Raw genomic sequence first — 72089 nt, 5'->3', positions numbered from 1 at the left:
AGCCATTTTAGTCTCTATCTATCAAAGTTGTTTCATACTTGTCTATTTTAAAACAGGGCTGCAATACTTTAATAGGATTGAGAGAGCTATTTGAAATGTATGCCAATGATTCCTGTCATTTCATGGCAGCCCTGCTATGGTTCAGTGAGCCCCCTCTCCTCTCTTGTCAGCTCAACTGAAGACAAGCATTTAGTTGCAAACTTTAAGCAGGTTGTGCAAAACAGAAATGATGGGACTGCTTCTCTTTCTGCACAATAATGTCACTCCTGGTCAATGTGAGAAGGTCAGGTTGCTCCTTGTAAACCTACATGATACTACTTGCCCATTTGAACAAGTTAAGTTAAGTGTGGAATCCGGTCCCTCCAGGCATTGCAAACTCATCCTTTTATCAAGTCCGTGTTTGATAAGAAAGTAGAAACAATTGTACAGGGAGGAATTTCTCCCTCTCTCTCTCTTTTTTTAGATGATATGTTTATGTACTTTTTATAAGGGCAGTTCCCAAACCAGGATTGCAGGTAATAAATTTAGTTTAAGCTGCAGAGACTTTAAAGGAATGGCCGTTTTGACCTTCAAAATAGACTCCTTTTGTTGTTGTTGTTGTTGGTAGTAGGACCCAAGAGTGACGCCCATCTTTGATGCTGACAGAATTTAAAGCAAGGCCATTGCCCTGCATTTTCTGCCTTGTAGCACACAAAAGTAAAATTGTATGTCAGGCCGAGATGTCGGGGAGCTGACAAGATGCCCCAGTGACATTTCAGCTGGAAAGAGCAAGTGTCTTGCAACCAAGTGGTCAAATATCAAATAATAGGTCAAGCAGGAAGGAACTGAGTTCTAACCACAAAGAGGTTTCTGGTAACTTACTTGACAAGCTTTTGGGCGCTTTGTGGCTTGACAAAGTGATGTTCTGTTGGGTATCGCTAGACAGACCGTTCTTTATCGCCTTCAGAAGATCAGACATTGACATTGATTAAACTCTTTAACCCTTAAAGGTTAAATCCTGGCTGTATGCGTCATTGTGAGTAAAGAACAAAAGAAAATTTGTAATATATACCATTTGTTATGGTATTAATCACCCCAACTCCCCAGTGCCATTAACATTTGATGTGTAATGTAGTTTTTGACAGCGATATTGAATGCAAAATCTATATGTTAGATTGCTTCTCATTATGGATCAGGGGTACATTAGAAAAATAACAATGTGCTTTATGGAATTTGTAATTTCTCGTGCTTTGATAAGAGCAGTGATTTGATTCCACAGGTCCTGACTAGTAACATTTGTCTTTGTTCTTTTGCCCTAGAAGATAAAATCTGCATATGTAATACACCTACCGTTATAAGTAAAATCATGCAAATTTCCAAGAAATGTACTCCAAAGCCACTTTGTAGAACTCTGAAAAATTTCAAGTATTTTTCATCCCTAGTTTACAAAGTAGTCGCACACGTACAATTGCAGATGTACTTGTTTTCAAATGAACCAGTAAAAAAAAGAAAAAGTCTCTCTTTTCATGGTGTGTTTTCTCTATGAGGCAAAGTTCTATTCTGCTTCTGTTCCTCCTAGTTGTTGCAGTTGCTACACACATACTGAAAATATTGTACATTGATCTCAAATGTGGATCACTTGCTTTTATCCACATGCAGGGCTTTCCTTTCTTTGTGCCGTACCCTTGTTGCTTGTTTAAAGTGAGCTCAAAGGCAAAGATCTGAGTCCATTAAAAGCCACCACAAAGATTTTAAGACCATATGGCCAGAACTTTGCTTGTTTACAATGCATGACTTTGCACTACCAAAACCATCTCCACCACTCCCCCGCAAAAAACCCTCCAAACATTGGTTGTGGTGATGTTCAGTTTTAAACTTTGCTTGTCACAACAGTAACACAATGCAATTTATAGTTTTTAAAAGGGTCCTGCAGTAATGAGTTAAGCATTGCTGCCTTTGGGAAATCAGAACATTTCTGGTTTGCATTTCCCTACTCAGCAGAAGAGCCACAACTGGAAGTTTGTAAATGATGTATAGGAACGGCTGTTTTGCAAGGAGGTTAGCATGAATATTATAGAATAGATAGGGGTTGATGGATCAGTCCTTTACCAGTCAATACCAATTTCACAAACGGTCATTCACAAGTCTCATTTCCGTGTGTGTGTGTGTGATGCAAATCTAGCAGATGAAAAATAGAAAGGAGATTTTTAAAAATAGCAACTGAAATTAACAATAAAATATTCTATTAATCCTAATTTAAATGAGTGGATTAATATACAGTGGTACCTCGGGTTAAGAACTTAATTTGTTCTGGAGGTCTGTTCTTAACCTGAAACTGTTCTTAACCTGAAGCACCACTTTAGCTAATGGGGCCTGCCGCTGTGCCGCCGCTGCACGATTTCTGTTCTCATCCTGAAGCAAAGTTCTTAACCCGAGGTAATATTTATGGGTTAGCGGAGTCTGTAACCTGAAGCGTATGTAACCCGAGATACTGTACATCATCCGTATGTCCAAAATATATACAGTCGTACCTCAGAAGTTGAATGCAATCCGTTCCGGAAGTCCGTTCGACTTCCAAAATGTTCGGAAACCAAGGCGTGGCTTCCGATTGGCCCAGTCGCAAGGCGTTTCGAGTCCCAAGGCATTAGACTTCCGAGGTAAAACTGTATCCAAATGAGGATTATAAACCATGCATTCAAACAGAAAAGGCAGTAAGATTGGGCTCTCTTGGAAAGTCATGGAATCTCCTTCAATGAAGGGTTTTAGCTGAGATTCCTGCATTGCAGGGAGTTGAATCTAGATGACAATTGCTGTCGCTTCCTACTCTACAGTTCTATAATTCTATGATGTTCAGACCACTGAGTGGTGGATGTTTGTCCTTGGAGCAAATGTAAGTCTCTTTGCCACCATAAGGGTTTACAGAATCCACTTTCGTTGTCTGTTAGTCCCCGCACTACAGAGATACAATTTAAGAGTGTGTGAACGCCCTCAAATATCAAGGATTCCTCCAAAACAAAGTTAATACAAACAATATACCCACGACATCTTTTTGTTGAATCCATTTCAGTTTTAAACCTAAAGAACACTCTATATAGATGCAACTTTGCATTTCCATTGATCTGCTTAAAATAAAATGCACATGAAAGTTCGTATTTAAATAGATATGTTATCTGAATGTATGCATTACTACAAATGTGTATTTGATCCTAAAATATGCATTTTGAAGCATTTTGGTGTATGTTTTGAGCTGAGAACTGTACCATAACCATCAAAATGCAAGATCTGAAGGATAATTACATTCCAATCCACATATTAGTCTGGGATGTGCGAATCGGTTTCATTTGCGTAGGAATTCACAAAAATCACACTCCTTGAGCACGCAGATATGTAAGACAGATTACACATCAACACGATCACAGCTGCTTAGGTGGAAGGAACAGAAAACTGGGAGACTTGAAGGAAAACCTGGTTATGCTTTGAAGAATCGGTTTACAACTAGTGCTGGAAGAAGCTGCCAGAATAGGAATCATAGGTCATATTACTGCATTTTCCAAAGAAACAGAGAAGATCCTCAGACTAGAGGTTCTTCCATGGTCCCACCCTTTCTTTTCGCAGCAATGGCTTTATGACCAAATGATGAATGAGGGTCTGCGAGCCTCGTATTCCTCCCTAGATATCCACATGAGATACACCTGCTACTTGTGAACTCGTGTAAAACTCATACTTTTCTGTGGCTTGATCTCCCCCATGCAGGCTATAATTTTTATATTTATTTATTTATTTTGCAGACTTTACCGGCAACGTATTTAAATAACCACTGGCGACTTTATGGACCTAAGTGTACCTTAGCATAGTGAAATCATGATTGTGCCTGTCATAGTAGATACTTTCCTGACGCTACATAGGAGGTGCATATATGCAATGAACCACAGTAGATTTTTTGGAGCTCTCTAACCATGCAGTCAATCAGAAAACAAATATGTAAACTCCCCACCGAGACTCCCTTTCGGCGGCTGCCTTGGCTTGTTATCCACCCAACCTCAAGCGATCTCAAAGCAATGGCAACTCAGCAACTGGTCCTTAATCCAATGACCAACCTCAAAAGCATCAGAGATGCAAAACGCAGGAAAAGGGTGTATAGGTGTTCCATGTGTGATCCGATGAAAACGTGCATCTCGGCACTGCAGGATACAGCAGAACTAAAACACAGCCATTTCCCACCCTTCCTGGCCAATTGGGTGAGGGCCGCTGTCCCTAATAATCTGCCTCCACTCCCCAGGACCCGCAAAACTACCAGTGCTGGATTTATGTATAAGCTAAACAAGCTATAGGTTAGGGCCCCACTCTCTAGAGGACCCCCAAAAAATTTAAAGGGGAAAAAACCCTCAATGTACATTTCCAAAATATAAGATAAAAAACAAATAAAACCTACGTACAGCAACAGTGTTTTGTGTTGTGTAGGCTCCTATTTGTTATGTGCGAATGGCTTTAGATGTCTAATAAGTAAAGGGTAAAGGGGCCCTTGACCATTTCCTGCTTGGCAGTTTCCTGCTTGGCAGGGGGTTGGACTCGATGGCCCTTGTGGTCTCTTCCAACTCTATGATTCTATGATTCATTAGGTCCAGTCGCAGATGACTCTGGGGTTGCGGCACTCACCTCGCTTTATTGGCCAAGGGAGCCGGCGTACAACTTCCGGGTCATGTGGCCAGCATGAGTAAGCCGTAAGTGAACCAGAGCAGCGCACGGAAACACTGTTTACCTTCCCGCTGGAGTGGTACCTATTTATCTACTTGCACTTTGATGTGCTTTCAAACTGCTAGGTTGGCAGGAGCAGGGACCAAGCAACGGGAGCTCACCCCATCGTGGGGATTTGAACCACTGACCTTCTGATTGGCAAGTTCTAGGCTCTGTGGTTTAACCCACAGCGCCACCCACGTCCCAGTAGATACCTATGAGGTCCATAAATTACCATATAGCATATATTCAACACAAAAAAGAGCGGCAAACTGTTGTTGACAAAGGACAGCTGGACATAGAAAGGGCCCCATTACCTCCAGTAGCTTAGGGCCTCATCAAACCTCAATCCAGCCCTGAAAACTACTCCCATCCAGCCACAGGCTGCCTGGTTGACTGGCCCCACAGGTAACTTGGTTCTGTTTTTAAGGACTCTTTCCGTCCTCCATTGTTGCTGGGGAACTGCTGGAAACAGCTTGCCAATAGCATGATGAACAGCCGTCAAGGGGATTGAACTGAAAATATTCTCGGTTTGCATTTTGGGAAAGTTTCTGTCTCTTTTCTTCCTTGGTTGTTTTTATGTAGCTGTAAATGCTGCTCCTAACAGTTGAGTTCTTCTACGCGCCTGAGTTCAAAGAATTCTGAGTTTCAGAATCACACGAAGGCTTTGCACGATATCAATGTCCTAATAATCATGTTTACTTGTTTGTACTAAAGTCCTCTCTAATGCTGGCGAAGAGCAATGTACCATTTTGCTGTCTAGCTCCTTAAATATTAGACTGAAAATGGCTTGTTTTTGTTTTAAGAGCTCTTGTTAACTGATGGTCTATTATTCTATACCACTCTTTTATTGTCCTGGGTCAACTAGCACAGCTGATTCTCATATGTCAGTTGAACAGCATACTGTTGTCATTAGGAATATCTGTGCGCTCGGTGCAAGCCTTTGTTACATTGAGTTATAACTTGGACGGAAATATTCATTGGATATTTTTTTTTTGGCAAGAAAAGCATTCCAGGGTATTTTTTATATTGTTGTTGTGACAGTAATGCATCTTATGTATTCCATCATCCAAAAATGTGTTACTGGGGGAGGTAGGGAATGCATAAGGTGAAACAGAGCAGATTTAGAAACATCACCTGATGTGAAAAAGCCAAGAAACCTCCCCCCCCCCGTTCCAGTGGACATTTTGCTCTCTTCTGCCGTTGATTCACTCAAGTTTACATCTCCTTCTGCAGTTCATCTATTAGTTTGAAATGCATCTGATTTTAGAAGGGTGGACTTATTTGGGGAAACCATTCATGATCAAGATTTTTGAAACAAACGGATTCGTTGTGTATTAAAAACAAGGATGGATATTGTACTTGCAGTGAAATCCTTTGCATGGCTGCTAAGGTTTGCAAGCTGTGTTCGATGGAGCATACTCTGAAGCAAGTCTCTCATATAAGTTGATTGAACATATGATTAACAACTGAAAATAAAAGCTATGGTGTCACTTCAGAATCTTTAGAATATGATTTTTGTCGCTCATTCTGATGAGGTATGTAGTTAATGGTAGTTGTTTTTGTAAGATGGATAATATGACCCATATCTTTTGTTGAAGATGGAAGTCTGTGGGTTTGAGCAAAGTACATGGACTGCAAGAAGATCAAACCTATCCATTCTGAAGGAAATCAGCCCTGAGTGCTCACTGGAAGGACAGATCCTGAAGCTGAGGCTCCAGTACTTCATGAGAAGAGAAGACTCTCTGGAAAAGACCCTGATGTTGGGAAAGATGGAGGGCACAAGGAGAAGGGGACGACAGAGGACGAGATGGTTGGGCGGTGTTCTTGAAGCTACCAACATGCGTTTGACCAAATTGTGGGAAGCAGTGGAGGACAGGAGTGCCTGGCATGCAGCTAGACTGGTGGCTGGGAGTGGCCACCGAGACCATATAACACTGGTCTTGAAAGACCTACATTGGCTTCCAGTACATTTCCGAGCACAATTCAAAGTGTTGGTGCTGACCTTTAAAGCCCTAAACTGCCTCATCCCAGTATATCTGAAGGAACGTCTCCACCCCCATCCTTCAGCCCGGATACTGAGGTCCAGCTCCAAGGGCCACTGGTGGTTCCTTCACTGCAAGAAGTGAGGTTACAGAGAACCAGGCAGAGGGCCTTCTCGGTAGTGGCGCCCGCCTTGTGGAACACCCTCAGACGTCAAAGAAACAAACAACTAGATGACATTTAGAAGACATCTGAAGGAAGCCCTGTTTAGGGAAGTTTTTAATGACTGATGTTTTAATGTATTTTTAATTAGTTGTTGGAAGCTGCCCAGAGTGGCTGGGGAAACCCAGCCAGATGGGCGGAGTAGAAATTATTATTATTATTATTATTATTATTATTATTATTATTATCATTTTCTCAAGGCATGTTCAAGCCTCTTTCATAGAATGCCGCTTGTGGCTCACCGCTTCATCAAGTGTGTTTCTCTGGAGTTTTCTTGATAAAATGCTGGTTTTTGTACTATAGTGGTGCAACCAACACAATGACAAAGTATCTCATCTTTACATTTCTATAATAATTATAATAGAGTGGATCAGCCAATTAGTAGACTGTAATAATATTGCTTAGAAAGAAAAGAGACAAGGCAAATAATTCCCAGGAACTGAGAACATGAAGGAGAAATCTTGAAATACTTACTCTGATTTGTATACCACGCATATTTTCACTGGAGGAAAAGATCTCTCTTCCCCGCGCCCCCAGCAGCATTGATTCCACCATAGTATTTTCTGAGTATTTATGCAATTTGGGGGCTGTGCATGTATACTTGACTGATTGGTTAGCCACCACATTGGGAAAGGTAGTGAGATCAATGAACATTACTATTGGGATATTAGATTTGTTGGGATTCCAAACAAATTACTTAAAACCTAAGGGAGAACACCCTGACTGATCTGGTTTTAGACTGTCACTAAGAGTAAATTTTAAAAGGAGGTGATGAATAAGACCTTTCAAGAAAAGCCCAGGCTGATCTCTTTGCTATAAATTAAGATCAAAAGCTGCCACTTTGCTACATAAGTAAAGTTAAATAGCCAAGTTAGCAGATCTAATTTTGCAAAGAGAATTTGTGTGCGTTTTTCTCCGACAGTCCCCAGCGAGCCGATGATCCCGTCCAAGCTAAGAAAGGATAAAGGTTCACGATCTGTGTAACGCCACTCTCTATAAAGGAAATGAGTCGCCTTCTGCTGCTACTTTTTTCCAGAGAGGGCCAGCCAAACCCAAAAGACTGTTCCTGTTTCAACCAAAGTGTTTCACTTTCACATATACACACACAGCAGGACTCCCTGAAGGGTACAGATTAAACAGCTGGGGTTATTTGAAAAAGTGTCTGAAGTCTTCCTCCTAGCCAGAAAGAATTGCACTGTAAAAGATATATAATTTGAAAGGGGAGGAGTTTCTCCTTTTTGGTGCTGGACTCCAAAAAAGAAGAAGATTCTTTTAATAACTGGAACGGTTCCTACCATTGTCTGCTAGTCTGCAAGAACCTCCGTATAAAGTTCACCAAGTTAGGTCCAGTTCACCACGTGAACTATTTGACTACAAACTTATTTCTTTTCAATAGCTGCCAGTCATTTTGCACACATTTTAAACCTAATTTTGTGTAAGTGGTGTCATAAACAAACCCCTGATAGAAGACCTGTGGAGGGAATGAGGATTACTTTTCTTTTCTGATAATAAGTTAAGAAACCGAGCCAATTTCCTTGGGAGGCTGAAGGTGGAAATTTCAGAAAGTTCCACATCCTTCCATCTGTAGCCGACTTATTACATCCCCCCCCCCTTATACTGTCCCTTCTTCCTTCAATTTCATCTAGTCTGTCTTCTCTTTGTACCATAACAGGTCAACGAAACATCTCTACTGTGCTTAAATGAAACGAACACAATGTATTTCATGTCTATATTACGAATCTGCACCAGCTTGAGGTCTCAAAGTCCTTAAAAAATACTTTAAAAGCAATGACTAACCAACAATTAAAACTCATAATAGACTACGGTGGTACCTCGGGTTACATACGCTTCAGGTTACAGACTCCGCTAACCCAGAAATAGTACTTCAGGTTAAGAACTTTGCTTCAGGATGAGAACAGAAATCGTGCTCCGGCGGTGCAGCAGCAGCGGGAGGCCCCATTAGCTAAAGTGGTGCTTCAGGTTAAGAACAGTTTCAGGTTAAGTACAGACCTCTGGAACGAATTAAGTACTTAACCTGAGGTACCACTTTATATTGAACCCTTGCCTTACATCTTTGCGATTTTTTTTTTTTTTAATAAGCAGAAGAACAAAAAACCTGTAACGAGAAGACGACCTATGCCATATGTGTAATCAACTGGTCACTCTTATTAAAAACAACACCTATGCAGGGGTTGCCATATTTCAAAAAGTGAAAATCTGGAAACGAAAGTTCGCCAAAAACTACAGTTCAGGCATGGGTTGCCATACGTCCAGATTTTCCCAGGCATTTCAGAGATTTTTCTGCCTGGACACTGTTTCCGACTGCCGAATCCCAGCCATGTCCCAGAAATTTCAGACGTATGGGAGCCCTAAGCTATGCACGTACCCATACTGTTTTTTAAGGAGCCGTGATCACATTAAAGAGCTAAATTCCTGCTCTGGAAATCCAGTCTGTCTTAAGGAAGTCTGACAGTCGGGGCCAAATTTAGGAAGGACAAAAGGGTGTGATTGCCTCAGGTGCAACACAGAATGGAAGAGATATATAAGTATAAAATGGCTGCAGAAGTGGATTTAATCCTTGTAGGCATTGAATTTTGCTTCTTTTAACCAGAGAAATGCATCTTTTCACTATAAAGGGCCATGTTTTTCTGCTCCCTCCTGGCCAAAATATTACAGCTCCAAGTTTAGCACCAACCAATCTCAATTTGATCTGATTATTTCATGTTTTAGATTCACAAGTTCTACTTGTGCTTAATTGAGCTTACTCCCAGGTTAATGTGCCCAGGGGACCGGATCCTATGGAGTTGTTTTAGGCCTGTAGCCACAACGGGGGTGGTGAGGTGGTGGTTGTGGAAAACAGATCTGCTTTCCTTTTTTTAAAAATGATTGATTGGTTGATTTACTATTTTACTTTTACAGGTAGAATAGTAAGGAAAAGCGGACAGTATTTTTCCTAAATTACCAGTAAAAAAAAGCCTGCTCTTACCTTTCAATGTTTCCATCCATTGGCAAATTCACTGAGATTTTAATACGTTATCGTTTCCCCCCCAAAAAATTCATTGATAATTTATTTGTGTCAAAACTATTCATTTTATACATTTTAAAAATGCATATTTGTAAACATAATATTTAACTTCTGCCTGCCCTTTCCTCACAAGAAAGCCAAGGCTGCAATCGTGTTCCTACTTTCCTAGGAGTAATAAGCTGTATTTGTGTCAGTAGTGTTTATATCCTTTAAACCAGGATTCTTCAACCTCAGCCCTCCAGATGTTTTTGGCCTACAACTCCCATGATACCTAGCTACCAGGACGAGTGGTCAGGGATGATGGGAATTGTAGTCTCAAAAACATCTGGAGGGCTGAGGTTGAGGAAGCCTGCTTTAAACCATCCAAATGCAATCACTGAACATTGCAAACACAAATTATCCCTCCGTATCTGTTAAACCTTTATTGGCATCACATACAACAAAACACAAATTACTATGCCTCCCACACTGAACTTTAGAACTCAGGAACACCTAATGCAATAGAAAGGGAGCAGTAAATTCAGAAGAGGGCGGTTTTCTCACAAGGCACATCATGTGATGTGGGCCACAGGCTTAGACAAAGCAGGATTTGAGACCCAAAGCCCAATGCTGTTACCATACCCTCCAAGTGTCGCTATTTTCCAGTGACAGTCCTGGAATTACCGGGCACAAGATGTTGGACATAATATTATGTTTGCTGACTGGGAACAGTTATGGACCACAGGTATGAAGTTTATGGCATGTAATGCCTTAAGGGAGAATATTATGAAAATGATATACAGGTGGTACATGACCCCAGTCAAGCTTGCAAAAATCTATAATTTGCCCGATAATAAATGCTGGAAATGTAAAGAAACTGAAGGTACATTCTTTCACCTTTGGTGGACGTGCCCAAAGATTAAGGCTTTCTGGGAAATGATATATAATGAATTGAAAAAGGTATTTAAATATACCCTCCTGAAGAAACCAGAGGCCTTTCTTCTGGGCATTGTCGGCCAATTGGTGCCAAAGAAGGACAGAACTTTTTTTATGTATGCTACAACAGCAGCAAGAATACTCATTGCAAAGTATTGGAAGACACAAGATCTACCCACTCTGGAAGAATGGCAGATGAAGGTGTTTGACTACATGGAATTGGCAGAAATGACTGGCAGAATCCGAGACCAGGAAGAAGAGTCGGTGAAAGAAGACTGGAAAAAATTTAAAGACTATTTACAGAAATATTGTAAAATTAATGAATCTTAGAAGGATGTTGGATAGAAACTAAGTGGTTTCCAGCTGTAATGCCTTAAGAGATACGAAAAAAGGTTCACAAATGGGTAAAAGCTTAATGGTAAGGATTTGCTGAACTAACAAACTGAACTGGAATACAAAAAAGGGAGGTACGAGGAGGTCCGGGGAAATAAGTGTAAGGAAGATATGCTATGGAAAATTAATGTGTTTTTAACTGTTTTTATTTTGTATGTTTCTTTTTATTTTTCATTTTTTTGTTATACCTTAAAAACTTTAATAAATATCTCTAACTATCAAAAAAGGGAGGTATGAGGAGGTTAGGGAAACAAGGATATGAATGGAAGTTATGGAAAGATTGATCTATTTTATTTTTATTTTTTATTTTTAAGGGTTTTTAAAATTCTTTTTTCTGTATTTTGTATTTTCTTGTATTTTTACTTTTTGTTTTTGTGTAATTCTTGTATTCTTTGAAATTTCAATAAATATCATAAAATAAAAAAAAGACAGTCCTGGAATTACCAAAGCCGTCCCAGTTTCTGATTTGAACCCAGAACGTCCCTGTTTCCCTTTTTCCTCTCCTCTGGTACCAGAGGCAGTACAAAAGAACATGCGTGACTGATTGTATTTGTCTCTGTCCACAGCAACATTGTCTCTCCACGAGTGGTGTTTTCTGGAATCTTCTCCAACTTACACCATCCCCAAACCTGCACAAACACTATTCCTGATTTGGCTAAGTTCCTGGAATTCATAATTACTCCACCTATTTTCACGGATTGTAACAACCTTGAGAGGAGGGGAAATCTGCTGTAGATATCTGGACCACAAGCTCAGCTGCAGATGCCACAACAATCTAGGAATCTCATGGTTTTTGAACCTCCACCAATTCTGTTCCACCTCACTACATTATACGTGGTAGATATGAAATAGTAAGCACCGCCTCACTCCCAGTGTGATACAGAAGCGCCATGAAATTAATCACGGGATATCTTTATCTCTTCTCATTGTCAAAATTAGGAAAGTTTTTTTTTTAAGGAGAAGCTGGTTTTTTGTTTTAATCTGTAACCACTGTTGGCTTAACGGAATATCTCCTCAGTTGTGGACCAGTTGTCTCCAGACGTAAGTGATGTACAAGACTAAGGTGATTTAAGTATAAGGATAAAAGTGGAATTTATAGAAACTGCTGATGTTTGGAAAATGAAAGAGCTGATAATAGCAATTAATAACCGTGCAATCTGCTACTCCTGTTCTGTGAGACTTTTAAAATGCATTTAAAAGGGGAGAAAGATTAAAATACATATTGATTGACCAATGGGGAAAAGGTAAAGTTTAAAAGCAAGGCATTGACCACTATGTATTATATTAATTAAAGCCTTCTCCTCATGGTGAATAAACAAGAACAGATAACTTGTAGCTTCAAGTTCCTGAATTGATTCCAGATTGATTGCTCTTCAGAGGTCTAACGACAAGCAAGCTGGAAATCTGCCTCTGGAAAGGTTCTCGCAACAGTTGAGCCAAAGACGAAGAGGTGTGGGTGTCAGGTTCCCTAAAATCTACCTGTCCCAGGGCTCCTTGAAGCTGGGATGCTGATGAGCACACACCTTAGTGTTCTTAGCCTGCCACAGAGAGATAGCCACACCCTGCACTCTCTTTGATATACAGTGGTACCTTGGGTTAAGTATTTAATTTATTCCAGAGGTCTGTTCTTAACCTGAAACTGTTCTTAACCTGAAGCACCACTTTAGCTAATGGGGCCTCCCACTGGCGCCGCACGATTTCTGTTCTCATCCTGAAGCAAAGTTCTTAACCCGAGGTACTATTTCTGGGTTAGCGGAGTCTGTAACCTGAAGCGTATGTAACTTGAAGTGTATGTAACCTGAGGTATCACTGTATTGGAGAAAGCAACCAGGGTGGTCCAGTGAAAGGCAGATGATACCATGCGCACCATGTTGTGGCAAGTCAAAGTAGTGATGGCACCAAATCTCAGGAAGAAGAGATTGAATTTGTGTGTGCTGGTCCCGGGGGGAAGGTTACTGTTACCGTAGTCAAAGTTCAGTCCTAAGTCACTAGCCTGGAGATAGTCCACAAAGTGCGAGGTGAGGTCCGAAACAGGGAGCCGGGCGGGGACAGGAACACTCGAAGATCAGAAGCAGGTAGCCGGGCGGGGAACAGGAACACTGGAGGAACAGGACTGGATGCTGGCCAAAACAGCTCTTCAATGACGACGTTGCTCCCGCAACCTGGGACCGGGCTGACTGCCCTTTATCTTCTCTAAGGCCAGGGGCGGTCCCGGCCCCCAGGAGCCCCACCTCTCCTGGCCTTAAGGCGAGCACTCCTCCTGGGAGAAACCAGTTCCCTTCGCCTCTCTGCCCTAAGCCTCTGCAGTTCAGGAGAGGCCGAAGGGTTACTGGGCCCCGGGGAAGGCTCACCTGTAGACACTGAGTCCTCAAGCACCTCTGGGGCCAGAATGGTTTCACCTGGTGCCTGCTCCTGAGGATCTGGCACAGGTGCAGGCTCCTCAGAATCTAGGCCTTGCCCCAGTTCAGCCGGCCCTGGAGGCGGGGACTCCTGTGCCGGCTGGGATTCCTCCGGTTCACTCTCAGAATCGGAATCCCAGGCCATCACACCATCCCCCCTCCCAGGCCCCCCCCTTAATCGAGGGTCTGGACCCGGCTTGCTGGGGTACGCCGCATGGAACTCTCGGAGGCAGGCAGGCGCGTGGACGTTGGCCGCTGGTTCCCAGGAACGGTCCTCCGGCCCATACCCCTTCCAGTCAATGAGATACTGCAGCTTTCCCCTGCGGTATCGGGAGTCCAGAATGCGTTCCACCTCGTACTCAGGCTCTCCCTGAACCAAAACTGGCTGCGGTCGGGGACGGTCCGGGTGGAACTCGTCGGGTGGGGCCACCGGACTCAGAAGGGACCTGTGGAATACCGGGTGAACCTTCAGGGTTGCGGGCAACTGGAGACGGAATGCCACAGGCGAGACCTGGTTCACGATAGGGAACGGGCCGGTGAAACGGGCGTCCAGCTTCCGCGAAGGTCGAGAAGGGTGGAGGTGGCGAGTGGAGAGCCATACCAGGTCACCGACGTGGAGTTCCGGCCCCACCTGGCGGTGGCGGTCGGCCTGGACCTTGTACGCCTCCTTGGCCTGGCGCAGCTGCTCCATCAACAGCTGTTGCTGGGACTGGAGCTCCTGAAGCCACTCTGTCACCGCAGGGACCGCAGATGCCGGCAGCACATCCGGAAACAACCGTGGATGAAAACCGTAACTGGCCTGGAACGGGGTCTGCTGGGTGGATGCATTCACCGCGTTGTTGTAAGCGAACTCCGCCAATGCTAGGTGGTCGACCCAGTCATCCTGCTGGTAGCTGCAGTAGCACCGGAGGTACTGTTCCAGCACCGCGTTCGCCCGTTCCGTCTGGCCATCAGTCTGTGGGTGGTAGGCAGATGAGAGACAGACCTCTGTTCCGAGGGCCTGGTGCAAAGCACGCCAAAACCGGGACGTGAACTGAACGCCACGGTCGGACACCACACGCTCAGGTAGGCCATGCAGGCGGAAGACATGCTGAAGGTACAGCTGAGCGGTTTCCTTAGCTGAGGGTATGGATGGGCAGGGGGCACAGTGCACCATCTTCGTGAAATGGTCAGAGAAAACTAGAAGGCAGGTGCAGCCACGAGACGGGGGTAGCTCCACTACAAAGTCCAGAGAAACCGTGTGCCAAGGACGTGGTGGAACCGGCAACGGCTGAAGAAGGCCGGGGGGTCGCCCGGTAGGCCCCTTGGCCCGCCGGCAGACATCACAACCAGCGACGTAGCGAGCCACGTCAGCCTTCAGACGGGGCCACCAAAACTCACGGCTTACCAGATGGGTGGTCCGATACCGCCCAAAGTGCCCTGCTGCTGGAGCATCATGGGTCATCCGGAGAACCTCAGCCCGCAGCGGCCCTGGCGGGATGTACAGGCGCCCGTGGTGCAGCAGAAGGCCCTGATGCAGGACCAGCCCCGGATACTGAGGGCATGACCCTTCGGCCAGTTCCTGGAGTCGTTCCTGGGCCCAAGCGTCGACCCGCTGCTGTTCCCGCACCCGAGCCTGCAGTGGCTCAGCCTCCTGGGTGGCCAGGAATGCAGCCGGTGGTAGGATCGTGGTGGGTACTGCCTGCTGTACCGTGTCTGTGTTGTCTTCAGGTTTCCGGGACAGGGCATCCGCCTTCTGGTTTTGGGAGCTAGGGATGTAGCGGATCCGGAACTGGAACCGGGAAAAGAACAACGCCCACCGGATCTGCCTTTGGTTCAGCTTGCGGGTGGTCTGGAGGTACTCCAGGTTCCGGTGGTCGGTTCTCACCTCCACCGGGTGTCGTGCCCCCTCAAGATGGTGGCGCCAGACCTCAAAAGCCACCTTGATGGCCAGTAGTTCCCGCTCCCATACAGTATAGTTACGCTCCGCCGGCAGGAGCTGGCGGGAATAAAAGGCGCAGGGTAAGAGTGGCGCATCAGGTCCGTACTGCTGAGACAAGACGGCACCGAGAGCCGTACTGGAGGCGTCAGTCTCTACCACAAAGGGTCGAGAAGGATCCGGATGTTGCAAGATCGGCGCTCTCTGGAAACAGGCCTTCAACCCCTGAAACGCCTCCTCTGCCTCGCTGTCCCAGGAAAACGGCGTCTTGGGGCGCAGTAGCCGGGTCAATGGGGTAGTGCGACGAGCGTAACCCGCAATGAAGGTCCGGTAATAGTTGGCGAACCCCAGGAAACGCTGTAGGTCCTTGCGGTTCCGAGGTGCCGCCCATTCCCGAACCGCTGCCACCTTCCCAGGATCCATCTGCACCCCATCTGGAGAGAGTCGGTGACCCAGAAAATCCACTGTCTGCTGATGGAACTCGCACTTGCTGAGCTTCGCATACAGGCGGTGCTCCCGCAAGCGCTGCAGCACGGTCCGGACATGACCCTCGTGGTGAGCCGGGTCACGGGAGAAAATCAAAATGTCATCCAGGTACACCACCATGTACTTGTCCAGCAAGTCCTGGAACACGTGGTTGATGTACCGTTGGAACACAGCGGGCGCGTTGCACAATCCGAAGGGCATAACCAGGTATTCGAACTGCCCGTACCGGGTCCCGAATGCTGTCTTCCACTCATCCCCGGCTCGGATCCTAATTAAATTGTAGGCCCCCCGGAGGTCAAGCTTGGTGAACATCTGCGCCCCTTGCACCCGCTCCAGCAACTCCGAAATAAGGGGCAAGGGGTACCGGTCCGGGATGGTAATTTTGTTCAGGGCCTGGTAATCATGGCAAAGGCGAAGCTCCCCACATTTCTTCTTAACGAAGAGTACTGGCGCAGCGGTGGGTGAGGTAGAAGGCCTAATGAACCCACGCTCCAGGTTCTTGTGCAGGAAGTCCTGCAAAGCTTCGCGCTCTGGCTCTGTTAGAGAGTATAAGCGACTCACCGGCAGGGGCGCTCCGGGCTGGAGGTCTATGCCGCAGTCAAAAGACCGATGCGGCGGCAGCTGGTCTGCCCCCCGTTCCTCGAACACGTCTTGGTAGTCCCGGTACACGGCTGGGAGCGTGGGTGCTGCCTCCTCAGTGGGTGCGGCCGCTAGCATCTCGGACCGAGCATGGGGGCATGGGTCTGGGAAGTGCACAGTCCGATTAACCCAGTCAATCTGAACATTGTGAGCCTCCAACCAGTCCATTCCAAGCACCAGGGGGAACCGGGGCATGGAGGCAATGTCCAAAGTTCGCACCTCCCGGTGCTGCTGGAGACACAGGACCAAGGGCTGGGTCTCCCGAGTGACGGCACCCGAACGCAGGAGCCGTCCGTCGATTGCCTCCACCTGTACCGGTTCTGGCTTGTTCTGAAGTGGCACCTGATGATGAGCGGCAAAGGCAGCGTCCATATAGGAGCGGGTTGCCCCCGAATCTACCAGAGCGTGGGTAAGAATCCAGGGCCCACCTGGAGGGTAGAGACGCACTGGAACCATGAGATGTCGCAACTCCACTGGTGAGGGCCCCTCTTGCATGGTTTGGGACCCCATGTTGCTAGGGCCTTCGGCTACAGAGGTTGGTGGTTTTCCTGCGACTGGCATTTTCCTGGGACAGGAACGGGCGTAATGTCCACTCCCACCGCAGTAAAGACACAGGTTTCCCTCCCGACGCCGCGTCTTCTCCGAGGGGGAGAGGCGAGGTCGCACAGCCCCGAGCTGCGTTGGCTCGACTGGCAACTCGGCTGTGGGCGTGGACCTGTTGGGAAGGATGGGCGCTAGGAGCCGGGGGTGCTGGCGGTCCCGGGCCTGGCGACGGTCCTCCAACCGATCGTCTATCTGCAGGCTCCGCTGAATGAGGGCGTCCAGCGTGGTGGGACGCTCCATCATGGCCAACTGGTCCAGTATCTCGTCCGACAGTCCCTCCAGATACTGGTCCCGTAGTGCAGAGTCATTCCAAGACAAGTCTTGTGCCAACAGCCGAAATTCTGTGGCGTAGGCGGCGGCTGTGGACTTGTCCTGTCTCAACTGACGAATCGCCCGATTGGCTTGGCTCTCCTTCAGAGGGTTGCCAAACACGGTCTCTAAGTGGTTACAAAATCCCACATAGTCCGTTAACAAAGGAGAGTCTTGCCGGAGCAGTGGCAAAGCCCACTTGGCCGCCTGGTCCTTTAACAAACTGATCAGAAAGTGCACCTTGGTGCGGTCGTCAGGGAAGTTCCGGGCTCGCCCCTGAATATACAACTTGGCCTGGGCGAAGAACATGGGAAAACTGGCCAGGGTCCCATCAAATTTCTCTGGCAAAGCCACTGGGTACTTGCCTGGAGCTGGGGTGTCGGCCCCATGATCTGTAAAGGTTTCCAACCGTTGCTGAAGCGCCGCAACCACATCGCTTAACTGCTGAACGGTGTGGGTCAAGGCCTGGTTCTCCTGGGCCAATGCCACCAGCGCAGCTGCCTGGTCAACCATGGCCTCTGGCTGTTCCCGAACGCACCCCAACGAAGGGGGAGTGCGGGTGTGGCGGGAGCAAACTGTGCTGGTCCCGGGGGGAAGGTTACTGTTACCGTAGTCAAAGTTCAGTCCTAAGTCACTAGCCTGGAGATAGTCCACAAAGTGCGAGGTGAGGTCCGAAACAGGGAGCCGGGCGGGGACAGGAACACTCGAAGATCAGAAGCAGGTAGCCGGGCGGGGAACAGGAACACTGGAGGAACAGGACTGGATGCTGGCCAAAACAGCTCTTCAATGACGACGTTGCTCCCGCAACCTGGGACCGGGCTGACTGCCCTTCATCTTCTCTAAGGCCAGGGGCGGTCCCGGCCCCCAGGAGCCCCACCTCTCCTGGCCTTAAGGCGAGCACTCCTCCTGGGAGAAACCAGTTCCCTTCGCCTCTCTGCCCTAAGCCTCTGCAGTTCAGGAGAGGCCGAAGGGTTACTGGGCCCCGGGGAAGGCTCACCTGTAGACACTGAGTCCTCAAGCACCTCTGGGGCCAGAATGGTTTCACCTGGTGCCTGCTCCTGAGGATCTGGCACAGGTGCAGGCTCCTCAGAATCTAGGCCTTGCCCCAGTTCAGCCGGCCCTGGAGGCGGGGACTCCTGTGCCGGCTGGGATTCCTCCGGTTCACTCTCAGAATCGGAATCCCAGGCCATCACATTGTGTATTCCAATCAGGGGCGGAGGAAAGGGGGGGCGGTGGGGGCTGCTTGCCCCGGGTGTCATCACTGGGGGGGTGACATTCGGCGCACCACCTGCCCGCGACTCCCAAGCCTACCCTGAGCCGTTGGGGGAAGGGCGGAGCTGAGCTGCCTTCCCGGTGGCCTTTCCCCCTCCTCCCTTCATTTTGACAGCTCAGGGGAGGCTTGGGAGTTGTGGGGAGGAGGGTGGGTGGTGCACCGTTGCCCCCCACTCACGGGCTGCTTCCTGGGGGGGGAGCCCTCCTAAGCTGTCAAAAGGAAGAGGGAAGGGAGGAAAGTTGCTAGCAAAGCGGCGCGGCTCTGTCCCCCCCCCCGCCCAGGAAGCCACCCACAATGGGTGGCTCGCTCCACCCCATGGGAGGTTTGCTCCACCCCCTGGGCGTCTCGCCCCCTGGAATGCTCGCCACAGCGCCCCCCTGGGACACTTGCACCACCCCCATGGCCCTGTTCCCAGGTGCACAGCATGTGCGCCGCTCCGGGTGCCAGAGCAGCTAGCTCCACCTCTGATTCCAATCCCTTAAACCCATCCTGAATTGGGCTCGTATTCCTCTAGGTTCAGAATTAGCTTGGCTCCATGGCATCTTCTCTTCCAGCAATCCTCATGGACCCCCCCTTCCCAAACTCAACTGGGAAAGGCTAGGTGCAGGCCTCAGGATTAATACCTAGACTCTGCTATAATCACATGTGGCAACATCTACTGGAGCAATGAAGCATGGGAAATATGGCTTGAGAACTGTATTTCCCACGCTCCCTTGTCTTAGTACAGAGCCTTGGCCCTGTATACCTAAAGGAGCATCTCCACCTCCATCATTCAGCCCGGACATGGAGGTCCTCCTCCGAGGGCCTTCTGGTGGTTCCCTCTCTGTGAGAAGTGAAGCTACAGACAACCTGGCAGAAGACCTTCTCAGTAGTGGCACCGTATAGTCTCGTATAGGGAAGTTTTTTATGTTTGATTTTTACTGTGTTTGATGTTTCAATTTCTTGGAAGCTGCCCAGAGTGGCTGGGGCAACCCAGTCAGAGGAGTGAAATACTTTATTGTCACTTGTACAACTTGTATACAGTGAGATAACACGAGCACCCCCCACTCAGCTCACTTAGTCTTAATTCCCCTCGTTCACTGACGCACACCCACCAAACCCGAAAGTCAGTTGCCCTGTTGTTATCTTTTCATTCAGCAGCCTAACAGTCCACAGATAGAAGCTGTTCTTTACCCTGTTGGTGTGACTAATCATGCTTCTATATCTTCTGCCTGAGTGATGTATAAGTAATAAATTATTATATTCATTCATTCATTCCAGTAGGCACCCAGACTTCTAAATCCAGGGCTGTCCCAGGAAAACAGGGACACTTGGAGGGTCTGTGAATTGTATGGCACAAAATCTCACAGAGGATGCTGGGGGCACAAATCCTGGGTCACATGGTGCCAACCCAACATACCCTGCAGCCTTGCAAAGGATATTGGTTGGGATGCAATGGTACAGCCTTGCCTTACTGTTCTATGAGCAAATCCAAAATGAACAACAAGCAATTTCTTGCAATGCCGGCACATTTTCTGACAGCCGTGCCTTTTTCCACCTTGTTAGTCTCCGTCTCTTTTCCTTTCATCCCCTTCTGAAGCCATCATTAGTCTCCTCGATTGATTTCTGCTGTGGATCACCCAGACAATGGCAGCCCTGCGCAGTGTGAAGCAGCAAGATGCCATCCTGTTTGTACTCTGCAAACTGTTCGGGGTTCCCTGCTGATTGTTTGCACACAACATTCAAGCCCTGCTTTAGAGAGGGACTTTAGAGAGAGTGGCTGCTGATCTCTTCTTACAAGTGAAACTGCAGGGGTGGAGAAATCATTACAGCCCCGCTTTGTGTATCCAGCCTATACTCTGTGGAAGAGGGCAGCTGATTATCAGGCTGCTTCCGCCACCCCCACCCCCATACCACTCTTCTTCCCCTTTTCCGCAGTACTTAGCACTTGCTACACAGTAATGTGTCTGAATGCACCGGGGGCAACCGTGTCGTAAGAATGCGCTCAGTGGTGTTTTCCATCACATTTGTTCACAGTTTAGCTTCTCCTCCTCGTGAGTCTAGCATTTTATATGGAGATTTTAGAAGAACATTTGGCTTCTGAAAACAAAAGCTCAAAAACTGGAACACCTACTTCCAGTTTTGCAGCGTTTGGGCTCCAAGTTGTTTGTGAACTAATGTGATGGCCTGGGAATCGGATTCAGAGGCTGAACCTGAGGATTCCCAGCCTGCACAGGAGTCCCCGCCTCCAGGGCCGGCTGAGCCGGGGCTGGGGCTTGAACCTGAAGGGCCCTCACCTGTGCCGGATCCTCAGGAGCAGACACCAGCTGAATCCGCTCTGGCTCCAGAGGTGATCCCATTGCCTGCAGGTGTGTCTCTCTCAGGACCCATTGCCTGCAGGTGTGTCTCTCCCAGCCCTGTCAGGGGAAGGGGAGGTTGCCTCTGGGTCCAGTAACCCTCCAGCCTCTCTGGAGCTGCAGAGGCTCAGGGTAGAGAGGCGGAGGGAACTAACTTCTCACAGGAGGAGTGCTCGCCTTAAGGCCAGGGGAGGCGAGGCACCTGTGGGCCAGGACCACCCTATGCCTCAGAGGAGATAAAGGCCAGTCAACCCAGTCCCAGGTTGTGGGAGCAACATCGTTGGTGACCTGTTCCTGCCGGCACCCTGACCTGCTCTCCTGACCATGCCTGACTCCTCGCTTGGACCTTGCTTCGCCCCTGATGGATAGCCTCCTTACCTTCGACCTAGGACCGGACTCAGACCATGCCGCACGGTACCCCCCCCCCGGGACCAGCACAACTATGCTGTTCAAAAACCAAGGTACCACTGTACTAGGACAAGATGTACTGCATTATGGTACTTATTTTGAAATTTGCATCTAGGTTGGAATTCAGTGTAGTGCTAAGTGAAGTATGCATGCATGAAATTAGATCCATTTGAGCAATGAGACTTTCCTTCCTCTGCTCCCTCATATGCCCCCCTGCTCAAAATCTGTTCTGGGGGTTCCTGCAATCCTCCAGAGAAGTTTTAGGGAGCATGGGAGGCATGTGGGTGGGAGGAGACAGGGGAAGTCTCTTTGCACGAGTAGACTTTGTTCCACACATGCAAGGACTTAGCTGAATCCTGGCCTAGATATATAAAATAGCTTATGCATTTTTAAAAATGCAAATGTATAACTTGTCACCCTAGAAAATTCAGGAGATTCGGCCTATTCAGAAAATTCAAACCAAATAGTTTTCATTTAAAAGCATCCACCAGTCTCCCCCGCAATACTTCAAGATATCACTGGTGGAGAGGATCTGCTTAGTAGAGACAACGCAGCAAATGTCAGCTGAAGACCTGGTCCCTGAACTTTGTTTTTCTTCCCAATGGGTTTTTTCCCCCTAACTCAGCAATTATATATCTCTCTCTCTTAAGCGCACATCTGCTTTACAAACTGAACTGGAAGGAGGGACTTGACCAATGTTCACTTGAGGATTTGGTTTTTTGATTTAAATATTTTCTTCTAATCTCATGCTTCCTCTTTCACTTGGCAGGGCTGTGGAAAGAAAAACAATGTCATCCTGTGACATTGTTTACAGCCTGTCAGGAAGAGGAATTTGGTTACCTTTCGCAAACGGTGTGGTGCTGGCTTGTTTTTTTTTAATCTCCCAGTCATTTACTTAGGGGCTTCATTTTAATGGCATGACATGGCTGGCCATGGTGAGAAACCACAGAAGAATAAAAAATCTGGATGAAATATGGATGTTGAATCTGTGCTGCTATTTAATACATATTTTTTTTATTGTTTTCTTAGCTTGCGGTGGCAGAAATTCTCTGCAAGTGATACATCCTGTAACATTAAGGAACATGTAATCCCCCAACTGGAAAACTCACGACTCCTTTAATGACAGGTTCATGGGTGCTTAGGGAACACTTCACCCATGTTCTACCCCGCTGCAGCGGGGGCAGCGTTCAGTATTTTCAGATGAAAAATACATAACTCCACTTCAAGTTATGAACACTTTTAATGGGAGGAATCCAATTTAGCAAACCCTTCAAGTTCCCACTGCAAGTCTCCAAACTGCTCACTTGGTTTCGCTGGAGGGTGAAGACCTCTTTACTTGTACTTCCAGCTTGAGGTGATTGGTGCGGTTTTATTTGCTCCTGCTTTGAAGAATGATTATTTTAACAGTGAAACCTTCCACGCGCTTACCTGGGAGTAACTCAGTGGGGTTTATATCTGCATAGGCACACATAGAATTGCACTGCAAAGCTACCTTTATGGGCTTGCTGTTATTAAGGTGTGGTTTTAGTTTTGACTCCAAATGTTTGTTTTGTGTTTGGTTTGTGTTTTAGAAGCCATCCTGGGATTCTTTTGGAAAGATAATAGATAACCAAACAAGTGTGGACACTATTTTCTTCTTCTGAGCAACAGAAGGTTTTTGTTTTTAAACTTAGAGGGAAAAGCGAGTAAGGAGGGGCATGACAGAGGCACATAAACTTATTTTTTCTCTACCTCACATATAATGTTGTTTACTGGGATTATCCAATGGAGCTGAATAGTGGGATATTCAGGACCACCATCCTTTTTTTGCTAGTGAAATCAGGTACGCAGGGAAACCTTCAGCCGTATCCAGTCTTATCCAGTCTGCAAGACCTCTCAATCTGTCCCATCAGGGCTGTCCCAGTGAGCCTTGCCCACCTGTCAATCATTAGTAAGCATTTATGGCATTTGTCTCTTGGGCCATTTTTGCACTTCATGGCATGTGAGCAACGTTGGAAGGCAATCTCTGCATTTGATAACAGTCACCTGTGTTTTCTGCTCCCCACAACTGCTACAGGGTGGTCATTCCACCGGCCATAGAAAGCTTCCAAACTAGTATTATGTCTTCCTTGTAGGTATCTGGACCAGGATGGCACGGCACCAGCTGATATGAAAGTCTCTTGGTGGCTTCTGTGTTTCATGCCACTCCTAGGCTCTTCTCAGAAGCTCCTCTACCAGCCATCAGGCTGGAGTCTTGCATTAGTACTGAAGATGTGTTGAACTGGGTTTCTCACAGATAATTTAAGGGAGCACTTATAGAATAATGGCCACTTATGAGCATAGTTATGCTAACTGGAGCAAGAGATACAGCTTGACTGGTAGTAAATATATTTTTTTTCAGCTCCCTTTCTGCCTTTAGCTCCCTGAAGGCAGAACACAACTTTGTCTTTCAGAGGCATTTAAAATGAAGCACTGAAGTCTAATGGTTCTCAAAGTGGCAGGTGAAGGCACAGTCTGATTCCTCCCCATGTAATTTGATTGGACCAACTCACTCCAGCATCTCTTCATCTGTGCAATACCCAAGGCTGCATGCCCTAGTCAGTATGTTGAATATTTTTCACAGGGATATGTCAACCTGAGTAGACCCATGTTTGTCCTGCTCCCCCTATTTCCCTTGTCTTAACTAGCTTGGGGTCAGATGCATCCATTGCTCAACACTGCCCATTTCATAGGGGATCCATGCAGGTACCTGGACTTTTGCAAGATGAAACGTTTGCTCCTCCCCAAAGCACAAATTTAAAACGCAGACACTTAGCCCTATTAATTCTCACTGTGTATGTGTTTTCTCTCCCTGTAAATGGTGGAAACATCCCTGGAGTGTGGGCAGTGGGCAGCTTCTCAAGAACACCAAGTCCTACTCAGTACAAGTAATCCAGAGCTAGAACATCACCAACATGTGGCTGCCTAGTCTCTGACTGAAGACTTCAAGTGAAGGAAAGCCCACCACTATCTTCAAAACTGGTTTAAAGCCCTAAACGGCCTTGGCCCAGTATACCTGAAGGAGCGTCTCCACCCCCATTGTTCAGCCTGGACACTGAGGTCCTCCTCTGAGGGCCTTCTGCTGGTTCCCTCACCACAAGAAGCAAAGTTACAGGGAACCAGGCAAAGGGCCTTCTCTGTGTTGGCGCCTGTCCTGTGGAATGCCCTCCCATCAGATGTCAAGGAAATAAGCAACTATCTGACGTTTAGAAGACAACTGAAGGCAGCCTTGTTTAGGGAAGTTTCTAATGTCTGATGTTTTAATGCCTTTTTAATCATTTGCTGGAAGCCGCCCAGAGTGGCAGGGGTATAAATAAATTATTGTTATTATTATTATTATTATTATTATTATTATTATTAATTCCACTGTCATAGTGCTCTTACCATCAGGAAGTTTCTCCTGATGTTCTGGAAAAGGTTCCTCACTGCTGTTAGCATACCATGAAGAGGAAGTCTCAAATCCCACTGACTTTGGAAGAAGGCGTTCCCAAATTAGTAGCTCCCCCTCTGCGGGGAAGGACAAGTAGTTTTGCATTGGGCCTGCAGAGATTCACAACCACAAAGTTTAAGCAAGCCAGTAAGAGTTCTCAGGAAAGCACAACATGGGTGCAGTTTGATTTTGTTTGTTCTTTCAGCATAACCGAAACCTTTTAAAGAAAGCACCTAACTATTGAAGGTTGAGATAAAAATAGAAATTGTAGCTGGGGGGGTGGCGGGGGGGAGTGCAGTAGAAATGTCAAAGGCAGAAGAAATCCAGTTGAAGCAAAAGCAAAAAGCAACATGATACCATTTTAAGCCCCAGGGACTAGTTCAATGGAAGCAAATCAGGTTGTTCTAGGCCCTACATAAGACAACGAATAAAACACTACAATGCATTTGTATGTAGGATCTCTAAGGACTAAGGTGACATGAATATTCAAGTCCCGCATCCTTTTCAGTGTTCCCTTCACCTTACACCTGCACAACAGGTATTTTAGCAGATAGGGAACAGAGACTTGCATAGATTTCGATGAGGACTGTACAATGAATTCATGACTAAATAAGGAGGTGGACCCAGAGACAAACAGCAGCGAAAAAAGCTAATGCTATTCTAGGTTGCAGCAACAGAAGTATAGTTTCCAGATCAAGGGAAATAATAGTACCACTCTATTCTGCCTATTCTGGTGGGACGTGGGTGGCGCTGTGGGTTAAACCACAGAGCCTAGGACTTGCCGATCAGAAGGTCGGCGGTTCGAATCCCCACGACGGGGTGAGCTCCCGTTGCTTGGTCCCTGCTCCTGCCCACCTAGCAGTTTGAAAGCATGTCAAAGTGCAAGTAGATAAATAGGTACTGCTCTGGCAGGAAGGTAAACGGCATTTCCGTGCGCTGCTCTGGTTTGCCAGAAGTAGCTTAGTCATGCTGGCCACATGACCTGTATGCCGGCTCCCTCGGCCAATAAAACGAGATGAGCGCCGCAACCCCAGAGTCGGTCACGACTGGACCTAATGGTAAGGGGTCCCTTTACCTTTACTTAACTTATTCTGCTTTAGTCAGACCACACTTGGAACACTGTGTCCAATTTTGGGCCCCACAATTTGGAACGTGTGCAGAGGAGGACAACCAAGATGATCAAGGGTCTGGAAACTAAGCCTTATGAGGAGCGCTTGATGGAGCTGGGTATGTTAAACCTGGAAAAGAGGAGACTGAGAGGAGATACGATAGCCATCATCAAATATCTCAAGGGCTGTCACATGGAAGAGGGAGCAAGCTTGTTTTCTCCTGCTCTGGAGGGTAGGACACGAACCATGGCTTCAAGTTGGAAGAAAGGAGATTCCTACTTAACATTTGGAAAAGCTTTCTGATAGTAAAAGCTGTTCAGCAATGGAACAGACGCCCATGAGAGTTGGTGGGCTCTCCTTCCTTGGAGGTTTTTAAGCAGCGTTTGGATGGCCATCTGTCATGGATGCTTTAGGTGATATTCTGGCATTGCAGCGGGTTGGACTAGATGATCCTTGGGTTACCTCCAACTCTAAGATCCTATGAAACTGTCCAGTGAATTTCCATCTTATGTTCTTTTCTGTATCTCTCATGTGATCTTTGATTTCTCTCTGCAGACCAGTCTCAATTGATTCGGAGTTGTCACAAGCTCTTCATGGGCATTCAAATGGGCCCACGAGGGCTCAAACTCTGCCCCTCTTCTTCCAACCCGTGTCTTTAAGTCTTCAGAGAACTGCCTTCCCTTGAACATGGCTGCAATCCTTCCATTCCTTTAGGAATCCTGAGGATTCTAACCATGTTCAGCTGAAGGCAACTGGGATTTTCTTTCAGACATTGGTGCTCAGTTTGCTGCAGTTGGGAGAGGAACTGGCATCTGTTTGGGCACTGCGGGTTGGGGGAGAAATTGGATTCCATTCACATTTAGAGGTGAACCGATGTAATTTGCACTTTCTGGAACAAGATGTGAAGCCAAACACGGCCATCCTTTGAAGTTTGCACTTCTCTGAATTTTTCAGGGCAGTTCTCAAGCCAGAAATGTATTTACTAAGCTAAAGTGTGCATGAACATGCACATAGTAGCAAAAAAAGTAACAGAGAAAATTGCATTATATTAGGGAAAACGAAGATCTTTTAGGTTTTCCAAAATGTGTTCATTAGGCAAGATTGCATAGGAACAATGAAAACAAATTCACGTCTGCAATCAATGCATTTAGAAGTAGCAAGAACAACTCAAATTTTCCCACCCAGTTAAACTTACCCTCTAATCTCCACCCTCTTATCTCTCTCTCTCTCTCTCTCTCTCTCTCTCCCAACTGTCAACTGGCAAAATTCCCCAGCCGTCATCCCCCAACTGTCATTCCATCCACATTCCATCCTGCCAACGATCTCCTCCGCCTTTTCCTTGAAACACAACCCCCGAACATGGTTCATTCCCGGTTCAAATCAGGATTTCTAGCACAGTCAGACCCACTACCTCATTCTGTTGACCAGGATCAAACCTGATGACACGAAAGTATTTCTCTTGGACGTGATTCATCCGTTTAGTAATCTGTCCCCCAGTTTCCCAGAGCTGTGAAAAATAGCCACATCCCGGAATCTACGACTCCCAAGAGAGACTGTGACAAAAGGAATGCAGTCTCAGCTCTGACTCATATATCTGCAAGTCAGTGTTTTTCTTTGGAGCACACTTTATTTCCCCCCGCTTTTTGAGACTTCCCTTTTTCTGCGCATTGGAACAAAATCTTTCCCGCAGGTTGGCATGCCTGTGTGTCTACTCACTGCTTCTGGGCAACAGCTTCTCTCTCTGATTAAAGGCTATAACAAACTTCTACAAATAAAGTTTTCCTGTTGTCTGCCTCCCTCAGACCCCTTACTTGATGCACTTCAGATTTAAGTAGAGTTGGGACACATAGTACTGCAGTGGTACCTTGGTTCTCAAACACCTTGGTTCCCAAACGCCAAAAACCTGGAAGTAAGTGTTCCTGTTTTCAAATGTTTTTTGGATGCCGAATGTCTGATGCAGCTGTCGGCTATTGTTTCTGGGGTGCCTGCACCAATCAGAAGCCGCGCCTTGGTCTCTGAACATTTCGGAAGTCAAATGGACTTCTGGAATGGATTAAGTTGGAGAACCAAGGTACTATTGTATTTGGCGCTTTTGTTTTTGCCATTTATTTTGTGGGTGTTTTTTTTGTAGGCCTTTTGGGTTAATTTGTTTTTGTGACTGTGTGGAACTGTGATTGATTGATTGATTGATTGTGTGACTGTGGAAATGGATAAAATCCAAACAATGACTATCATCAGTGCAAGTATAAGAAAAAATAATAATTTTAATTTTTATCATCTACAATACTGTCTTATTTATTTTATAGTACTGTACATTGATTATTGCCTTCATTTTATGGATCAGTGGTCTCGTTAGAGAGTAAAATTCATGTTAAATTGCTGCTTTAGGGGTTGTTTTTAAAAGTCTGGAACAGATTGATCTGTTTTGCATTACTTTCTATGGGAAAGCGCGCCTTGGTTTTGGAACGCTTTGGTTCTCAAACGGACCCCTGAACGGATTAAGTTTGAGAACCAAGGTACCACTGTATAGCATGTATAACCTAAATATTTGTAAAGTTTTTGCAGATATAATCTGCTTGAACCTGTGGAGCAGCATAAAACACAGAATCAAATGTCATCCTGCCAACTTCCAAGATATATATTTTTTAAAGTCAGTGCTTCAGTGGATAACACGGTAAGAATACTGGGCTCAGAATTGTTCCGCGGGTGCCATGAATATTTGCATTCTCAACTGCAACAGCAGATTAGTGGCACAGGGATAGGATGTGTGATAATACAGTTCTTTGAAACATGGTTGTCGGATTCCCTGCCAGCCCCCCCCCCCCAAGTGTGCCTTGGTTTTGGAACGCTTTGGTTTTGAAATGGACTTCTGGAACGGATTAAGTTTGAGAACCAAGGTACCACTGTATATGTAAGGAACCTGAATGCTCTGTGAATATTCCTTACATAGCAAGTGTCTAAGGAACAAATTCCTCATAGGGCTTGGTTTCCAGACCAAGGATAGACAAGGTTCCCTTACCCACCCCAGTACTGCCTTCAGCCAAGGATAGGACTCTCAGATAGCAGGTAAAGAAGCTTAATGATCTCAGGGCTACTTAACCATCTGCTCATCCATAAGGTAAAGGGGACCCCTGACCATTAGGCCCAGTCGTGACTGACTCTGGGGTTGCGGTGTTCATCTCGCTTTATTGTCCCAGGGAGCCGGCGTACAGCTTCTGGGTCATGTGGCCAGCATGACTAAGCTGCTTCTGGCGAACCAGAGCAGCGCACGGAAATGCCATTTACCTTCCCACTGGAGCGGTACCTATTTATCTACTTGCACTTTGACGTGCTTTCATACTGCTAGGTTGGCAGGAGCAGGGACCGAGCAACAGGAGCTCACCCCGTCGCGGGGATTCAAACCGCCGACCTTCTGATTGGCAAATCCTAGGCTCTGTGGTTTAACCCACAGCGCCACCCACATCCCACTGCTCATCCATACATTGCAATATATCCATGGGGCAACTTCCCAGGGGCATTTGAGCCCCTGTTTGCGTGTCAAGGCCCCGAGGCCTCCCCATTTGTTGGATAATAACAATAGACACAGTATTTTAGGTTAATGGGCAAATTAAAGGCCACAACTTTATTGGTTACAGAATGTGAGTGGTATTGGCTTAGGCATTGGAATTGAACCGACTATACCTGACTCCTGCCCGCCATGCAGGTAGTCTAGTAAGGGTCAACCACCAGTAGGGGGAGCCCTGTTGATGTACATCAACTAAGAGCTCCCCCAGGGTCCCCGATGGGGTTGTGGCATGGCCCTAGCCCCTACCTGGACTTTGGACAAGAGCCACACACCCAGATCCCTTTAACGGAATACTCTTAAAAAGGAGGTGCAAGTGATGGCCGCAAACTCCCCTCCCAAGAACGTGGTTTTACCTGTGCCTAATCACCAAACCTTACAAAAGTTGTGACGATTGCTACAAGGTAGGCGAAAACCAAATGGCTGGTGCCAATTTGCCAAGTGTGGTGTAGTGGTTAAGAGCAGTGGATTTGTAATCTGGTGAACCGGCTTCGATTCCCCGCTCCTCCACATGCAGCTGTTGGGTGACCTTGGGCTAGTCACACCTCTCTGAAGTCTCTCAGCCTCACTCACCTCACAGAGTGTTTGTTGTGGGGGAGGAAGGGAAAGGAGATGGTTAGCCGCTTTGAGACTCCTTAAGGTGAGGGAAACCCAGGATATCAAGTCCAAACTCCTCCTCTTCTTCTCTTCTTCAAGTGGAAAAATTCCTACCAGGCCCCCTCAGCAGGCAACCAACCAAGATCCATAGCAAGGCCAAGATGTACAGTGGTACCTAGGGTTACATACGCTTCAGGTTACAGACTCCGTTAACCCAGAAATAGTGCTTCAGGTTAAGAACTTTGCTTCAAGATGAGAACAGAAAGCGTGCTGTGGCGGCGTAGCGGCAGCAGGAGACCCCATTAGCTAAAGTGGTGCTTCAGGTTAAGAACAGTTTCAGGTTAAGTAAGGACCTGCGGAACGAATTAAGTACTTAACCCGAGGTACCACTGTAGAATGCATGGAAGGAAGGCTGGAGGGCGGGAGATCCACGGAAGCAGGAGCCAGAAGGGAGATCCCCCGGCTGCGTACCTGTTTAAATACGCTAAGCCACGCCCCCCAGCAAACCAGGACGCAGCCAGGACTCCCTTCATGACGTGGGGGCTTAGCCATGCCCCTGTTGTGTATGGGGAGACCATGTGGCCTGCCCGCAACAGCGCCCCACAAGGAAGTGGAGCAGTCTTCCAAAGCAAATCGGAGCCACACAGCCAGTGAGTGCTTAACTGAACTGCAGCAGCACTTTCAGAAAAATAGATTGGAAATAATACTCCTTCCCCCCAAAAAAGGTTTTGGAGAATTGCACCCCCCCCACACACAAATGATATCTCCAAGTTTCGAACCCTAAATTAATTAGAAAGGATAAAATAAGGAGGGGCATCCGGCCCCTAAATATATGTGTTAAGAAATGGCTCCATAGTTGCAGCAGAGATCCAAGGAGCTTTGCCCTTCACTACTTTATTTTGTGAAGTTCCTTAAAAGTAAATGGCTTAGATGACTTATGTCCAATAATAAAAAATACATTATTTCTTATGTTTATTATTGATTTTTATATCACCCCCACTGCATACATCAAATAAAACATATGCCTGATAAAAGGAAAAGTTAATGATCAAAGGAACGATCAAGAAAAGGGCGCGATGTGTGGGGAGAAAACATGGCAATCCGATGCCATAACAAACTTGTTTTATAGGAGGTAAATCGGGGTTCTTCCTTCCAACTTTTTAGCCAGACAAATTCCCCTTTTAGTCAATAAGAGCTTGTCCAAAGAAGTACGTCAGAGAAAGCAACTCAGGTTAGTGACAAACTACATTAACGGAAGACAGGTCTGTCTGCTAAATATGGCCTGGGATCTGGGTAGAATGGTGTGTATTTTAAGCTACCCGTAGGGAAATCCTAAGTCATCTTTTAGTAATTGCATAAGATAAGAATCCAGGTCAATCGTCTCCAGATCATCTGCTGACTTTGCAGATGGCAAAAAGCAGTGTGGGTACCAGAATATCATACTGTTTATTCTCCTAAGAAATCAAAAGGAGACGGGTGGAAGGGAGCTATGATGGAAGGAATTTTTCGGCATATCCTTTGTTACTTCTGGGACTGCCTTTTGAAATATCACTTCACAGGTCAGCTTGAATGTGGAAATGCTACACGGGCATTAGTTGCCCAGGTTATTGGTACTGAATTTCACCACATGAGGGTGCAGCCGGTGATAAATCACTGATGACTCGTCCTTGTCCGAAAGGCTTGGGTCACTTATATCTATGGAGCTGGATCCAAACTTAGTCTTCATGGAAGAAGGAGAAGGAGGACTTCTCCTGTCCATGGAAGGCTTTAACCAGAAAAAGAGATCTTGCAAGCAGAAGGAGAGAGAGGGAATTTCCCCATGTTCTTCCCCCTCAAGAGTCCCTACCCACCAATGCATCAGGAAGTTACCCAATTCTCAAGTACAGTGGTACCTCGGGTTAAGTACTTTATTAGTTTCGGAGGTCCATTCTTAACCGGAAACTGTTCTTAACCTGAAGCACCACTTTAGCTAATGGGGCCTCCTGCTGCTGCCACGTCACCAGAGCACGATTTCTGTTCTCATCCTGAAGCAAAGTTCTTAACCCGAGGTACTATTTCTGGGTTAGCGGAGTCTGTAACCTGAAGCGTATGTAACCTGAGGTAGCACTGTATTTGTTGGGTACAAGAGGCTGGAGGGAGAAGGGAGAATTATCAAAACTCCTTCTTTTCTGCTGCTTGGAACTGCTGACAGGAGATGCTCCTGCTGTTGGAAACAAACTCTGGAGCCAAGCCATGCTTTTTGCTCCTTAAGTGGAGTTTATCTGAACCGATGGGACTTTTTGTGCTTTTTTTTTTTTAAATACTTTATTAAACATGTGTATATGTGTAACTTGAGTTTGCCCTATTTATAGTGCTGCTCTTTCCCTCTAAATCCTTTAACAGCTTTGGATCAAGTTACCTATAAAAATCGGCTCCTACCATATGTACCTGCACAAACTTCAGACCCTCCTCCAATGCCCTGTTCCATCTGCCAGAGGAAGTGAGCTTAGATACGTGATATGTAAAAAAGCCTGTTTATGTTCTGTTTACGTTTACTGGTCTACCTTTATGTTCAAACTGGATAACCAAGTAGCCATAACATCTTAATTTTCACAACAGCCCTGCAAAGTACACTGCTATCATTCCCATGTTAACAAGTGGGAGGCTAATCTACCAGTGGGATCCATGAAGCAGTGTTTGAATCATGAGGGCAAAGAGGGGCTGAAGCCTCTTACATTTTGTGGTAGTAGTCCCTTAGTTTCTCCCTCTCCTACTAAAGTCAATTTTTTTTGCATTTAGGAGGGAGTTCCACAACTTCATGTGGCTCATTTCTCAAGGATACCCACATAAGGTCAAGCAGAATGTTGACACCTATGACTTTTTTTCATCTGGAACTCACAGAAACTCAGTTCTAGCACCTCTCAAGTGGGCGCAATTGCCATTATAAGAGAACAAGGGAGGCATTCATTGTCAGGTGTGCATGCAGGAGCCAGTCCCTGTGACCAATAGGACTCTGCAGGACTGGGGCCTTCCTAAGTTTGTTCTGAAGAGGCACAGGTGAGGCTGATTGGTAACTCACAGCACCTGGTGGCAAGAGCCGGGAAGGGATATAAGGTCAGCATTTTCCCTTCGGCTCTTTGCCACAGCAACACGCTCCCTGCCTTGCTGTCTTTGGCTCCTTGACTCCTTGCTTCTTGATCCTTGGATATCTGACTTCGAGACTCCTTGCTTCCTGACCCTCGGACCCTTGGCTTTCTGACTCCTGGCTCTCTGACCCTTGGACTCTTGGCTTTCCGACTCCTGGCTTCTGGACTCCCGTTCCTGCTCCCACCCCGCCATCTCGCCCCCGGTCCCGACATCCCCAGCTGGGACTTTGATCGCCCGTGAACCGGACTGTGACATTCATGGTGAGTTACAGCACCTCTTTTTCTTGAAAAATAGCACTGTTTACATCTGAGGCAAAATCCGATCACACTCCTGACATGCTATCAGCTGGACTGCTTATTGGCTATGAGGGAGGCCAATCATTTTGGAATTTTAACAATAAGATAAAACCATAGAGGGTTTTCTACTATAAATTTGTAGAATCCTAGAACAGGGAAAGGAGGAGAAATTTGTAGGTGTCTATATTTCCCCGTTAAAGTAATTTTACTTGCTACGAAAGGCATTAAGCTGATCTTGTGATACCTCGGCTATTTCTATCAAGAATGGAGTGCTCTCAAATCCCACTGGCTATTCTGCAAATGAGAAAGATTCTGAGGCTGGTTGTATTAGATGTGAAGCTCAGGATCTGTTTGAGGAAGTCTGAGGCTAACTATTAGCTGTAAGAAGATTCCTCAAGTCTGACTTAACTTTTATAAAACAGAGCGGGGGAATTTAATACCACCCAAAGCCAGTCAAGTAATAGATTTGGCTTCCCTCTCGCAGGAGTCTTCCTGTCTCCCTCCTTCAGCTGCCACAGCTCATCCCGTTCCCCTTTTGTGAATGATCTTTGTGTCATTGCCATCGCAAAGTGAACTGGGAAAGAATTTCCTCGGCTGCTACTTGATACACTATTATTCGCCTCTTATCATTTTAGCAAGGCAGTTTGCTGCTGTCAGAGGTAATGGAGACTGTACCACTAAGAAAATTGGCTGTAATTTATTTATCAATTGTTTTCTGCATACCACAAAATAGGCCATCTACTTTATGGCTGGGTCTAAGGTATTTGAGAGCCCCCGAAGTTCATGGTTTTCCGGTATTCTAAGTTCTGCTTATGGCTTTTCCTGTATATGACACACAACACCACCTCTGTGGTCTTGAAGGCTGTTTTCTTCTTTGCTTTCTTTAGTCACAAATCATTCTGAGGCATCCCTTAAGTGCATTTGTATTGTTAAGTGCACCGGCCTGATTTGGTGTTAATTCAATTTGAGTGCCCTTAATATCTTGTGGGGGGTGATGCAATGCTTGCTAGCTGTACCTTGTAAAAAAAAACAAAAAACAGGTTTCAGGTCTGCCTGAGAGCTGAGCACCTTTCCCACAGCAATTTACCAAAGTTGCTGATAAAATTTTCATAAGGAAACCTTTTTAGTCTGACCCTATTGTGTTATCCCACCATTAAGACCCAGGGAATTGAGACCATCTTCTGGTGACAGTTTATTACGTTCTCCATTATTGCTGCGTATACGAAACCTGATGGGTCACCTCACAAAAAGCCTTCTTCTTTAACCACAGGCACTGCTCTCTAGGCCTGGGCCTGGGAGTGTTATCGTTTGCTACTCTCCCTCTCCCTCTCGCTTTGTCAATATAACGGAGATGCACTCTTTATAAACCGGACACCTCTAACCTTGGCATGACAGGAGATTTGAGGGAAGTTCAGGGCCAGAAGGAAAGTAAAGAAAAAGGAGGCAGAGGGAATACAGCGAGATGCCAGAACTGCACTAGGTAGCTCTTATTGATGGGAGGAAAACTCTTCAATAAAAATCTAATGTGAAAAGAATGATGATCGATGCTATCTCTCTGTTGCTAAAGGAACTGGATTAGGGAAATATTGACTTCACTCCAATAGTGGACGGAGGGCCAAAATGACAATGGGGAAAGCGGTGTAGCAGATGATGGCTCAAACCCACTATGTCTCTTGAAGCTCCACTTTGGGGTGGATTCTTCCCCCACCCCTTGCATTTTGAGGGAGTGGAGGTGAAAGTGTCTGTGAACAAATGCGTAGAGTTAAGGAGGTTGGATAGGTTTAGCTTCCTCCAAATTAGTTCCCTCCAAATTAGTTCCGAATGAAATTGGACAAGCACCTAGCACTTTGATAATTAGGCTGTTACTAAATACATTTTTATTTAGGAAGGCTTCCTTTGAAGTGTAACTCAGCAATTTTATGGAATATTAACTGTACAATTGTTGCTGAAGTTTTACTGTTTTTAGTTTTCTAAGGCTATATCTTTTGAATTTTGTCTTACTGTACACTGCTTTGGTATCTGTTAGCTGTAAAGAGGCTGATAAAACTCTAAAATAAAATAAAAACCCTCACCATTATGAAGCTGAAAAGCAAACCTAGAGAACTTTCCGCTCAGTCCTGTCTACATTTATGGACTCATTGACCCCCTACTCATTGAATGTTGTTAACTTCAATTGATTGACACATGTAACATATCTGCTTCTGTCCATTTTTTAAACCTCACTTGCAAAACATCCCATCCGCATTGGAAACACAGCACAACACACACACACACACACACACACACACACACACATACACATGCAACTTCACTGCCCAATTCCTGCACCCAATGGAAGGGACTCTTGTTTACAAAAGCTACAATAAATGTGTTAAAATGCCACAGGGCTCTTGGCTGTGTTTTGTGGCAATAGACTAACATTCCTACCCTTTTGACCTCTGTTTAATGGATGTGGGAACAGACCTCGGACGTAAGTGAACAAAGTCTGGTATACAGAAACAATGTCGGTGGGTGCCCAGTGTGTGTTTTTCTGCGCACATGGCTGGGCTTTATGCAACTTTAGTTATGTGTCACGGAAATGATCTGATGAATTATTAGATAAAGCTTGAGGCAAAGAAAGAGCAGAGACACCTGTCAAAGGACTGTGCTGAGCTAGAATTTATAATACATTAGCTTATCACCTCTTGATCTCAGAGAGAAATTGAGGAAGATGAAAAGGATACACTTCTTCCCATATAGCAGGGATGTGGCCCTTCACATGTTGCTGAACGCCAACTTCCATTGGCGAAGGATGATAGGGTTTGTGGAAAAATAACTTCTCGAGCGTCACAAGTTTCCCATCCCTGCTGTACAAGTATTTAGGGAAAGTGTGTATACTTTTGTGTCTGTGTGTTTGAACAACTTGTGTTTACAGCCTTTAGTTTGGTGCTTGTGGTGATAACACCACTGGAAGCAGACTACAGTTTTACTCTTTTACAAAGAACCCAGGAACTTCGCTCCAAAAATTGGAGGGGAAGGCAGAGATTTCATTCTTCCAAAGGCTACCCCGATGTATTCTGGGGCATTAAAAGGATAAAAAAAGAAGTATGCTTTCATGTAGGCTGCCCTCAGCTTCTCCAGAGGTGGTTTTAGGGTAGCACGACTGGTTCAGCCACACTGGTTGTTGTGCTGCAGGGGGTGCCACAAGAATGCTGTAAAACAGAGTAAGAATTGGGTTGTGTTCCCCCCCCCCAAAAAAATTTTAATGTCACACAGGGTGCCACTAAAATTTGAAAGCCCAAAATCCACCAGTGGCTTGTCATCAACTTATTCTAGGAGATAGAATTCAAATAAAATGGCATTATAGAGGTTCTGGACTGGTCCACACCGTAGAAAGGCCTCTGAATGACCCTTAAGAAACTGTTATCAATAAATGTAAGTGGTATGATAATTTCAGATTAATGGGATCTGCCCTTTCTTGTTTATACTCCAATATTTTCCAGCTGTATTTTCCAACCTGAGAGGTAAGCAACATACTGGGAGGGGTTTTGGGTTGAGAAGCCAGCATGGAGTTGAGGATTAAAGCACCTTTCCCCTTTTATTTTGTTATAAAGCAAGAAAAGCCAAATCAATTATGGATCTGCTACATAACCTGTAGTTCAGTCCTATGTGAGAGAGATAACATTGTTTTCTAAGCAACAGATGAAGATTATTGGTTTGGAACTCTTAAATGCTAATATTGTATTCAATAATCAAACAAGCCAAAAACCCTGTTGAGTTAAGATCACAGCTGAGTCAAGCTCCACAAAGCCAGGAAATTGGAAGTAACCTTCCATACACAGGTGTGCCCCATGACCAGCGAAGATGCTGTACAATGTCAGAAATTGTGCTTGTTTGCAGACTCCCTTCTATGGTACCTACGCCAGCAAATATCCCCCATGTTGTTCTGGTCCTGGATTGCCTTATAAACTTGGAGAAGTCCCATAGCTCAGCGGCAGAGCACCGGTTTTGCATGGAAAAGGTCTTGGGTTCAATTCCCAGCCTTTGTAGGTAGGGCTAGAAATATCTCCTGAGCAAGACTCTGAATGCTGTACTCTGCCAATAGTAGGGCTCCTCCTCCTCATCTTTTTACACACCGCCATATCCTTCTGCTTGTGAAAATAACTGGGAAATGTCCTTGTTTTGGCATTAAGTACAAGTTTCAACCAAAAGAGTAGTTTTGGAAGCACCATCTTTATTTGATAGGCTATTTCTCGATGTACTTACGCAAAGAGTCTACTCTGTATTCTCTTAGGGCATTGCTTGCTGCCTTATTTGTGCAACGCTCCCCCTGGCACAAGGAACCTTTAAAGAGTGTAGATGATTATCGAGAAACCCAGTCCATTTTTTCAAAGTGAGAATTCCATGCAGACGCAGCATGAACATTGCCTGATGTCTGGAAGAGAAGGAAAAAACGGACAAAAAATGTCAGCCAAAGTTAACATATCTTACAGTACACAAGGCAACATTATTTTGGATACTGGATTTATTTGTTCACTCTCAACCCTCATTATCATAGTCACAAAATGAGATGGTAGGATCAGGATTCCAGCAATGTTGTTCTCTGGGGGGTCTGCATGTTTCTCACAGAAACTTCCAGGACTTAGTTCTAATTGAGCATACAGCACCAACCCTGGCACAATTGCATTGGTTGCCGATTAGTTTCTGGGCCCAATTCAAAGTGCTGGTGTTGACCTATAAAGCCTTACATGGCTCAAGACATCAATACCTTCAGGGCCCCCTCTCCCCATGCAAACCGACTTGGACCCTGAGCTTGTCACCCGAGGCCCTTCTCTGTCCCCCCCATCCCAGAGAGTTTCGGAGGGTGGCCACAAGATTGTGGTGGTTCCCCGATTGTGAAATGCTCTCCCTAGATAGGGTGGCCTGGCGCCATCATTACATAACTTTAAGAACCAGGGAAAAACATTCCTCTTTACTTAATAGCCTATGGCTATTAAATAATCTTTGTCCATGGAGTTTTCTTGGCAGGGATACTGGAGTGGCTTGCCGGTTCCTGCTCCAGGTGGATCACGTTTGGTCAAAACTCTCCACTATGACCTGTCCATCTTGGGTGGCCCTACATGGCATAGCTCATAGCTTCTCTGAGTTATTCAAGCCCCTTTGCCACAACAAGACAGTGATTATGGTGCTGGAGGGGACTCTTGAGAGTCCCATGGACTGCAAGAAGATCAAACCTATCCATTCTGAAGGAAATCAGCCCTGAGTGTTCACTGGAAGGACAGATCCTGAAGCTGAGGCTCCAGTACTTTGGCCACCTCATGAGAAGAGAAGACTCCCTGGAAAAGACCCTGATGTTGGGAAAGATTGAGGGCACAAGGAGAAGGGGACGACGGAGGATGAGATGGTGGGACAGTGTTCTCGAAGCTACCAGCATGAATTTGACCAGACTGCAGGAGGACAGGAAGAGTGGAGTGCCTGGAACAGGTGAGGCTGCAGGTCCCTTATTTTCAAGGCTGCTGGTCCCTTATTTTCAAATCTGTAAGCTGACAGCTATGAAACAGACAGTCCTCAGCATAACACTCAAATTGGAGCATGTTCAGCTTCTAAAAAAAGTTCGCAAACTGGAACACACACTTCTGGGTTTGCAGTGTTTGGGTTCCAAGTTGTTTGAGTACCAAGGTGTTTGAGAACCAAGGTACCACTGTATTGGTAACCCTCCTCTTGTGTCATGGCCAGAGGGCCTGGGCTGGAGGGGAACAGCCCGGTTTTTGCATCTTGCTTGCCCTGTGTTCCTGGCAGGAGCCAACCTCACCAACCCCTAGGTACATTCCTGATGACAATATAGTAATAATAATAGTGATTTTTGATGGAATATGTTGTTGCTAAGCCTTCAGCTACTGATAATACACTGCACTAGGCAGACTGTACCATCCAACATCATCTAAAGTGGGATCTAAGTTGGACTTTTCGCATATTTAAATTTCCTGTTCGGAGCTCATTAATTTCTCCCCCACCCCCAGCACTGTTGAATGGCAGGTGCTCTTCGGTGGATGCTGATTGGCTGCTCCACAGCTCAACCCATTGCAATCACCATTATATGTTTGAGTGGCTTCTCAACACCCCTATTTTTTATTATCAGCCGCGTCTCTAGCTCTACCTTTGCTACACAGTCAAAGAGAGTTGCAGGGCATCTCCTGCGTTTTGCACATGATTGTTTTCCTGTCAGTAAACTCGGAACGAATGCAATCACCAGGCGGCGAGTTTTTGCATTTGTCACTGAGAAGCACTTGGCGTCCTGTAAGATGATGAACATCGCCGAGGAAAATCACGGCACTCTGAGCGTTAGCTCAATCACAGCGACCGAGCTTGAGAGTAGGGTATCATTTGAAAAGTGTCATTTGTTAGGGAGCAGCGCCTGTGTTTTTAAAAAGTGCTGAATCCCAAGTTGCAGGGAGTTTCTTAAATCAAGGTCCTTGGTTTAATAGTACATTGGGTTTTTCTTAAAATATAAATAAATAATCTCAGCTGTATTGATTATGCTTCATGAACATTCACCTAACACTAAAGTTATATTTGCACCTGCTGCTGCTGCTGCTGTTCAAACCCAGCAGGAATGAAGAGGGAAGGTTTCAAGAAGTACCACTCCTCTAAAAAGCAGGGGTAGATAGCATCTTGATGAAAGATCCAGCAACAACCGCATCAATCTGCTTTCTGCCCCATTCTACAAGAATTTACCCTGAACTACCAGCAGTTCTATATTCTGAAAACAAACAAAATTAAAATGTTTCTTAAAAAGAAACTCCCATGCCCCCAGTGTCATAGGTAAAGGCAGAATTATTCTTTATGCAACAACTGGAGGGCTAAAGTTCCCCATCGCTGCCCTACAGAACGCAGAGTTTCTACAGGAAGAACATTTTCTGTTATAATACTTCCTCGGTGGGAGAAGCAGTCCCCAAGGGAATTTTTCTCCTTGCACAGCCAAGGTGTAAGCACGCTGCCCCACGTTGAATCCAGTGGCTGTAACAGGATCGAATTTATATTTAGTGCATTTAATGTCAATAAGCTCCAAGCATGCTGTTCTTTCCCATTTAAAAAATAACAGCAGAAGGAAGAATTATATGGAAATATGAATGTATGGCAATGTGGGTAACGGGGGGAGAGAGACAGAGAAGAAAAAGAGAGTTGTTGATGAAGAAAATAGCAAAATATGTAAAGATTATTCCAGCAAAAAAACATCAACAAAGTCTAGATCTGGAGACAGCAACTTTACCTTAAGAGGTCAGAACAAAAAGCAAGTAGGTAAAGGATTTTTCTAATTGCTTAGTTTCCAGGACAAGAAAAGCACCATTTGCTTAGTTTAAGTGTATCAGATTTCTGCTGAAAGTATAGGACTTAGCAGCACCCCATAACACACAACCACATACTAAAAAGGGACTGGCCTATCCTCCCCGCCTCCAGTAATGTGGTTTTAAGGGCTCTGTGATACCTGGAAATTCAATGGATATGCCTTTTATTGACATACAGAAGTAGTAAGGTGGTTGAGTTTCACTGTTTGAGTTTCTACCTGCAGTGACCTAGGGAAAAGTGGTGCTAAAACAAGTAATACAGTCTGCCCACCTTCCAAGTGATGTTTTCTAAATGGCCACCAAAAGTTGCCTTGGCGATCAACCCGCTTATTTTTGAATTTGCATTTGCACAAGAAGTCGCATTTCCACCTGTTCCGAAGTTTCTCTTTTCTTGCAGAGGATGGATTGTTTGTTTGCAGGCTTGTTTTTGCTTTAAAACTAAGAGCACTGGCCACCGCAGGGAAAAATCACATCTATCTCTCTCATGAGTGAGAGATAATAAATCACTCTTCACAGGTGAAATCTTTTATTTATGCTTTGGGATTCCCTTTTATTGAGGAAACGGAGCTTCTCTTGGCTTTGGCGAGGTTGCACTTTAGCAAGTGATTCAAATCAAGCTGACATCTCTTAGTGAACATTCTCAAGGCAGCGCATTTATGGCTGTGGTTCACCTGCTACTCATTCCGTCGCCTCACGGTAGATCCTTAGTCGGCCTCTTCTGGGTTTGCTTGTGTGTTGTTGCAAAAATGTCTTCCTGCTCTCCCAAGAAGCTCGTAAGGTTGGGGACGGGAAATGTTTTGTTTTGTTTCATTTTAAAGAAAGTTAGTAGGCCATTCTCTGTCCATTGCTTATAGGGGGGGGGGGGATCTAAGACAGATGAACTTGTCTGAGCTATACATAAAAAAAAATATTTTTATTAGTAATTTCAACATGACATTTTACCAAAAAACATATCACCCTTAAATTCCCCCCCTATTTTTCCCTCCCTCCTCCCCAAAATATAGCCCCCTCCCCTCCCCCTCTCAGACTTCCCTCAGCTCCTCTCTCTGGCTTATCAACATATGTTATTTTCTACATGTTACAAAACTGTACAGGTCCTTAATTCATCTATCTAGATATTATCAATAAGTTTGTGAATGTTTATTCAAAACCTGCCAAGGAGTCCAGTTCATTTTGTTGTTTCTTTAAATACTTTGTAAAGGGTTCCCATTCATCTTTAAAATCAGTTATCCTTGTCACATAGTTTGTGTGTCAGTTTTGCCAATTCTGCGTAGTCCATCAGTTTCTCTTGCCACAGTTCTTTGGTCGGGATTTCCTCGTTCTTCCATCCGTGTGCTATTAAGACTCTTGCCGCCATTGTCGCATACATAAAGATATTTTTCAGTTTCCTTGGCAGGTCTTTTCCTACAATCGCACCAATTCAGAATGCTTAACCCTCAACACCTCCGATTAAATCGGGACATCCCATTGTTGTTGTTTTTATTATTAGTTTCCACATTTTTATACATATCATCTCTCACACATATACCCAATTACCGTGGTACCTCGTTTTACAAACTCCACTAACCCGGAAGCAGTACCTCAGGTTGAGAACTTTGCCCCAGGATGAGAATGGAAATCACGCGCCGGTGGCGTGGTGGCGGCAGTGGGAGGCCCTATTAGCTAAAGTGGCACCTCAGGTTAAGAACAGTTTTGAGTTAAGAACGGACTTCTGGAACAAATTAAGTTCGTAACACGAGGTACCACTGTACAAGGTTCTCTGAACCTTCTGACTTTCCTCCTTACCTCCCGTGGGTTCTTAAATTAATATTATTATTTTTTGCATCTTTTCTCAACTATTATGCATCCCTAATTTATCACAGTCAATTTCACATTACAAATATCATTACAACGCCACCAATGATTTTAACTGTTTACAGTGGTTTTTTTAAAAATAAAGTACAAATTTACTCCACTCTCTAGCACATACTTGGTCGTCTTGGTTTCTGATCTTCCCTGTCAGTTTTGCCATTTCTGCATAGTCCATCAATTTCGTCTGCCATTCTTCCTTTGTTGGTAATGCTGCTTCTTTCCATTTTTGGGCTAGTAACATTCTCGCCATCCTTGTTGCGTACATAAAAAGACTTTTATCTTCTCTTGGCACTTCTTTCCCTATTAAACCTAAAAGAAAGGCTTCTGGGTTTTTTAAACAAATGTGCTTTTAAATATTTTCTTTAATTCATTATAAATCATTTTCCAGAAGTCTTTTACCTGACAACATGGCCACCATATATAGAAAAAAGCACCTTCTTTCTCTTTACATTTCCAACACATATTTGATTTAGTTTTATACATTTTTGCAATCTTACTTGGTGTTAGGTACCAATGATACATCATTTTCATATAATTTTCTTTCAACGCACAGCATGCTGTAAATTTTATTCCTTCTTTCCATAACTTTTCCCATGATGAAAGTTGGTTATTGTACCCAAAATCTCTAGCCCAGTGTATCATCACTGCTTTAACTTCTTCATTCTTTCTTTGTATACCACTCCAACAATAATCTATACATTTTTGACAATATTTTCACCTTATTTTCCAACAGATCCATTTCAAATCTCAATCTTTCTGTTTCAAACCCTCTTTTTTATCTACTTTCAGTACACCATTTAATTGGTGATATGGCAACGAATCTGTTAACATTTCTCTTATTTCCTCAAATTTTCTCAATTTTAGTTGCCCATCTGCCTCAATTAACAATTTTGGGCAGCATAGCCCCGAAAGATGTTTGGGACCAAAGATAATGATAAAATTGTTTATGTATGCAACACTGTTGCAAGGATTTGATATGCACAGAATTGGGAGGAAATAGCAATACCCACGAAAGAAGAATAGATCAACAAAATAAAGGACTATGCCGAAATGGAAAAATTAACTCCTAGACTAAGAGACTCTAACGATGATGTGTTTGTAGAATAATAATAATAATAATAATAATAATAATAATAATAATACCCTGCCCATCTAGCTGGGTTTCTCCAGCCACTCTGGGCGGCTTACAGCATATACAAAAGCATAATAAAACATCAAGCATTAAAAACTTCCTGATACAGAATGGAAACCCTTTTTGGATTACTTAAGTAAATACTTTCATTCTTGTCCAGTGCAGGTTGGGTTTATATCTTGAGCAGCAGAAGAACAAGAATGTTATTTTCAGGCTTCTATTTTATACCTTGGGCAATGTTAGAAACCAACAGACAGTTCAGGGAGTGGAGAGAGAACATCTTATTGAGTGATAATGGGAAGTCATGGAAAAATAGGAATGGTAATATTTGATGTTCTTAAGATGTATTATGTGAAAACCTAATAAAAATATTTGTATAAAAAAAAGATGTTTGGGACATGATCTTGCATGTAACTTGCGCAGGAAGGCATCCCCAGAAAGTGCATGTCCCGGTTTTCCATGGTGACATGTTGGAGGGCAATGAGATTGCATATGGGGATCACATTGCTGAATGTTCCCTTTCTCCAACGAGTTCAGAAGCGTGTATATTCTACCTCCACTCAGCCACATTTTTATACTCAAAAGAACCCTGTGATGTAGGATAATCTAAGACTTGTGCAAGGTCACCAAGGATTTTGTGGTTTAGGAGAGGTTTTGAACCTAAGCCTCATCTGTCTAGTCCCATGCTCTAAACCACCTCACACCAGCATCTAGGCATGAGTCTAGTGGTTTTAGGCACAGTCAGAAGTGCAGCCTTGCACAAAAGTGATTCCCCTCCCAGCTAAGTTGTACACGTAAAAAACCAGCACATCAGAGCATGGAGGATGGGGCAGGGCACACAAAATGGTATTCCACCTTGCTGTTCCATTGGCCAACCTGAAAATATAAAAGTACAGAAGGTCATTTGGTAATTCCAAGAGTCAGGCAGTTTGCAAACTGTTGTGTGTGTATACTAAGTCAATAACGATTCCCCTCTGAGACTTGCAGTCACATGCAAATGAAGGGTGGTATATTAATATTAATAATAATAATGTACACAATATATGCATATTCAGAGTTGCCTCAACCATAGAGCATACAGAAGCGCCCCTTTAGATCTAACAGTATGTTGTGAAATTGCAGCCCAACTTGTCCACATTTTTCTCAAGATGGCAGGCTATGCTCTGAATTTGTCAACGTGATTTCAGCAATCCATTAATCTTGCCAGATAGTTGTGGAGTCACTTACTGCGCCTCCAACGTTCAGAACTTTTCGTTATGTCACTCCAGGTTTCAAACTAGTTTTTTCTTTCCCAGTTCAGTAGAATAACGGGGAGGAGAGAGCTTTGAGTTCCACTGATTTATTTATTTTTTTAAAGATAATTTATTTGTGTTTGTCTAAGAGAGGGGGGAAAAGTTCGCCCTGCCATATTTTCACAAGCAGGACCCTAGGATCTTGTAACACCACATATATTTCGACTGTTTATGTTCTCTATGAGCTGAGAACAGATTCCAGCTCTCTAGGGGATTTTACAGCTTGATGACATCTTCATTGTTATTATTACTCATTACAAACAGATTTCTGAGAGAGAAGTCATTCAGTGACGAACCCATCAACCACAGTTAATGGCAAGTGTTGCTGGAGTCAAGCTAGAGACATTGTACAGGCACTAGGCACGGTCCAACATAATCTATGTCAGAATTAAAGCCTACTGAAATCAATGGTTGGCCATGGCAAACGGCTCATTCCACTTTTTTTTCCAATGGGACTTAGTCATCGCAAGGGACTTTTACTGGACTGCGCCCAACACATGCAGTTTCTGAGAAGAACAGGATTGGAAGGAATCAGTGTGCTATCCAAACCACAGTTTTGGCAAAAACATCCAGACTTTAATTAAAAATAAACACATGTTTATTTCTACCGAAAGATGAAATTCATGCTAGACAAGAAGCCTTTTAGTCGCTGGCCTAGAAACAGATGCTACTTTATGTAGAGCCAGTGTGGTGTAGTGGTTAGGAGCGGTAGACTCGTAATTTGGTGAACCGGGTTCGCGTCTCCACTCCTCCACATGCGGCTGCTGGGTGACCTTGGGCCAGTCACATTTCTTTGAAGTCTCTCAGCTTCACTCACCTCACAGAGTGTTTGTTGTGGGGGAGGAAGGGAAAGAAGAATGTTAGCCGCTTTGAGACTCCTTCAGGTAGTGATAAAGCAGGATATCAAATCCAAACTCCTCCTCCTCTTCTACTGTCTTCTGCTGATCTATGGCTATGATCTAGTTCATTTCCTAGTACAGTGGTACCTTGGGTTACAGACCCTTCAGGTTACAGACGCTTCAGGTTACAGACCCTGCTAACCCAGAAATAGTACCTCGGGTTAAGAACTTTGCTTCAGGATGAGAACAGAAATAGCACGGTGGCGGCGCAGCAGCAGCGGGAGGCACCATTAGCTAAAGTGGTGTCTCAGGTTAAGAACAGTTTCAGGTTAAGAACAGACCTCTGGAACGAATTAAGTTCTTTACCCTAGGTACCACTGTACTGTAACAGAGAAAGAGGAATCTGCCTCTTGCTTCTGTGAAGCAGAGTGTCTGTCATTATTAGAATCATAGAATACAGTTGGAAGGAAACCTGAGAGTAATCTAGGCCAATGCCCCTGCAATGCGGGAATCTCAACTAAAGCATCCATGGCAGATGACCATTCGACCTCTGCTTAAAATCTTCCAGTGAAGAAGAATCCACTGCCTTCTGAGTGAGTCTGTTTCACTGTTGAACTGCTCAGAAAGTTCTTCCTATTATTATTGGTACAGAATGGAATCAGTGGCACTATGTCAAGGGCATATTCGTCTGGATGGAACTACTACTTCTTTGGTGATCCCTCGTAGCCGAGTAAGATTGTCTTCCTTAAACACCATTTTAACAAGGAGTCCGTAAGTGACTGTGTAGGCCAATTCTGGATCCACACGTCCTTCCACAATGGGGACATAGATTTCTAGGCGAGAGTGGATTACGGTGAGGGTTTGCCAAATGTGCCTTCCTCTTAGCATGTTTCTCCCTTGCATCCTGAGTTCGGATGTTACCATGATGCCTTTGGTAAAGGCTGTTCTCCCATTGAAGCACTTGCAGGCCAGTGTTTCCCAATTGTTGGTGTTTACACTACATTTTTTTAGATTTGCCTTGAGACAGTCTTTAAACTTCTTTTGTTGACCACCGGCATCACGCTTTCCATTTTTAAGTTCGGAATAGAGTAGTTGCTTTGGAAGACGATCATCAGGCATCTGCACAATGTGACCAGTCCAACAAAGTGTGAGTCCTGCAAACCCTGCATCTGTTTTTCAGTTTGGGTTCCAGATTTTCGATTGCTGTATCAAGTGAGGAAGAGAAACTGCAGAAGAGGGTGGAAATCCAGAGAAGAACTTTCATGATGAGTGAAGGAATGCTTAACTGCCTGCACTCTGCCCACTGTTTCTGCCGTGCAAATCCCACTCCTTCCTTGCCCTGCTTTGCAGCAGGCATGGGTCTCTAACCGCTGTGTGCTGCAAAAAGTGCAAATTGGCCCTAAGGGAGCTTCCTGTTTGCTTTCTCTTAATGTAATTGAATTTGGAAAGCAGGAGCTTTGCATGGGCGAATCCAAGCTAGAATGTGGAAGGTTTAGCGTTCTGAGCAGAGACCATACACTACCATGCAACATCATGGTTTATTGCTTGAGTATTATACTTCATATAAGACGCCTGCTTCTTGGGAGAAAAGCAATGACAAACCTAGACAGCATCTTAAAAAGCAGAGACATCACCTTGCCAACAAAGGTCCGTATAGTAAAAGCTATGGTTTTCCCAGTAGCGATGTATGGAAGTGAGAGCTGGACCATAAAGAAGGCTGATCGCCAAAGAATTGATGCTTTTGAATTATGGTGCTGGAGGAGACTCTTGAGAGTCCCATGGACTGCAAGAAGATCAAACCTATCCATTCTGAAGGAAATCAGCCCTGAGTGCTCACTGGAAGGACAGATCATGAAGCTGAGGCGCCAATACTCTGGCCACCTCATGAGAAGAGAAGACTCCCTGGAAAAGACCCTGATGTTGGGAAGATGGAGGGCACAAGGAGAAGGGGACGACAGAGGACGAGATGGTTGGACAGTGTTCTCGAAGCTACCAGCATGAGTTTGACCAAACTGCGGGAGGCAGTGGAAGACAGAAGTGCCTGGCGTGCTCTGGTCCATGGGGTCACGAAGAGTCGGACACGACTAAACGACTAAACAACAACAACATTATTCTTCATCTTTTTCAATAGGATTCCACCTGACCCCACCAAGTGAAGGCAGCAATGGGAGAAGAGAATACAGAAAAAAGAATTAACAAATATCTGTTGGAATCCTGCAAAGCTGGCCTCTTGCTAGACAACTCAGTTCTCATCCAGAACCATGCTGATCTTGGCATTGCGTGTATTGCAAGCCCTTAATCCATGTAAGCTGCAAAGTTCCAAAACATTTGGTCCTTGTGACATGATGCTCATTACAATCTAGCCTCATTCAGGGCTGGGAATACTGAAAACAGAATATGTGCACAAGATTTTCAGGTAGTCCCTCTTTCCCAATATTAATTAAACCAGCAAGTTTAGCGGTGTCACACCCTATGGTGTTAAATTACCTAGGCTACTTGATATTATTATTATTATTAATAATAATAATAATAATAATAAATAATATTATTTATTTCTACCCCGCCCACCTGGCCGGGCCTTCCCAGCCACTCTGGGCGGTTTTCAACAGAACATTAAAAACAGAATAAAACTTCAAACATTAAAAAAACTTCCCTAAACAGGGCTGCCTTCAGATGTCTTCTAAAAGTCAGATGGTTGTTTTTCTCTTTGACATCTGAAGGGAGGGCATTCCACAGGGCAGGCGGCACTACCAAGAAGGCCCTCTGCCTGGTTCCCTGTAACTTTGCTTCTTGCGGTGAGGGAACCGCCATAAGGCCCTCGGAGCTGGACCTCAGTGTCTGGGTTGAATGATGGGGGTGGAGACGCTGCTTCAGGTATACTGGGCCGAGACCGTTTAGAGCAAGCACCCCCAAACTCGGCCCTCCAGATATTTTGGGACTACAACTCCCATCATCCATAGCTAACAGGACCAGTGGTGAGGGATGATGGGAATTGTAGTCCCAAAACTGGAGGGCCTAGTTTGGGGGTGCCTGGTTTAGGGCTTTAAAGGTCAGCACCAGCACTTTGAATTGTGCTTGGAAACATACTGGGAGTCAATGTAGGTCTTGCCACAAGTTAGCCCCACCCTGCATGCTGTAGTCCACCAGCAACTGAAGGACCAAAGGCTCCCCACCTCTGAGCTAGCTGGACACATTGCCAGCTGTGTATAGGTGAGGTTCTCCATTCTTACTTCCTTCTGTCCCCTGAAACACAACAACACAAAGTGAGTGAGTGAGTGAGTGAGTGAGTGAGTGAGTGAGGCCCCAGGGCTTTGCCCAAAGAATGCAGAAATTAGACTGGTGGAGCTGAGATGAGGCAGTGTGGAATTATTGGTGCCAAGTGTTGAGAGCTGCAGATCTCATCTTGGATCTATGCATAACTATCTAAGATGCTTGACCCGGCAATGAACAACAGCAAACTAAAATGGGAGATCAGAACGTGGTAAACTGGAAGTCTGTTTTGGAACCTAGATTGTTCCCCACCCCCTCTCTTTTGAAGAATAGCAGAATTAACAGCTCATTGTACCCCTTTCTCTACTATAATTTCTATTTTTAAAAACCAACTATCCCAGAATTGTGTTTGTAAAAAAAGATACATTTGTCAAGAGAATCTCTTTTGTTCAATTATTCTAACTGCTATTGATTGCCATCTTCTCGGGGTATTGGAGATTGAGAAAAGTGTGGGTAATTGATTACATAAGATACCCATAAGTGTTAGCAAGAGCCATCAGTTTAACGGAGGCATGTAAAACTGTATTGTTCATTAATATAAAAAGCCACAAATAAAATCTTAAACAACAAGGATAAAAGGAACGGACAGTCAGTACTGGGCTGCAGAGGCAATTAGCTTGACTTTAGGGTAAGACAACTCCTCTTATGTTAAAGGCTGAACTAGATTACGCCGGGTACTTTAGGGTTGATACAAGATAGCTGGTTCATTACAGAATGCCTACATGATTTTAGTGTATCAACCCAGAGAAGAGCAACCCCACAATAACAGAACTAGTTAGAAATCTATTAAACTCAAATGAAAATGCATTTTAATAGTCAATATCCAGTAGCATGTCTAACACAGAGAATATTGTTACGTAAAAGCCCTACATGAAGCAGAGGTCCCTTTAAAAAATGCCTATAACATACTTGCAAGAGTCACATTCTACTTTCTCGGTGGCTTCCAATGACTGCAAATTCTCTAGGCAGATACTGGCAGTACAGTTTTTACTCAGGGGGACCATACGCTAAGAATAAGGAAAGACAGTCATTGTGAATGACAACCCACATTCTGGTCATGTATCTCATTTCAAGTTCCTTTTCAAGATATGAAAAAAATATAGTTTGCGTTGCTCTATTCATTTCATTCCTGAGTTCAGCCTCAGTTCTGATTGTCATCAAAAGAGCCTGGAAAAACAGCTTTAGTCACTGAATGCAACAATCAATAGAGCAGGGAGATTTGCATAAAGGAGGGTATATAAATCTTGTGAGTGGCATTTCCTCCCCACTATCATGTCCTGTGGGTTTTAAAAAACCAGTTTTGTCTTTGTGGACAGGAAGTCCGCTGTTCTGAAAGGCCAATCGGGCTTTCTGATGCAGCCTTCTGCCATCTGCAGGTGATATCTTCTGGGGTGTGTGGAATGAATGGTTCAGTTTTCATATGTACATGCAATTCAGAGTTTGGTAGCAGTTCCAAAAGAACCATTCCCAATGCATCTGGATCGAGATTGTAAACGTTCATGTCATAAAGGTAAAGGTAAAGGGACCCCTGACCATTAGGTCCAGTCGTGACTGACTCTGGGGTTGCAGCCCTCATCTCGCTTTATTGGCCGAGGGAGCCGGCGTACAGCTTCCAGGTCATGCGGCCAGCATGACTAAGCCGCTTCTGGTGAACCAGAGCAGCGCACGGAAACGCTGTTTACCTTCCCGCTGGAGCGGTACCTATTTATCTACTCGTGCTGGCTTGGCTTTCGAACTGCTAGGTTGGCAGGAGCAGGGACCGAACAACGGGAGCTCACCCCGTCGCGGGGATTCAAACCGCCGACCTTCTGATTGGCAAGTCCTAGGCTCTGTGGTTTAACCCACAGCACCACCTGCATCCCTCATGTCATAAAAGAGATGAACAAAATGACTACTAGGTCTACAGTCCTGTGCACGCTTACTTGGGAGTAAGTCCCACTGAATTAATAGAATTTGGCTATATGCTACCTTAGGCTACTGCCTCTCAGACTACATAATTCTAAAGCTATCACCACTATGAAGTGCTTCAGGAAACCTCCATTTTCTATCTCTCTCTTAATCTTGTTTTCTCTTGCTACTCACAGACCCATCACTCTCTCGCTTCCTGAAAACTCGTAGAGCCTGTTGTCACAGACAAGAATATATGCAGTTGCTCTCCTGATCTGGCCTGTTCTGAAAAGGAGCCTGGTTAATTAACATTGATTACAATCCACCAGCTGCAAGTAAAAATTGATTGCAAGGGGTCCCTAATTTACATGCTTCTCTTTCCTGGCTCCTCTTCGTAACCCCCCCCCCCTGCGTTTTGCTACCCATTGACAGAAAGACACAGAAACTGAACCCAATTTTTAGATGTGACAAGAGGTACCTGGGTACCTCGGATATGACAACTGTGATCCTCATTGTCCTGCCTTACCCCCCACCCCTCAGGAGAGTCGTTTGTCAGCCCTGCAAATTGCCTGCATGCATATTGCGGCCCCATTCATTGCTCTTATGCCTGTGCATGTGTGTGTATCAAGAGAGAGGAGCAACGGTATTGATTTCGGATAGCCAGGGAGAGCGGCTGGGATATTAGTAAGGAGCCGAGAGAACACAGCACATAAACTTTTATGACACAATGTCAAAAGTGGATTGCGCCAACATAAATGAAAAGGACAACATGTTACTGTAATTAAGGCAAACACACACCATTTATCTATCGGTATAAAGGGGGCTTCTCAGAAGAATACTCAGAAACAGGCACCTGGCTGGGTGGGAAGTCTAGAGGTAGGAAGAGTTGCTCAAGGGTTAGTGCCGAGGAAGAATGTCCAGAAGAGACCGGAGTTCTTTCTAAGCATGACTAATTTGATTCAACAGCATACATTGACAGCTACTTTGGATGAAGGCATGTGCCTTATGGGGCTTTTGGGAAATTGCTTGATTTTCCTTGATTGTCCAGCGCCGAGGGCCTTCTGGCAGTTCCCTCATTGCGAGAAGTGAGGTTACAGGGAACCAGGCAGAGGGCCTTCTCAGTGGTGGCACCTACCCTGTGGAACGCCCTCCCATCAGATGTCAAGGAAATAAACAACTGACTTTTGGAAGACATCTGAAGGTAGCCCTATACATGGGCAAGGCCAAGGGGGGGCAGGGAGGGGTAGCTGCCCCCACCCCCCAAATCAATAAAAATCATCTGAAGGCAGCCCTGTTCAGGGAAGTTTTTAATGACTGATGTTTTAATGTATTTTTAATCTGTTGTTGGAAGCTGCCGAGAGTGGCTGGGGAAACCCATCCAGATGGGCAGGGTAGAAATATTATTATTATTATTATTATTATTATTATTATTATTATTATTATCTTTCTCTCTCTCTCTCTCTCTCACACACACACTCACACACACACACACACACACACAGACAGATGCACAACATATAATTCCTGCTTTAGCTATATATTTCAAAAATTGTCATGTACCACAGCTTGTACTAGTTCTCCTCATCGCCTCAACTGCAACACAGTTCTAGAAGTTTCATCACAATACTTGGCGTTGTTATTATGATGAAAAAGGTGTCGCCCTCCAAAGTATTAGCCAAAGAAAGGTGAGAGAACAAAAGAGATTTGGAATGGCGGGGGTGCCACCTTTAATCAAATTTTGGGGGAGGGGGGGCAGGTAAGTCCTGCCCCTCATAATCACATGACACAGTGCATGCACACCATTTGAATGGCAATCACCTTTTTTGAGGGGGGGGGTAGCCATCACTGTGCAAAACCTGTGACTGGCGCATGGCTGAAGAAATCTGAGGGCTGCTGTAGAGTTGGCTGCTTGGGTTGCTGAGTTATGCTTGTGTTTTGCTGATGGGAGTGCTGAAGGCTGCAGGAACTGCATTTCACCGTCATGGCTGCTTGGCAAATCAGTTGCTAGTCCCATTTTTATCTGAGAATCAGATAAAAGAACGGGGTTGCGGGGAGAGAGAGATGTGTAAGTTCCCTGAAAAATCCCCCAAGCTATTGACCAGACCTTCCCCGGGCTCTGAAATGCAGCTTGCACGCAGCCTTAAGCCCCAAAGAGCAGTAGATGAATGGTGAATACTAAAATGATGTCAACAGTTTGTGCGGAGGCCAAAGAAAATACTAAGGGGCCCTTCATGGCTTCATCCCTAAGTTTGCTGAAGTACATCTGTGAGTAATAAGTTTCCTTTCCCTTTCAGACACAGCACAGTGCAGTACATCTGAAATAGGTTTCCTGCCCATTTATTTTGTTTCCTTGGGAGTCAGGGGCATTTTGAACCGAAAATTCAAACTATCCGTGGTGGCCTCATAGCCTGACTCCACAGGCCCAGGGAAGGGTGCTCTTTCTCGACGACTCTTTGCGAAACCATCGCCGCATCATAAAAATTGAGCCGTTCTAGGGCAAAGACAGATGTAATATGAAGAAACGATTTTTAGGGAATCTTTCAGACTGTCTTCCTCCCAGTTTCCCAGTTTGCTGTACAGTGGTACCTCAGGTTAAGCAAAGCAAAGTTCTTAACCTGAAGCACTATTTCTGGGTTAGCAGAGTCTGTAACCTGAAGCGTATGTAACCTGAGGTACCACTGTATAGATTTGCATGCCAGTAGTGAACTCAGCACTGGTTTAGCTGTTGGGCTGGCTCCTTCCCCTTGCTTTAAAGTACCACCATAATGTGTTTTCTTTTTAAAAATCAATTTTATTTAAGGTTTTCAGCCATCAGCGTTCAGCCCGGACACTGAGGTACAGCTCCGAGGGCCTTCTGGCGGTTCCCTCTCTGCGAGAAGTGTCCCGCCCTCTTCTCCAAGGAGTTCAAGATGGTGTACATGGTTCTCCCCTCCTTATTGCATCCCCACAACCATCCTGTGAGGTCGTTTTGGCCTCAGAGGCAGTGAGTAGCCTGAGGTCACCCATGACCTTCGTCTTTCAGTTCAGGTCTTGCCAGAACAATAGAAGGCCTATGTGTTATGTCCTTTACTGCATCAGTCTCTACAGCCACGGCAGGAACTGCAACCTTCCAGCAGGCTGGACCTCACCCCCAAAGACACACTCTTCCATTGCCTTCTGAGACAGACGGATGCCAACCTGGGGGTGGGGTTATTGGTTCGTTTTGTTCTTGTTTTTAATTTTGTATTTTGTGTGTTTATCTTGTGTTTTTATTTTGTGAACCACCCTGAGATCTTTTGGTGAACAGTGGGATATAATAATAATAATAATAATAATAATAATAATAATAAATAATTTATTATTTGTACCCCAGCCACTCTGGGTGACTTCCAACAAAGACCAAAAATACACTAAAATGTCACACATTAAAAACTTCCCTGAACAAGGCTGCCTTCAGATGTCTTATGAATGTCAGGTAGTTGTTTATCTCTTTTACATGTGATGGGAGGGCATTCCACAGGGTGGGCGCCACTACCGAGAAGGCCCTCTGCTTGGTTCCCTGTAGCTTTGCTTCTCACAATGAGGGAACCGCCAGAAGGCCCTCGGTGCTGGACCTCAGTGTCCGGGCTGAGCGATGGGGGTGGAGATACTCCTTCAGGTATACTGGGCCAAGGCCAAGGCCGTTTAGGGCTTTAAAGGTCAGCACCAACACTGTGCTCAGAAATGTACTGGGAGCCAATGTAGGTCTTTCAAGACTGGTGTTATGTCGTCTTGGTGGCCGCTCCCAGTCACCAGTCTAGCTGCCGCATTCTGGATTAGTTGTAGTTTCCAGGTCACCTTCAAAGGTAGCCCCACGTAGAACACATTGCAGTAGTCCAAGCTACTTGAAAATTAAGTCAATCAATCATACATCCAAACCCCTTAAAATCAACACACCTCCTACCATCAGTTTCAGATTCAACCCACCATGTGAAACCATTTCTACATCTCCCTATATTGTTGGCATTTCCTTCTCTACTTCTCATTAGAATTTACAAGTATGAATCAGATTTAGAAGTGTGTGTGTGTGTGTGTGTGTGTGTGTGTGTAAAACACCAACATAATGAACAGAAATAAAGACGTCTCAGCTACATGTTCTTTAATTTCCTAACCCCCCTGCAGTAGCAGCAGCCAGCTGTATTAAATAGTTCCACCACTGCAAATAAAAGGAGAGGATTTACAGTGATGAATTTATAGCAGGGTCATTACAGTTATAAAAACAACAGTGAGCTGCTTTGGGAATGGCTAAGAAAGTGAGACAAGGTACTTCGCAGACCCAGGGAGGGAATAGAGAGAGAGGTCATTGTAACTTCCTGCTTTCCCCTCTGAGTGCTGCGGTAGCTGTCAAGTGCAAAGAGGATGAATTTCTCCTTCCAGCATCAGCTGGGATTGGGAAATGTGTATTGGAAAGGGATTCAAGTAATTGAAACACATGCAGCAAGTTTCTTTAGTGATTTGCACATTTAAAATAGAGGACAATGACAGAATTCATTGTGTGATGTTCCTAAAGTATCAGGAAGGGAGAAATAATCATTTTACTCATCCCTAATGTTAACTCCAGAGGAAGCGTATGTAAAAACAACAATCCCAAAACAGATTCTTTAAAGCCAGCATGTTCAATAGCTGTTAAGATAAGGACATGCATTTTGGGGGTGCCATCCACAAGTCAGTGTGCTTCCGAGTATTTACCAAAATGTAGATTTCCTGGTCCTGACATTGTGGTAGCATCCATCCAATTCCATCTGTCTTAAGAACAGCGCAAAAGGCCTCATGCTTTGTTGTGCTAGCACAGGGGGGTTGGGGTGTGTGACAGATCGAGTTGTATCAAATCCCCCAGAAATTTCATTCTGTCTGTTGTACAGCACAGTTGTCCTCTGGTGTGGTCATGCTGGGATAACGCAAGTCTGTTAAGTATAGCAATTTTGTTCACTGAAACTGCACATGCTTATATGCCTTACTATGTGTTTTAATTTGATTGGTTGGTGACTGAATTCTCTAGCAGTTCTCATGTGATTGGTTAACGTCGGTCACATGGGAGTAGTGAAGGAGAGACTCTATTTTATGTGACTATGTTTTAGAATCTACTGTGAACACTGCTAAGTTGAATGGAGTGTTGGTGTGCTTCTTCTCTGCTTGAAAGAAGGAGAGCAAAGCCGCAGGAGAAGGTAAAAGTGGAAATCTCTCATAGGAGTTGCAAGGCATGGTCTAACTGAGATACAGAAGGCTGAGTGCTGAGCTCTGGAGAGGAAAACACAGTTGTTTGGAAGCTAGAAGAAGAGACTGTAAGCCAATGCTTGCGACTGTAAATACCATGTTTTAATTCATCTGCAACAGGGATGTCAAACTTACAAGTCACTGCGATCTATTCCCACTATACAAAAACTGGCAGTGATCTACCCATTGGATTGACAAACATTGTTGAGCTTTTTTTGTGTGTGTATGGGATCTCGCGATCAACCGTGATCTACCACGTACCCCCCCACCCCGCGATCAACCAGTAGTTCGTGATCGACTTGTTGGACATCCCTGATCTATAAGTTTCTGAAAGTAAAGCTTTTGAATGACAATGTCTGGACATTGGTTTAATTTCCAAAGAAGGGTGTCAGTCATATATACGATTTGAGCTTCTTAGCTGCAATTTCACTACTCTTACTTCAACATTGTGCAGCCCAAAATGATTATGCTAGTGGAACTGTTTAATAGGATACCATATTGTGATTTATCCTTAAGTACCACTGCATCACCACTACGGCTACTACAAAGAGTCTTGTAACAAATCTACTACATAATTTGGAAAATTGTTGTTTGTCTGTCCACTATGAATTTGGACACTTCTTAAGTGTCTAATAACTAAATTTTGTGTGATGGTTCCTGAGACCAAGGCATAGGTTTTCATCTAGGTTTGGATATAGTTGGGTACAATTTTGAATCAAAATGATGGACCGAACCTTTCAAAACTGCACTGATATTTTGGTGATTTGAATTCCTAAGCAATACTGGATACAAGACAGCAAGTTTATTTTGAAGTGGACTCTAGTTTATGGCTAGCTATGCTAAAATTGTTAGTTTTTAAAGGTTGCTCAAAACTCCTTTTTTGTTTTTGATGCAAAGGAGTAAGATAGCTATCTCTCTGGAAGCTATGCAACAATGAAACTCAATTTTCATATTTCAGTATTAAGAGAAACTGTATATGTGGTTTAATTCAAAAACCAGTACACACTAAGGGAACATTCAACTGACTTCAAAGCATGTTGTATTATACTCCAAGTTTACTTGCCCATGGCTATGGGATCTGCTGCCAATGAATACAGCAGCTAAATTATTACTCAATTATCCTGCAGTCATACATCTGAATAGCCCACCTATTTGCCATTTGCATGAGTTTGCATCAACATGGAGTACAGTAAATTAGAATACGATCAAGTAACAGTGGTTTTTTCACCCAAACTAAATGTTTGCCAAGGTATTCAATTAGGATACTTGAATTGGTTTGAAATCTTGTGCCTCAATTTGGGCAGAATTGGTTTAGGGAGAATGATATCTCCCAGGGAAGTTTCAGAGGTATTCTTCAACTTCCTTTGGGAATCAGTGTTTCCAAGGATGGCCAGTGGGAAAGACGATATATTGCCTTAAGCAGGTATGGAGGAGAAATTTGATGCAGGTCACATTTAAAGGCGGACTTATCTAATTTGCAAAACAAAATGTGAACTGAAATTTTGCCACCCTTCAAAATTCACACCTCTTTGGAGTTTGCAGTGCTGTTCTTCAGCCATGTAACATGCACAGAAATGTACATATTATCATATTTTTTGCTTTATAAGATGCACCAGACCACAAGATGCACCTAGTTTTTGGAGGAGGAAAACAAGAAAAAAAATATTCTGAATTTCAGAAGCCAGAACAGCAAGAGGGATCGCTGTGCAGTGAAAGCAGCAATCCCTCTTGCTGTTCTGGCTTCTGGGATAGCTGCACAGCCTGCATTTGCTCCATAAGATGCATACACATTTTCCCTTACTTTTTAGGAGGGAAAAAGTGAGTCTTATAGAGCAAAAAATACGGTAGTACATAAATGAATATATTAGTAAAAATGATCTACAGAAATGCATCACACTATGGAATATTGCTTGGAAAACGTGTATATTAGCCAAAAGGTGCTTACAAAATGTGTTTATTAGGAGATGTTAACATTTAAAATGCTGATCAATTTTCTTTAAAAAAAACACACACCCTGAAATTTCCCACAGAAAGATGGAGAACTGAATTTAAGACTGTAAAAATGAGAAATGTAGAGAACTAAAATGTTCAGATTCACCTATCCCTTGCCTTAAGTGTTACATGATTGCTGCCTACCTGGGAATATTGAACTCTATGGGGCTTGTTTCTCATGTCTAGGATTGCAGTGTTGCAGCACAATCCTTGGTAGGTCTATTCAGAATTAGTTCCGCTGAGGTCACTGAGGCTTATTCTAAAGTAAGTGGGTACTTGTTTCTGTAAAAATCAGATTTACTCTATAATTTGTCCAGTGTTCAAGGTAAAAAAACCCCATTAATTTTCCTCCCATAGTAAAACTGCCTGCTTTTTCCTTCGGCTGTAAGGCCACATTACTTGTCTGTTAAATTGCAAAGCCCTCCTGACTTTTCACCCTCATCTAAAATTACTTGTAACCAGAAGCTCTGGCCAATGTATATTCTTAGCCCAATTAGAGCATGTGAAATTTTTCTGTTCCAACTGGTCATGAACACATCCTTTCTTAGCAGGTACTAATTTAAAGTCAACCAGTTTCTTGGTGTATCAAAGGCTTACGCAATCCATTCTTTAATAGCAAATGTGAGATGTTATACAATTCCCCTTCAGAGAAGGAGAGCTGGAACATGAAAATACAACAATGGCTTTTAAAAGCCCATCTGGCTGATATCAACCGATGAAAAGTGTAGAATTTTGCATATCAGCCGGCTTAAACAGGAAAGGACTTCAAAAGGTTGATACTATCTGATAGGTATCAGGTGAACTTTTCATTCCTCTTTGAAGTTATATCTAGTATATAACGTGGATGTGCTGAGTCCCTCTTCTTGGATGACTGCCATCTTTGGGTCAACAGGTGTAGGGTATCACCATTTTAGTAGAGAACACAACAGCAATTTGACTTGGGTAGACATGCATCTTCCATGGGTGGCGATGTGCTGGAAATCTAGGGTTTTGTGCAGGTTCAGAAGTCATCCCAAGCATTCTGACATATGGCATTTGTGTAAGCAAGTGAAGCATGGACTATGTAGGATAGTACTTTCAGACATTCAAAATGTTGGTTCCGACCTTTAAAGCCCTAAACGGCCTCGGCCCAGTATACCTGAAGGAGCGTATCCACCCACATCATTCAGCCCGGACACTGAGGTCCAGCGTCGAGGGCCTTCTGGTGGTTCCCTCATTGTGAGAAGTGAGGTTTACAGAGAACCAGCCAGAGAGCCTTCTTGGTGGTGGCACCCTCCCTGTGGAATGCCCTCCCATTAGACGTCAAGAAAATAAAGAACTATCTGACTTTCAGAAGGCATCTGAAGGCAGCGTATAGCTGAGTCCTAGATCTGCCATTTGAGACATGCTGTTATTGACTTCTGCAACTAACAGTGTAATCCACTAATCTGGGATCATTGTGGGCATGGGTTGATATGGGCCAGATCTTGCAATATGAAAAAAGAGCCTATGATATTTAAACTATCCTAAGTAGGTACTAGAAGTGCTATAACAGATACAACATTGCATGCCACATTTTCTTGCATTTAACTATTGAACTTATTAAGAAGCAGATAAGAATACATCAGGAAGACTGCTTTCTTTCTTTTCGTTCTGCCACTATTATTGTAATCAGTATATATTTACTTCCTACTCCCAGAAAGAAAGTCTCCTTTTCGTCTGGCTTAAACCATTGGAAATCATAGCCAATCCATGCAGAGCAAATAGAATTACATGAGCATAAAACCTCAGGAAGAGTCGCCCAAATCTGTGCCAATTAACTTTACAGCAGTTGGATCAGTTAAAGGACTTATCAAATCTGCCCCAGTCACATTTGTTGACAAAGAGCTTTGTATTTCATCCCTTATTAGCCAGAACATTTTGCTCTAACCTACGTCTTGTTATTGTCACAAAACAGCACACATGTCAACTTGCTTGTGCCTGCTAATGTTACAAATTCATCAGGGAGGGTGAAGGTTGTAAAACAAGCGTATTAAGTTCATGCATAAAAAGCGCGAGGCAATCGTTTACAACTGCTACGTAAATACGCTTCCTTGATTTTTCTCTGTCAGGAAGCTGTAGGAGGCAAAGGTCAAGTACCCACCAAATGCGAAGGATACTCAGCTCACCTCAACCAGGTTCTTCTGTGTGTGAAGAGATGGATAAACCACGTTAGGTTTTGTGGCTCTTGTTTTGCTTTTCCTCATCATACCATTTCCCTAAGGCTGCTCCATTGGGGCCCAGCTTTGAACTATGGTTCTGAAGTAGGGAGATGGGATCTGAATCTTGGCTGTTCTCAGAGGCATAGCAAGGGGGCAGCAGCAGCCATCACCCTAGGCCCACGTTCAGAAGGGTGCAACAGGGCTACAGTGGTCTCAAAGCTGCTGTGGGAGGGAGGTGGCTACCTTTCTGGGCCGGCAACGTGACTTGCACAGCGCGCACATCTTCTGGGTGGTCAGATGGACTGGGAGTGGAGAGCAAGCAGCCATTCAGACCTTCTCCTGCCAGGATGGAGCCCCTTCTCACTGCCCACCCCCTTGGTGCCTTGGGATAGGGTGTGTGATGGCCTGGGGCTCGGACTCAGACTCGGAACCAGAGGAAGAAGAGGAGTTTGGATTTGATATCCCGCTTTATCACTACCCGAAGGAGTCTCAAAGCAGCTAACATTCTCCTTTCCCTTCCTCCCCCACAACAAACACTCTGTGGGGTGAATGGGGCTGAGAGACTTCAAAGAAGTGTGACTAGCCCAAGGTCACCCAGCAGCTGCATGTGGAGGAGCGGAGACGCGAACCCGGTTCACCAAATTACGAGTCTACCGCTCTGAACCACTACACCACACTGGAGTCTCAGTCTGCACCGGATCCTTTGCCTCAGGCATCATCTGAACCAAGGTCTGGGGCCTGATCCTGAAGAGTCCCAGTCTGCACAGGTTCCCCTGCAAGAAATACCAGCTGGGCCTAGTTAGGGGCCTGAGCCTGCCCTGGCTCCAGATGCAGGGCTTCCCTTCAGCTGGACTATCACTTACAGTTGCTCCACTACCAGTTGGGTCAGGAGAGGCTGAGGCGGCCCCTGGGTCTAGTAACCCACCGACGTCTCCTGAGCTGCAGAGACTGAGGTCTGAGAGAAGGAGAGACCTGAGTACTCGCAGGAGCAGTGCTCGCCTTCAGGCAAAACAGGGAGGTGAGTCACTGGGTGATCAGGACCGGCTGTTACCCTGACAAAGATAAAAGGCTGTCGGACCGCGCCCCAGGTTGTGGGAGCAACACTGCTGTATGCCAGACCCTGCCTGAGATCCTGTACCTGTCCTTGCCTGGTTTCCTGCCTCATGTCCTGCCTTGACCCTGTCGGACTGACTCCTAGTGGAACCTTCCGATTCTGGACCAGACCTGGACCTCGGTTCTCGGGTTACCCCTGGACCCAGCACAGGGAGCCCCATGCTTCTTGCACCATGGCTGGTGCTGCTGCCATGCATGGTGAAACTGGAGCAAAGCATAATGCTACTTTCACTGCCAACCCTTCCATTTCACCAGGAGCCTTCCAGAGGAGCCCTAGCTCAGGGTTTGCCTCTCCTCTCATTCATTTGCTTGAAGTCTGAAAATTAATTTGTGTGAAGCTTTTCTTCCTTAGCCTGAATTCTCAGCAATGGACAGTTGTGAGCAATTCATTGCTGACCGTTTGCCTTAGCAGGCAGGGCATGTTGAGAACACACTCTGATGTCATTCCATGATGTCACATCAATTCAGCCAATGAGTGTTAGAAGCTGTGCTGCCGTCTCCCTCACAAAATCCCTGAGCACTTTACAGATCAGACTTTGGAGGTTTATTTTCATGTTTTGGGGCTAAATATGAAGTGATTCTGCATGAAGCCAGCTCAGGAAGATAACAATCCTGGATCCACAGCAATATTTAAGGTTGCAAGTAAAAAAACATAAAATGCCAAAGTAATGCTATTAACCAAAGCCCGGTTATTTGAATCTTTATAGTTCTCTTCTTCTATGGTGATCACTCGTAGCCGAGTAAGATTGTCTTCCATAAACACGGTTTTAACAGTGAGTCCATAAGTGACTGTGGAGGCCAATTCTGGATCCACACGTCCTTCCACAGTGGGGACATTGGTTTCCAGGTGGGAGTCTATCACAGTGTGGATTTGTCAAATGTGCCTTCCTCTTAGCACGTTTCTCCCTTGCGTCCTGAGTTCGAGTGTCTTCAAAGCCCATGACACCTTTGGTCAAGGCTGTTCTCCATTTGGAGCGCTCGCAGGCCAGTGTTTCCCACTTGTCAATGTTTATACTACATTTTTTTAGATTTGCCTTGAGACAGTCTTTAAACCTCTATTGCTGACCAACAGCATGACACTTTCCATTTTTAAGTTCGGAATAGAGTAGTTGCTTTGGAAGACGATAATCAGGCATCCACGCAACATGACCGTAACCGAGGCCCAAATGACATGTTACAGCGAAATATGTGAGTGCTGCCAACCTACAAGATTATCCAGTTCTTCCCAATAATGTGCAGGTTTTTGGTTTTTTTAAAAAAGTGTAATGTTCCATAGTTGTATTGGCATTACAGTAGATTGAGCGCTGAAAGAGGCATTATTTGCAGATATTTGCAATAGTTCTTCTTGACTGTGCAAGCATATAACCAACTTTCCCCCCCCCTCTCTTCATTAATCCAGTTTTTTAAATGATGGATTTGGACTATGAATTGGGAACCCTTTGATGTAGAAATCTGGTCCTGTTTGCCCAGGTATGACCAATCGTCACCTTCTTGTGGTTCTGATTGGGCACCATAGTGTGCCCTGGAGTCCTCCAGGCCCACCACAGGAATCTGTCTGTGCACAATGTGCAATTCACATTGTTACCATGCCAATAGTCAAAACAGGGACAAAAGAGAAAGATGAACTTTAGGCTGGTGCTGAATGAAGAATTTATTGGAACAAATAACAATCTGGCTTCTTCAAGAGTAATCATTCTATGTGTTCTCTTGTTTCAGTGAATTGTACTCTCAAGAGTTCCAGTTCTCAAAAGGAATAGCACTCTTCCAATTAGAACTCCAAACTGAAGCACGCAAAGCTATTTCCCTTAAAGAGGAGACATACTGAAATACCCTGGACCTTTCCCCCTCCCGCCCCCATTCTGGTAAATTCTTTACTAGGTGCCACCTAAATTTTGCTTCTCATTTTATTAAAACTTTTCACATTACAATAAAAAAAAACCGAACAAAAAATAAGAAAAGAGAAAAGAGCTAAAAGATTACAGAGTTCTCTCAAGTTCTGCTTCTCATTTTCGGGACTGACCCAATACGTTTTGCTGCCTGAGGCAAGTCTCCCAGCCCCTCCAATTTACATGAGCAGAAGCCGAACAAATTTGCAGACTCTTATTTCAATGCTGAGGGCGGTAGGCTAGCTTAGCAGGCACAGGGCAGACAGGGCACAGTTCTGTCTTCCAACGCCATCCTGCCATTCCCTGCACTCCAGCATCTACCACCTGAGACTGCTGCCTCTACCTAATAATAGGGCCAGCCGTGCTTGCTTTGTTTTCCTGGTCGTTTTTGGTGTTGCCCTCTCTTGTTTGTTGGTTCTGTGCAGACTGGAGAAACCCATGTCTAGTTTGTGGGCTTGGAAATGATGAAACAGCATGCTTGTCATGCATTAGAGTATGGATGTGCACCAAAAAAGGCAAATTGTCCATTGCTTTAAAGCAGGCTTATTGTTAAAGGTACCATTTGATTTAAAAGATCAACATGCACACTAGATGACGAGCTTTTGCAGTGGCACTGTTTAGCAGAAGAGAAAACCTTAAGTAATCAGAACAGTTATTACCTCTATGTAAGCACGATGGCTATAAAATCCTTTCCTGTATAGGCAACGTAAGATATGCCCATCAACTGTAGAAAGGAAATAGCATAGCTAAAAAGTTGGCTTGTTTGTTTTTGACAGGTTGAGGTTGAATACAACCAGCTAAGGGCTAAAAGTCCTCTTCCTCAAATATTCAGCTAGTACTTGAATCAATTTGCGTGATTAGGGAATACCTTTCCGCAACTATATATATATATAGAGAGAGAGAGAGAGAGTCGAATTTCACTCATCAGATGGTACAATATATAATTTTTAAAGCCTGGCACTTTCAGAAAACTAGGAGAGCGGATGATTCCATATTCTTAACAGAAGTAGTTCAAAACTGAATAACCTTCCAGTTGATATATTATTAACCAGAAATAAGAACAAAAGTGAGGTAAACATGAGGGATTGTTTGAGTCTTCAAACTGTGTGCAGCTATGCTCCTAAACACAGCTGGAAGAATGTCCCATTAAAGTCAATGGATTTACATCTAAATGACTGTATTTAGGCTTCAGGTGAAATTCAAGTAAGAATAATATTATTATCTTCCTTTTACTGATAGGCAAAATGAAGTGTTGGAGAATGTCACATGACCAAGGTCAGTCAATGAATCTGGGACTGAAAATCCATTACTCAAATCCTTATAAGATGTTGAATTTCACCAATAGTAAGGAAGGGGGGGGGGCACAATAAATGAAGAGAAATTACCTCAGTAATGGCCACCCATAGAAAAAGATGTACAGTTGCCACCTGTTATTCTAATGGAGACAAATTATGTGATAATGTAACACAGTACTTAGCAGCAGCAGCAGCAGCAACCCAAAGAGTAAATAACATACAATTGCTACCCATCACTCTAATAGCATCAAGACGAAAAGAAAGAGGGAAACATGATTAAGAGCTAATGATAAAGAGCTTTTTCCTCAAAGAGAGAGCATTGTTGGACAGCAAGGTTGATTCATACTTCTGCTCACCATTGTCCCATCAGTAAGGATATAATTCTCCATCGCCTAAATAAATACAAAGAAATAGCTGTACCGAAGGAAATTTTTCTAAACGCTCATGCTTGTTTCTCAACCAGAAAGTGCTAGTCATGTAATATGTGCCATATTCTACCCATACTCCTTTTAATGGGGTTTTGTGTGTTTATGTTGCTGTGTATTGACCTGATATTTAATGAAAGAGTGAGATAGGAATACATTTTTCTAAACAAATAAATATTCTCCAACCGAATGATCGTCACAACTGATTCAGATCCATGTGTAATGTAAAACTGCCTTCACAGGGATACCTCCCCTGTTACAACAAGTGTTTGTGTATCTATTGTGTAATGCATGCGAGAACTGGGATGAATCCTGGCTCCTAGTGGTAGGTTTACCATTGTTCCAGTCCAGAAATGTTGCTCGTGGTGAAGACCCACTGAAAATAATGGGACTTTTTATTTGCAACCAACTTTATCTTGATTTGTGACTATTAGTTTTCAGACACACCTATATTGTGTCTCATTGTACAGGGTGAGTACTTTTTCCTCTACCCTCCAAATTCAGGGATAGGGCTGCCCCACCATCTCAGAATGGATAATTTTTAAATTAATCACATTCCCAATTTACTGGCTGCGGATAATCCTCAATATCTCAATTTCCTGGCTTGTCATGAAGATGTCTAAAATTTAGCTGTACGAGATCCCTGTTCATCATACATGTTAAAAATTAAAGTTTTGAATGCAGCACAAAATCAAAAGCCAAACAAATACAATTTTTTTAAATAAAAAATGTCATCATGCATTACATTAAGTATTAATGAAAGAAAATACCCAAATTAATAGGTGAAAGAAGATACCTAAATAAATTGGTTTCAGTAAAATGGAAATATTGGCAAATGGCAGAAAACACTCTAGTGTCCTGTTTTAGAGCTTGTAATTTTGAAACTGTAAGATTAGCTGCATCGCAGGGCAACATGGATTTAGGGATTGACATAATCATATACAATTAGTACAGCAAAATGAAATTAAGGGATCTTGTGCTCTGGTTGGAAGAGACTTAATTGCTGATTAGATGAGGAGGAGAAATTGATGTATTCCACCAGTTAAGTGGAAGAAACTGTCAAGATGTTGATATTTTCCAGAGATTGTGGTTCCGTGTTATAAAATAATTCTATTTGTAAGAAAAACTGGTGAGTCATACATTTCTTCTAGGGACATTAGTGTTCCGTAGCTGTCCTTAAAAAAGAGAGACAATAAAATATGCCTACCACTTGGCAAGGTGCAGCCAAGTCCCATGAGAGAGTCAAGGCATTGGTGAAAGCAATCACAATTGATCTCCAATACAACCACATGCCCTTTAGAGGGCTCACTCTTCCCCCAGTTGGCTCTCTCACTACAATAGCCATGAATGCAGCAGAAGCTAAGTTTACGAAAGGAAAGATCCTGGTTCTTTCTAACTAAGGTGGAGATAGAGCCATGCTTGGACTTTGATCTCAGCAGGAGAGGCAAACAAAAGTGTCTCCCCTCCCAAGGCAAATGTGATGACCTGGGACTCTGGCTCGGACTCGGACCCAGAGGAGTCTCAGTCTGCACCGGCTCCTTTGCCTCAGGCATCATCTGAACCAAGTCTAGGGCCTGATCCTGAAGAGCCCCAGTCTGCACAGGTTCCCCTGCAACAAACCCCAGCTGGGCCGAGTCAGGGGCCTGAGCCTGCCCTGGCTCCAGATGCGGGGATGACCTCGTTGCCTTCAGCTGGGCCATCACTTACAGCTGCTCCACTACCGGTTGGGTCAGGGGAGGCTGAGGCGGCCCCTGGGTCTAGTAACCCACCGACATCTCCCGAGCCCCAGAGACTGAGATCTGAGAGAAGGAGAGACCTGAGTACTCGCAGGAAGAGTGCTCGCCTTTGGGCGAAACAGGGAGGTGAGTCACTGGGGGATCCAGACCGGCCATTACCCCGACAAAGATAAAAGGCTGTTGGACCCTGCCCCAGGTTGTGGGAGCAACATTGCTATATGCCAGATCCTGCACCTGTCCTTCCCTGGTTTCCTGCCTCGTGTCCTGCCTTGACCCTGTTGGACTGACTCCTAGCGGAACCTTTGGATTCTGGACCAGACCTGGATCGCAGTTCCCCAATTACCCCTGTGCTCAGCATAGCAAAGATGAAGAAATAGGAAGTGAGATCTGTTCAGCAACCCTGAGATTCTCGGTCTAGCACATGGGTAGGCAAACTGAGGCTGGCGGGCCAGATCAGGTCGAATTGCCTTCTGGATCCGGCCCACAGATGGTCTGGGAATCGCCACATGGATCACCAGCATGCGCCTTCTTTCCCTCTCCCTCCCTCTCCCTCTCCCTCACACGGCGCCGGCGCCTACTCCCTCCCTCTTCCTGGCTTCTCCCCGCCCTGCCTAGAGAGGAAGGGGTCTGGGCTTTGTTGGTGCCAGCAGCGGTGCTTAAGCGGCCGCCATTTTAAGCAGCCCCTCTCCAGATCCCTTTCGCGCGCCACTCATCGTCCTGCTGCTGCCACCGCCAGCCCCTGCCGCTCGCAAGACATAGGTAAGCAGCCACGGGGGCTCATGATGCTCTTGCATCATTTTTTCCCTTCAAAATATAGTCCGGCCCCTCACAAGGTCTGAGGGACAGTGGACCGGCCCCCTGCTGAAAAAGTTTGCTGACCCTTGTTCTAGCACCTGATGGAAGCTCAGCACAGGTTAAAGGACATTTTGGAGGTTCCTCTCTCCCCGTGCAAAGCCAGCAGTCATCATAACAAGCTGAGTTGCATCCCAGCACTTTCAACACCCTCAAACAGAACAGATTTGGAGAAGGGGGAAAGGTACACAAAGAGGGGAGGATGCAAATTTCTGTTGTGTCAGCAGAAGTTATGTGACCATAGTTAACTTATTTGGATTCAGCCCACATGCAGCACTTCTACAGCTGAAGCTACCTAGCTCTGCCTCCAATGCAAAGCTCTTTGGTAAAATACTGCAGTATATGTATAATGAAACTGACCATTTAATTTAACTAACCAATGAAGGAAGAAATACTGACAAGTGCAGCTCATCATCCAGAGTTGAGAAAAACGGTACCTGCTGAAATTTCTCTTCTCCCCAACGGTTAAAGAACAGCAGCCCTGTCCTTATTTTATATATCTAGTCACCCTAAGGGTGAAACACATGCAATCATCGAAAGTCTTTGATTGCCTCGGCTCTTTCTCATTGTGAAACTATACGGAATAACGAAAGTACAAACTTGTACACAAGAACCTCAGTACTGCAATGCTCAGGCGCGTCATTATTCAGAAAGGCAGATCTGATAATGAGACGGAGCAATATTTTCCCCCTTTAATTCACGAAGCATACATTTTGCCGCAGAACATGGGGATAGCATGAAAGACAACATTATTTCCTCACAATGTCAGGCCCGGAAGCCGTGAAAGGCTTTGGAATTCACAGTGAATGGCTTATAATTTGCGCATTTATGTTACACTGAGTTGGGACAATGACACATGTAGGGTTTCTGTGCAGCTACAAATGACGCTCAATCGCGTGGTTCGATTCTCCTGTTTTCATTCCTTTTTGAAAGATGGAGAATTCTCTCTCTTTTTAAAGCTCTTTTAAGATTTTTTTTTTAAACCCCAAACACGGTTCAAGTGAATGCCAAGATTGAATGATGCTGCTATTACATAATTTTCCATGGGATTGTTGCAAGTCATAAAGAAATCCAATTAAGTTTCCCTTCCAAGCTCAGAGCTTCATTGAGCAAGGCTTTTTTTGTAAATGCAGATTTGTTGTACGGAAAGCCTGAAAAGTGAGGAGCAACTTGGGACTGTCTGTTTGCATCGCCTATGTGACAAGATTTGGGGTGGGGGAGTAGGGAATCCGACAACCAAAGAACTGTATTATCAGATATCCTATCCCTGTGCCACTAATCTGCTGTTGCAGTTGAGAATGCAAATATTCATGGCACCCACGGAACAATTCTGAGCCCAGTCTTCTTACCATGTTATCCACTGACGCACTAACTTTTTTTAAAAAATTATTATCTTGGGAGTTGGCAGGATGACATCTGATTCTGTGTTTTAGGCTGCTCCACAGGTTCAAGCAGATTATACCTGCAAAAAGATTTGCAAATCTTTAGGTTATACATGCTATGCAGTGGTACCTTGGTTCTCAAACTTAATCCGTTCCAAAACCAAAGCGTTCCAAAACCAAGGCATGCTTTCCCATAGAAAGTAATGCAAAATGGATTATTCCATTCCAGACTTTTAAAAACAACCCCTAAAACAGCAATTTAACATGAATTTTACTCTCTAACGAGACCACTGATCCATAAAATGAAAGCAATAATCAATGTACTGTACTATAAAATGTGTTTTGTGGAAAGTTCAGCTGCCGCGGCTTTGAAAACTCAGTATCGTGGTGAAGAGAGAAGTGGTACGTGATGAAATTCACTGTTGTTTGACAGAGGAACCAGGCCACTTTTGAAGTAGTGGCATATTCTGGTCTGGGTCACCGCATGTTTAGATGTTCATCTAGAAAGGACGTCGAGTGCCATTCACAATATATCCACTCCGCACTTCGTGCTGCAAACACATAAACATGTCCAACTTATTAACTTTCCTAATAATGTAAATAATTGCTTTTGTTTACAATTCTGTCATTTAAATTTGCAAGTTAATTTCTTATGAAGCGTTCATTGAGTTTCCTAGGAGTCCATGTGTTCTGAATAAAGAAAAAATAAACAGCCCAGTGTTTTCATCAGAACGGCAGTATATCCTTTTAATCAATAATCATGCACCCCTATAGCGAGAAGGTGCCCCCCACAACACATACATTGCAAAACCTCCTGCCTCTGTCTAGATGTTTTGCCTATCCCAACAGTCACTCAAGGGAGGGGAAAATGCTTTCTACCAGAACACAACAGGGTTGTCTAGGGTTGCCACCCGTTCCTAGAAAAAGGGGGTCATTTTTTTAAAAAAGAAAAGTGTCCCCTGTCCTGTTTGGACTTCAAATGGGATGCCTTCCCCTCCCGTGTTTCAGCCCATCCTTTTCTTCCTCCTCAAAACCGCATGGGCAGGGGGTGGATCCTGTGGGAGGAGGAGAGCGAGAGGCTGAGTGGGAGTTCGAGAGCGAGAGTTATTGTGGGACGTGGGCAGAGGGTGGGTGACGGAGAGCGAGAGAAGGGGTTTGCAATTGCGGTGCACAGGCCTGCTATAGTGGAGTGTTGGGTTTTGTGTGAGCAGGAGGGTGTTGGGTGGGTCAGAGAACAAGAGAGGGGGTTTGTGGGGCCCAGTCCAGCGTAGGGGAGAGAGAGTTTTCATGTAGTAGAGTGGACAGGGGTAGGTCGGACATAGAGAGCAGGAGAGCTGGTTTCTACACACGCACACCCACGCACATCCTTATCTATCCTAGGTAAAGGTAAAGGGACCCCTGACCATTAGGTCTAGTCGTGACCGACTCTGGGGTTGCGGCGTTCATCTCACTTTACTGGCCAAGGGAGCCGGCGTACAGCTTCCGGGTCATGTGGCCAGCATGACTAAGCCATTTCTGGCGAACCAGAGCAGTACACGGAAACACCATTTACCTTCCCGCCAGAGCGGTACCTATTTATCTACTTGCACTTTGATGTGCTTTTGAACTGCTAGGTTGGCAGGAGCAGGGACCGAGCAACGGGAGCTCACCCCGTTGCGGGGATTCGAACTGCCGACCTTCTGATCTGCAAGTCCTAGGCTCTGTGGTTTAACCCACAGCACCACCCATGTCCCTTCCTTATCTATCCTGCAACCAGGCAAAAATAAAAGTCACTATCAGAGTTCAAGCATACATTTCCACAAAGGCAAAAACACCCAAGGAGGATGTGAAGCAAGGGCAGTGTCAGGCTTCGGGGAAGTGGCTTCCACCCTCCCTTTGGCCATGGATAAGCAGAACAAACCATTTAAAGAGGTTTTAATGATCACAGCAAAAGAACAAAGAGTCCATGCTTGGAGTAAAGGTGCTCCCAATTAAGGTTTTTACCTACTTCCCACCAATCACCCTCATCACTTCCTCATCTTGCGACCTGAGCTCACAACCACTGTGCCTTCTGTGCAGCCACCTTATCTAATCTCCTTGACCTTGGACACTTTCCAGCAAAAGGGAGTCTGTCAACTCACTCTCTCTCCCATTTCTTTCCCTCCTAGGTGTTCCCCACTCAGCTCTACCCAACTTTTGTCTTCAGAACTATGTCCCTCTGCAAACCACTGCTCCAAATCTATACTGCTCCATTGCTCCTGGGCAACTTCTGGATCCTGGTCAGCAGGAGGGGGAGGCTCCCACCATTCCTCATCAAAGCAGCACTCCTCAGCCTGGCCTCTGACAGGCAGTGGGGTCTGGCCTGGGATGGGAAGGAGTGGCCAGAGAGTGTTTTGAATGTGGCCCCTGGGCTTGAGGTTACCCACCCCTGGTTTAAAGCAAATGGTGAAGCCGCCCACGGTTGCTTAATAAATGGATTCTAATGTGTGGAAGAGGAGGAAGAACTTTCAGCAACGGGGAATGGGGAGTCACACAGATAGGAATGTCAGTCAAAGTATATGTGCAAGTCTTCCCATTTCCACCTGTGAAATTTTGGAGGGCCTGTTACTGAGATCAATTAGAGGCCAATTGGTAATACAGATCGATGCTGGTAGATGAAAG

The 72089-nt window shown here is 44.9% G+C and overlaps 2 long non-coding RNA genes across 2 annotated transcripts; both read right to left on the bottom strand.

The window, feature by feature from the left end:
• Nucleotides 1-22843: 22843 nt before the first annotated feature.
• On the bottom strand, nucleotides 22844-25929 carry LOC308466815. The gene is made up of 2 exons (XR_013980973.1): nucleotides 25025-25929; nucleotides 22844-23004 (listed from the first exon to the last, which is right to left on the bottom strand). It is a non-coding gene; the product is annotated as an uncharacterized lncRNA (long non-coding RNA).
• A 12138-nt stretch (nucleotides 25930-38067) lies between these two features.
• Nucleotides 38068-56255, bottom strand: LOC308466829. The gene is made up of 3 exons (XR_013980992.1): nucleotides 56064-56255; nucleotides 50340-50476; nucleotides 38068-38174 (listed from the first exon to the last, which is right to left on the bottom strand). It is a non-coding gene; the product is annotated as an uncharacterized lncRNA (long non-coding RNA).
• Nucleotides 56256-72089: the final 15834 nt, after the last annotated feature.

The sequence above is a fragment of the Podarcis pityusensis genome (assembly GCF_964106645.2).
Source record: "Podarcis pityusensis genome assembly, chromosome: 17".
Lineage (NCBI taxonomy): Eukaryota > Metazoa > Chordata > Lepidosauria > Squamata > Lacertidae > Podarcis > Podarcis pityusensis.
The sequence above is the reverse complement of the archived record's forward strand: the minus strand, read 5'-3'. Positions and strand labels throughout refer to the sequence as shown.